At 38.8% G+C, this 60832-nt stretch overlaps 1 protein-coding gene across 1 annotated transcript; it reads right to left on the bottom strand.

Moving 5' to 3' along the window:
• Nucleotides 1–6474: 6474 nt before the first annotated feature.
• Nucleotides 6475–45609, bottom strand: LOC104463170 (NADPH oxidase 3-like). The gene is given in 14 exon segments (XM_010075427.1): nucleotides 6475–6601; nucleotides 8772–8896; nucleotides 11972–12118; nucleotides 19353–19431; nucleotides 19433–19510; nucleotides 23150–23403; nucleotides 24539–24631; nucleotides 27757–27886; nucleotides 30649–30830; nucleotides 33896–34041; nucleotides 42553–42637; nucleotides 44489–44599; nucleotides 44805–44900; nucleotides 45565–45609. Coding segments are annotated over 14 exon segments (1698 nt in total).
• Nucleotides 45610–60832: the final 15223 nt, after the last annotated feature.

Raw genomic sequence — 60832 nt, 5'->3', positions numbered from 1 at the left:
CTGCTGAACTGGAGCCTCATGTAGTAATATTAGTGATATATATTATATATGTGGATATAATTGCACCCATCCCCAAAAAGGTGTCTCCCCACTTACAGGCTTCATGGCTATCTCCATGTATAGCAATAAGACAATCAGCATGTAGTAAGGCACTGGATATTTCATTATAAACAAGTCAGACAATTTGAAGTGAATTAATTTTTTTCCTTTAAAGTTCAGTATTCAGTACTCACAATGTATCATTCTGCACTGACATTGACTAACTGAGCCAAATTCTACTGTCCTCATTTTGGCAAAACTCCAGTTAATTTAGTTGTCTGGACTCCAAAGGTCTGGTTCTGCAGAATGCTGGGCAGGTACAGTTTCTTTTGGTTTCACTAAAAGCTCCTTCAGCTCACCACCTCCCAGCAACAGACCATTTTTAAAGTATTTCAGGCTCCTTTATGAATGCACAATGTTACAGAAGGATGATGTACTTGCTGTAATAGACATGGGGTGGCCAGAGTTTGCGATTATGCTTGATGTCTGGTACTATAGATACATCTTTGTAATGACAACCACAGCTTCCATTAAATAATAAAATAGTTGATACACATTCCTGTCAGAGAAATTGTGCTTAGGCGTGTTTGTATTACACAAGGTCCAGTTCGATCAAATCTAGCTGTTCTCCACATGATTTATATTTGAAGTAGCTTCTGTGTTGACCAGTATCACAGCATACATTTGTTTTTTTCATCCTCAAACCTTTGATATTACATTCAAAGTTGTCCAACTGTGCCTCTTAACTATCTTCCTCTTGCCAGCATGGTAAGGAATCTAAAAAAGAGTGAAGTTAAATGGCTAACTCTGCATTGGTATGCATTCTGTGTAGCCCTCTGAATTTCCTTAGCAGCACACAAACTCAGAAAATTGCATGGATATTTTACTAATATTAATGAGCAAATGGTGGGCATTCTTCAATCTAAACATTTTTATCTAAATGTAATGTAATTGTATAGTAATGTATAATTAATGAGTGTGATGTGTTGCAGGTAGATTAGGTGCCTGTGACCTTTTGAATTTGAAGTTTGTCCTTCATTTTTTTTAACCTTGATCAATTCCTGGAAACATGAGAATTAATACATTGTGCTTGTTACAGTAGGAGGGATGTGGACATCAGCTTCTGTGCGATCTAAAGCAGATATTTCCTGTGTGCATCCACGCCACAACTACTGTGTGTTAATTTGGGCTTGTGCGTGCTTCCTTGTCAGTGCTCACAAAGTCCCACTTAGTACATTTTTTTCACAGTAATGATTTCTGTGAGGGTTTTTGCAGCCTTGGACAGCACCAGGAGGAAAGATGTTGTTTTGTGCAGAGAGCCCCTGTCTCAAGCAGGGGCACAGGTCATTGCGTGGGACGGGAGATGTCACGTTGAAGGCAGCAATGCTGGCGGATGGTCAGCAGTAGGCTGGAGATCAGGACTTTCTCTCACAGGACACGTTCGTATCTGCCCTCTCACCTGCTTATTTGCATATATCCACAGAAGAAAATGTTCAGATCTGCATATTCATCATTTAGCCAAAATAAAAAAGAAAAAAAGCTCTCCCCAAACCCACATTTTGTGCTTAATAGAAGCTGTAAGACCACTGAAAACCAGGCCTTCTATTAAAGTGCATAAGTGCAATCTTATCTGTGTACCTTAAGGCGAGCATGACTCTAAGTTGTCTTTCATATTCAGAATTACTGTACCAGAGAAACACTCTCTAGACAAGAATCAAGACAGTCCAGTAGTTTAATAGCTGAATAATACAGATCAGCCTTCAGGACCCAACCTTGAGCCTGACATCAGCCTTCTGTGCATGAGCTTCAAAGGAAACCATATTTAGTCCTCTAGGACAGTAAAAAGGTTGTTTGAAGTTAGTAAAGCACGTGTAAGTATTGGCAGGCTCAGGGCTTTTATCCTCGATGAATACAAATGTCTTACCATGTTAGAAGTCATTATTGTTTAGAAATAACAGTTGCAAATATTTGAAGCAGATAGCCTTTGAAATATGTCGGTTTGAGTGGTTCATTATACTATACAACTTTTTGTTTCTATGTATTCTGAAAAGATATCAATGTGTCTTTTAAAGAATTTAAGCCTTTTCATCCTTTCTTGCTTTTGAAAGGAGAAAAAGTGTGTTTCCATGTCAACTAACGCATTTGTTCACATATATTAAGACCATCGTATAATTGAGATTTTTTTCACTGTAGTATATGATTTGTTGAAGGTCAAGAAGACACCTGTTAAATAGACTTAACTGGTTAGGGTTTAAAAATGCAGATTATCACTCCACTCTCATTCAAACATGTTCAGTAGCGTGTAAGTAGACATTCCTGGAAAAGGATTCTTTTTGTGGCTGCAGCGTTAATGAAACAGACACCTGATTTTCTCCTACAGAAATGCAGAATTTCTCAGACAATTAAGTAATCACACATGGGGAGCTGGAGTTGCTGCTGCAGAACGGATAACCTGACTGAGGTGAGGAAGCCTTGGCTCAGGCAGTTTCCAGCAGTAGGCAGGTTTAGGCCAGGCAGTCCTGTGCAGAGTGCACTCCACCTTGTAAGTGGCAGCCACGGTGACTTCACGCCTGGTATTTGATTGCCCGAGAAGTGTCAGGAGAAGAGATGAAGGCTTAGGGACAATTTGCCTCTGCTGCACACAGTACTGCACCTTCCAGTCCATCACCTGCTGTGCTGCTTTGACCGTCTTGGGTTTGCATTCCTCATTACTTGACTGACTGTGTGACTATGTAACTATGTATGTGTCATTTAAGCTTTTGCTATTTATAGGGCAAGCTGGGTGAAAGCACTGTCACATTTTTATTTTCCTTTTCTCTGTTCCTGAAGAAATTCAGGTGATTTCCACCCCCCCAAAAAAAGTCACTGAAATTGTTGACCAGTTGAGATGATAAATCTACCGTGTAATTTAGTTTATTACTTTTCCAGAGTGGCTGAGCTGCCTTTAAGGCAGTTCTTATAAAATCTTCTGCTAATGAGGAGTACTCAAGCCTTTGAAAACTTTGTCACTTTTTTTGCAGTTAGCAGTATTTCCTCTTAATCATTTAATTATATCTAAAAGCAGGAAAGAAGCAGGAGAGTCCTTATAATGGTGATGATATGGTATAGGCTGATGATTGACCTTGACCATATGGTTGACATTCTGTTAAGAGTGGCAGTTCCTGTTTAATCTTTCAGTGCAGACTAAGGAGCAAACTTACGTAAATAGTTTCTACTACGTGAATAATTTGTGAGGAGGAGAAGAGAGGGGAAGCCCAGAATGTATAAGCCCGTGTATTTCAATGTACGCTTACTAGCGAATAAACTTAGAATATTGTAACACAACTGTAATCGTTACAATACCACTCTTTTTATTGTAAGAGCCAAAGTAATTAATATGCATTTTTATCATACTTGCCTATGATTATTTTTCTGTCACAGGATGTGGTGAGTCTGTGCTGTTATGACTGTATTTTATTTACTAATATTTTCGTACGCAGTGCTGAACACTTCCTTTTTTTTAAAAAATCCATGAAGATATCTTTCATTTTCCCTGACAGTGAATGATGTTTCCATATATAAACATAATAATAGAGTCATTACATATGCACTCACGTTATCATAGCTGCTGTGTGTTCAGTGTTATTCAAAACAAGGCAGGAAGCCAAATCTTCCTAGTTCCCATTTTGATTTAAATAAAGGGATTTTCATTCAACCTAAATGCAGTTTGATCCTAGTCTAACAAACATCCCCACTTCCTTTTTTTTTAATTATTATTATTATTTTTACTTTATTCTAGGTCACTCAGTCCTGCTACAAGTGAAATTCTCTTCTGGTGGTGATAACAGCAGTGGTACTCAATGAACTATAACAAGGGCTCTAAATGCATCTCCTGTAGTATACCACAGTGATTTGCAAAAGTGTGAATAAATCAAAGCAGTGAAGAGATGCTATGTTGAGCCAGAAGCTAAATGTTACATCTTGTTGCAAGAGGCTAGGGGGAGAACAGATCCTGTTTTTCTGGCAGCACAATATCTTTGTGCTTGTTACCTCCGATCCAACTGCATTAAAACAGTCATTCAGAATCTGCAGGAAATTGTCACCTCTTTCTTTCATACAATGGCAGCTGGTATTGGTGCCTACACACATTTCTCATTTCCTTCAAGAATTTCAACACACATAAAAAAAAGAACCTTAATTTATATTAAAAAAATGTGTCAGCTTACCCTGAGGCTCAACATGGGCACCAGGGAAAAAAAGAAAAGATAAATGCCTCTAGGTGAACTGGCAGAGGCTCTAATTCTCCACTCGCTCTACTGCTACACAGTATGCACCGCATTAATCATTTCACATAGGAAGGCGTTTAAAAAAACTTCAACAATTTTAAAACAAAGATGCATTGCCCTAAACTTAATAGTAATACAACTGTATCTTGCAGACTAATCTCAGTTCACACATACTGTATCCCCTAATAGAAGAGATATAAAGTAATATTGGAGTCTCCTGTGACATAATTTTTATTATTCTGTTTCTTTTGTCTATACAGTTATGTCCCCTCCAGTCGGCATTTGTGTGTGTGCATTTAAGTATACGTATATAATGTTATCATTTGTCTTGAGTGCTGACATACACAGGATGCTTTCTACCTCCCATTTTTATTCAGTGGCCAGGTAAATGTGTTATGTGATTCTCGTGAACTCTGTTAGCCTCAGTCCAACTCATATATAGTGTTTCTTTAACTTTCTGTGCTGGAGAATAGAGAAATATTTTTCTCAATTTCTAGCTTATATGAATGTTACAAAATTCACATATTTTTAGTTTTGTTTCTCCCTCATTCTAGAATTATCAAGTGTTCCACATGCTTGACAGTGCTAAAGTCCCAAAGCTAAGTACAAATAATACTTGAGGGTGGAAGACAACATCAGGTCTAGGAAGGTAGCAATGATGTACTCAGACATCAAAGATGAGCAGTACAGAACTGTGAGGGAAGGACTGCTTTAGGGGGTGGGGTCTATAGACATGGCAGCTCTAGTGGCATTGAGAGCTCCAAGAAGGTGAGTAAAGATTCAGGTTGCGTGAAGGCCATTGTTTCATTGCTTTGATATACAAGGTGCTGCGAGGCTGGTTGGCCTAACCAGATGGAGAGAGTCCTCTCTTGGAGAAAGCAAGATGTACAGGGGGTTGTACAGATGGCATGCGTAGCTTTATGGCAGTCCCAGCACGTCAGAAGATGGATCTACAGGGAACACTCTATGGGCCTTGGATGGGTTGTTTGAAACACAGTTGTTGGACAACGGCTTTTCCAGCAGCTCTGCAGGTGGCCTCAGTTATATTATATTTCAGGACTCCCAGCAGCTGCCTAAGAAGGTATGCAGAGGTGAAAAGATGACTTACTGTTTTGCATCTACCTCTCAGTGCTATGGGAGTAAAGCAGAGAACAGAGTAACAGTCTGAGTAACATAGCCTGTGACCTGTGAGGAAAGCCTGGATCAGTTCAGTTACAAGGCAGATTTAAAAATGAGAAATGCAGGTATGAATCAGACTTCGTTAAAAACACTAAGCAGAAATATATGTATGGGCCCATTTTACACCTGTACGCCACTGGGGGTATGGGGGGTTTGGAGTAGGTGATCTCCAGGGGTGCCTTCCCACCCCAGTCACGCTGTCATATATCTGTGTTTCTGTTATCTTTTAAAGCCCATTCTTCAGTGCCCATGAAGCTGTATGACATTTAAAGGGCACCTGAAACTTTTTTCCACAGTTTCAGTTGCCTGTCTCAGGAGATCCATTTGCTGAGTGCAAAATTTTCTGGAATCTCCTTAACATATTAACCCTCAGAACGTATTAGCTTATAGTATGTGCAGCCACCATCGCTGTGGAATTGGCAGGTTTAAATAGCGCATAATTTGGTAGGGCAAAAGGAATTTGTTGGACAGTGTGGATATAAACAGTATTGCTATGGCACAAAAGGTGATGTGGATGGATGTGGACGTGGATGTGTGTGCAGGGGTAGGCTATAAGAAGTGCAATATCAGAACACCAGGAAGGAAAATGTTTTGAATGTTTGGGCTTTTTGGAATCAAGTACTGCCTGCAGTAGCAGTTTGATCATAGACAACAGTGAGGTGCAGTTCTAAGGGCCCATTTTGCTCATGCCTGTTTCTTCAAAGGGTAGTGGTTTGTGCTTGTTTGCACACAGATGTAGATGGATTCACAGCATCGTTAAGTAAGCAATGGCGAATTGCCCCTTCAGTTCTTTGAAGGAAAGGCTAAGAATGGGGTCCAGACCTTTAGTTGTCATAGGACAGCATTTTTCTACTGAAGTCAATGCATCTACTTCAATTTACAGCTCCTAGTGTCTGGCCTGAATGCTGCAAAATGAGTAGAGGACAGGAGGAAGTGAGGAAAAAATACACACTTTGGTATTATTACCCATTATATAGTTAAGAAGTAGAGCCTAGAAACTTTCTTTGTTATAGTGAAACTGAACTCCTCTTGGATCAACTGATGAATATGAGTTGCAGGTCTTTTGAAGGATCTTAGAGAGAGTCTTGGGTCCACAGAAGAATACTCCGATGCTGTTGCTGTAATCACAAGAACAACAAAAACATGAGAGTAGCAGAGTAAGTGGATAAACTGTACCTTTTGGCTGCCTTCAGCTTTGCATCTTTTGAAATGGCTTTTTGAGAAATACATTTTCAAAATTTGTGTTACTGTCGCAAAGTATTACAGTATAATTATTCTAATACTTTAGCATTTGTTATGTCTTATGCATTATTTATTTGGATTGCTATATTAGAGGTCACAAACTATTTTAAATACTAGTTCCTTGGTTTTGATCTTCATAGCTTTCTTTAATCAGAGAAGCAACACGCTGCTTGGGCTGAAAATTTTCAATGCTTTTTTTTCCATCCGAGTCAATTTTTTTTCCTAAAAAATAGGCAAAATTCTGAGTTACTTTTGAGCTTTCTTCTCCCCCCCGCCCCCCAACACTTTTCTGCCTATGGACAATTTTTAAGTGACTGATTTAATAGTAAAATTTGTAAATAGGTAGTTCTTATGAAATAAGAACATGACCAATGTAACAAATTGTGTTCATAAGCACACTCATCCTTTACAAGGAGCTGGAAAAATGGTTACTTGCTGCAAAATGCCTTGAAGGGTTTGCTTCTAAGTACACAGCATTTATTGCTTTAAAACGTGTATGTACACACAGATAGACACACATGCTGTGCTACTGGGGAAAGCTCAATCTACATAAACGCAGTGCAAGTGACAAGAGACAGCATGAGTTTCAGAAAGTTTTCTCCTGTAAAGGAGGGGTTGTAGATATGATTTGGGTGCCCAAGCCATGGACGCAAGAAGTAGTGCCCATATTGCTCTGTTGCTCATTGCAGTAGGTTTAACCTGGAGTGGTATATTCCTGCTAATCCACTAAAAGACACTGTTGGAGCCAAGGGAAAGTCTGTGGACTTAAGTGCAGGGACCCAAAATTTAGTCAGCTCAAAAAACCTGATTGTTCCATCACATAATAGAAACTCGTGAGTCTCTTTGCCTCTTGAACCTTCTGTAACTCAGAGCAAGAAAAGGTACAGTAATTTTTTCTCATAAGGAATTCTTATTTCATGCAAGGTTTTCTTTAAAAGGTTCAACATTGACCATAAACATGGTCATCTAGGTTCAGAAGCAAATACAGATTTTTTTGTCACTTTAACACTGGCTTTATAAGGAAGTACCACAAGGTCCAGTATAGAAAGTTAATGCCCATCTCCTTCCCTGAGCATCGGAAAACCAGATTTTTCTCAGTTGTACTTAACAAAAGTAATAAAAGGTAATGTTCCAACTATAACTTTAAAAGCTCTATTTATGCAATAGAATCCCTGTAAAAGGTCTTTCAAAAATCATACTTGCTACTCTTGGCCTTTTTCTATTTTTAATCTCTTGTATTTCATTATTGTATTTATTTTGACCTCCATCAAGTGGTTTCTCTATTACTGTTATTTTTGCAATTTTATGGTGTTCTTGTAGCTTACTGTATTCTCTTTGATCTCCTCCCTTTCAGCTTTTTCTTGGGTCTTTTTCATCTTTAAAAAAAATTCTTCTTTTTGTATCTCTGTCTCCCAAGTGCAAGCCTTTATTTTGCATTAGCAGGTAAATGTTTGGAAATCATAGAGTTACAAAGATTCTGGAATTTTCTACTGCTGAACACAAAATATTTCAAATTCTTCCTTCAAAGGCTTTCAGGAACAAAGCAGCTTTTCTCAGACCACTAGCGAATCCACCAAGTTCAAATGAACTGTCTTTGCCAGCAGAGATGAACTAATAACAGAACAGCATATTCTTGCAAGAGCAGCCAAATATGTTAGGAGAACAAACATATCCTTGACATCATAAGAAAAAAAATCACAGTTTATCTCTTTAATAACCATCTTCAAGGGAAATTAATGCTACTTTGTCCTTTGTGCAGAACAGTAATTGGATTGTGTGTTTCAATTATATCTGGACAAAGGCCAGGATATTGAAATGCTTCTAAATATTAGATTTTCTTGTCCAAAAATTAGATTTTATTGGCATTCTCTTTCCGAGATTTCTTCATTAAAAGCTTCATTAAGCATAAATCTTCTTTCCACACAGCAAAAAAAACCCCCTAAATTATTTTAAAATGGTCATTTAGAAAGGTTTGCACTTCTCTTCTCCCACTGTTTATGCTGAGAGAAGAGTTACCTAACAACCTTAGAAGCCAACCTGCCTTACCTAGGATGGTTGTCAGCTAGTTGCTTGAACTCATTGTCCCAGTTTGGCCTTCCGTAGCAGGTCTTCTGTCTCAAACCAGTAATTACATCCTTCTTGTCATCATAATGTAGGGCTATGTGAGTAGCCTAAAGGCAAATTTTCAAGTTAGTAATTTTAGAGTCAACAATGTATACTCCAAGTAAGAGGAGAAAGCAATAAGACAGCTTTGTGGTCAAAGACAAAAGTATTAATGAGGGAAAGGAAACTGTAATTACCAAATGGAAAGGGAGAGGAGAGGGAGAGGAGAGGGAGAGGAGAGGAGAGGAGAGGAGAGAGGAGTACTCATAAATTCCCAAAATTACTATAAGTGTAAAAAGCACTTCCAAAAGTTCCTGAGACCTCACAGGAGTTCATGTTCCTGAGATGAAATGGTTGAAATGAGTTGGGGTTAAATACCTGTCTTTACTGGGTAGGCCCTAAGTGCCTCAGACACTTTTACAGGCAGGTCTTAGATTCCTGAACCTCTTCTCAGCCTTTGAATATCTCACCCTACACTTCTTTCATTGCAGATCCTGAAGTGACAGTCACCATTTTAAATGCCAAGTTGGAGTTTAGGAAAGGAAACAAAGTGTACTGTAACAGAGTTTGGCAATAAATATTGGCATTTGTATGCACCTTAATTAAGTCCAGAGCATTCTGCTGCTGATAGGAGAGACAGCAGATGTACCAGCTTGGCAGGGGTAAAACCCTGAGTGGTTTGACTCTTCTGCTCAGGCGAAGGCAGGTGCAGAAAGAGGATCAGCTCAGGTGAAGCACTGAACAAAGTGAGCTGCACAGCTCCCAGTATCAGGAAAACAAATCCTGATTTTCTTGGGCATTTACTGTCTCTGCTCCTATGCTATGCCCATCACTGTGCTATCTTAGTACTTCCCAGGTGCATTTAGAAACAAAACCACCATCTCTCCTAATTGTGTTGCTATTGTGTAGGAGTTATATGCTTGTTTTCACTACAGACTATCATCGTTACTATCACTGTCAAGAAATTACCAGAGGAAAGCTAAGTTAAAAAATGGGCTTTGCATTTAATTCAAACCCTAGCATGAACTAAGCATCATTATAATCTCTTGCAGAAGTGGTTGCTGAAATGTAGATCCATTTCCTGGGAATATTGTATATTTCTCATACTAATGAGTCTTCCATGTTGCTTAACAACTCAATTATTCTGGTCAAGCACAGTTCTCACAAGAAGTCATGTTTCTAAAAGGTTCTTCTTGTTAGTTTGAGCCAATGTCGTGGAGGACTTGGAATAGTCTAAGAAAGAACTTGAAGTGTTTGGTGTGAGTAGGAGGCAGGGAACTGCAGGATTTTTTAATTGTTTACAGCAAAATTGTGCCACTGAGCAGATGGTCCATTTCTGTTTACATTAAGTGGAACTTTTCCAGGATTTTTGGTGCTAGCCCTTGCTGTAGCTCACTGCATTAATGTTGCCTAGGAATCTCAGGGGCATTGCAATGATCAATAGGCTGAAACATGATTAGTTGTCCAAGCAGAGGCATACATGTCCTATATTTGTTTGGCCATCTGATGCCTACATGGAATCTACAGAGAGCTTGAAGCATTGAACAAACATTATATCTGAGGAGTAAACACCTGCCAGTAAGTGGAAGGTGCACTAGAAGTTGTAAATTGCCCATCCTGCTTGGGTTCAGCTTCGTCTGACTATTGGTCATCTATATGGTGAGACAGGGAGAAGTAAAGTAAAGCGTCATCCAAATATTACTGGTGCTGAAGCTCAAACTTTGAGACGTGATGAAATGGAATTTACTAAAGATAAGTAAGACCTGTAAGATGAGGGAGTTTTGTGGAAGGTGGAGCTGTTACCCAGCACAGTTCCCTGGTCTTGGTCAGAGTAGGAGAAGCAACCACTGAAAAGCATGCCACTTCCCCCACAACCCTTAAAGGTGGGGTGCTTGGGGGCTCCAGGTGCAAGAGCAGTGCAGAACAGCTTCAGGGATGCTCCTGTGTCACCTAACTGGCAGCACAGGATAACAAGGCAGTGCTGACAGAAGACTGGGTAACGGGGTTTGAAGAGAAGAAGAAGGCACTTTGGAAAAGTGCAGGGCACATGAGTGAAGAGGGTCAGACATCCCAGCAAGAATAGTTGTTTCCCTGCCTGACTTCTGGCCGGATGTTTGCCCAAGAGGGAAGTGGGATGGTGACTGTTGAGAGCTAAGGGCAACTTTGTGTTTTGTTAAGTTCCTCAATAGTTTGTTTCAAAAAGGATTTTAGGTAATACCCTGTGATATTCCTAATGCATAGTGGTTGGTTTCTATGACTGCCATATAGTTCACAGTGAAAGCAGATTTTCCTGAATACAGCTTTATGCACATACCTCATTACTTGACACAAGCCCTAAGAAAGAGCAGAAAGAAACAACATTTTTTTCTGTGGCAGCAGAGGCAAGAAGGGAAAAATTCTATGAAATCTATTTTTTTAATCTCTAATAGACAGTCCTTCATTCCACAGAGACAGCAGGAAATAAAACAGTAGAGCAAAGACTTTCCTGTGAGAGTTTTTCTGGCAGGTGCCTAACATCACAGTGTCATCTGAGTGATCCCTTAAAAATAAGGAGGAGAGAAAATCAAGTCCTCTGGGTCTAGGAAAGACTAAAGAAGTTGAATAAAATTGACTCAGTGTAAGGATTAAGTTCCTCAAGTTGGGAAGATCCAATGAAATGGTAAGATGGCAAATTTGAAGTCAACTGGAGAAAATATATTTCCAAACAACATGACTTAGTCCATAGAGTTTGTTGACAAAATGTTCTAAGCAAAAGTGTACTGGACATGTATGTGAACAACAAAAATTATACTAAATAATAAGAGTAAACACAACTGACACTTTCTATACAATAGTCCGTTTTGAAGTTGTGAACAAAATGTCCCTTCACAAGCTCCTGAAAGGCTCTCTGTATTTTTCTGCAAAGCACCTGGTAATTAGCACTGACCAAGCCATGACAGAGGACTGGAAGGATCACTGGCTTGATTTCTCCATTCCTGTTTTCCTAAATATGAGACGGAAACAGACAGCTTGGGTGTCTTCATATTTACAATTCTTTGTCTCTCTGCTTCATCCATCATTTATTCAGCTGTTCCTGTTCCATATGTTACCATACTGGAAAAGCAAGGTACATTAACTCAGGCTCGTAAGAGTTTCATTATTACCTGACTTTCATCCCAGGCAGTAAGAAATATATGGTAGCTTAGAAAATCGTTTTTCCCTTTTTCAGACATTTTTGTTTCCAAATGGAACAGAAGATCAGCAAACCACTCAAATGCTGATGGGTCTCGGCAAATCCAGTAAAAATAAACCTGTCAGGAAAAAAGTAAAGAGATTTAACAAGAAGTAAACTTTCAATAGAACTTCTTAATTATTGGCTCAATTCATTAACTGCATAGTGTGTGACTCTTCTCCACTGTAAATTTAAACATAATTACACATCATTTTCATGATGTAGTTTCTATATTTTAGAAATATAATTTTCTTCTTAAACACTGAGTATTAATGTGCTAGTGAAGATGATAGGCAGTGTACAAGTTTCCCATCTCAACTTAGATGTATAATATGTAACTCTGCATTTGTTGCAAATAACTTGATTATTCTTTGAAATTTTGGATTTATTTTCAGTAGTGTTTAAAATGGAAGTTCGGTTTCATTCAGCACAGAAGCAAGGAATTCCTGTTTCTCAAGACCTTATGCCATTTGATCAAAAGATACAGTTATGTTCTTCAAGTCAGATATTCTGTAGAAAAAACAGGCTACAGAATGGCCCTACTTCTTTTTTTAGTGTATTTTGTATTTGAATTGGAGCACGTAATTTCTAGAGAAACGTGAAACTGTAATCTTAAAGTTGCCAAAGGGGTAAAATGAAGCACTATCCCATCATTGGTTTTCTATTGGTTGAAAAACTCTACTTTATGAAAAATTTGCACAGTTTTTCTTATCCAGATTTCTCTAGCTTCATCCCATATGTTGGATCTTGTTTTAGTTGTCTTTTGGATTGAAGAGCCTGTTATTAATTTTTTGTTCACGAGATAGAAGTTAGAGGCTGGGATCAAGTCATCCTGTAATCCTATGATAAACCAAACATTCCTGCGATCTGTCACTGAGCGCCTAATTTTCCATCCTTTAATCATTCCTATGGCTTATTTCTGTCTATTCGTCCTCTACTGCAGTCAGTCACAAACAGAGCAGAGAGTTTGTTTAAAAAAAAAAAAAAAGCTAATTTATTAGGATTTCAGCATAAGGTAATGCTGGCATAGGGAATAAAATCTTTCAAACAAGATCATTAGTCACTGTCCATATGATGATGATGATCAGAGTTTCTATTTCAAGTGTCCTTGCTGTGGCATCTTCAGCTGGAACAGGTGAGGCTCCCCAAGCACCTTTTTCTGCTCATTTCTTACAGCCCAGGGACCATTGAGACCACTCCAGCATGTGCATATATATTGTGATCTATTGTCTTAACTACATACAAAGCATCTTCTAGCTAATTAACTATGTATAAAAGACTGTCCTGTGTGACCCCTTCTGCAGGAACAGTTTCTTCTGACCATTTGTAAATGTCTTATCCATGTACAATTTAGTGAATTTTGCAGCAAGGACTGCCTGGGGAGTCTCAGGACTGGTGAGATCCTCCTCCCAGGATCTTAATCAACACACTGAGACATACAGTTGGCCTAGGCAGAGCAGGAGCTGCCTTAGAGTCTTCAGGACAGTTGGAAATTCCCACCTGGAAACCTCCTCCACCAATGCTGTGCTGTGAAGGGAGTTGGGAGCACAGCCCATCCCCTGGTTTCAGGTCAGGTCCTTGTCTTGAGCTGGTCCAGCTGCGTAGATGACTGGACAGGATGTTCCCGCACCACCCAGGGGATGAATGTCTGAAGTTCCCTGGGTGTCTGCCCAGGCACTACCCTGACGCCCGGCTGAACCACAATTACAAGACAAGTCTGATTGCAGTTCTTATAACGTGAGTTCTGTAGCTCTTGCTACACAATCCATTGTTACTTTTGAACAGAGAGCACCAGACCTTGAATGGGCCTCTGTGGGCAATGTAATTTTGAGTGTAATTATTTTTATAGTGGCTCCAAAGAAATAATTCACAAACATGGAGGAAGTTTAAAAATACACAACTTCAGGTGAAAAAGGAACAGCATGGAAAGCAATGTATAAGCTTATGACAAAGGGATGGTTGGAACTTGTTTTATTGTGACTGATTTTTATTTTCTTGCAAAATCCCTTCATTTCCTCCAACCCATCTCTGTGCTCACCAGCCCCTGTGTCTTTTATTATACCTCAGTATCAAAGGTAATCTAGGTCTGTCCCCAAGGCAATCATTGTGGGAGCTGTGATGATTTGGAAATTGTAGCCCTTTTCTATATCATCAATGAGATAAAGATGCATATTTAGACACTTCTGAAGTGAAAAATCAGAGAAGAAACCAGAAAGCTATAAAGAGTTTTCCTGAAGATTTAATGTACTAGGTTGTCAAACTTCTGGTAAGTTGATGGGAGAAAAATGTGGTAAAACCATGCTTCACTGGAGATTTGGTAAAAGAGACTAACAGTAATTTGAGATGTTTCATAGATCTTAGTGTACTGTAAGGGACTGTCTGCGGTTTCTGTAAGAAATATAAATGAAGAATGATCCCAGGAAGCAGAGATAAAGCATTCAGGGTTAAGTAGGGTATTTTTACAGCCTAGGAATAGGGCTGTCTGTGGAACTTTAGTACCAACCACCTTGGCTGTTTGCTTTCCCCCTTCTGTTTCAATGTTTTGCCTTAAATATAACCTTATTGCTTTACAGAGGGGTTGCTGCTGATTTACACTGACATAGGTTATCAGGAAAAAGCAAGGCCACCAACTTTATAACATTTTATTTTTGTGACCAACAGCAATGTTATTTTAATATTTATTATTTTAATATTAATTTACCAAAACTGGACAAGATTTATAGCCTTAACCTTTATGTAGATTTTTGTGTCTGAATCCTGAAGTCCACACTTGTTCCATCTCCTCAGTGCCTTGAAAATCAGGCCACTGAGTGCTGTCAGTCTGTATCACACTGTGGCTGTTGATTTGTAGTCAGAAATTTCTTCCCCCAGCCTCTACTTGATCATCTTATTTCTCAAGTCTTTTCAGCAGTTCATTTTATGGAAATATATCTTTAGTACACTTGTGTGGAGAAGAGGCATGTGCTTCCAAATGAATAATGAATTCTGCATGGGGTAGCAACTGGGAGCATGTGGGCAGAACCAGGAGCCAAGCACATTGAGGGAAGAAGGAAGAAAAGCCAGCCGATGAGTTGAGATGATGTGGTCTTGGAAAAAGGGGAACTGGTTTCCAGAATACTAGGCTATGGAGTTCGAAAGAGTGCTTTCAGTTGGTTGCAGATCTGGCTAACCGAACTGGGTCAAGCCACCTCTGGCACAGTCCTCTTAAGACAGGGTGTAGCTTTCTGAAGCGGCATAAATGCCTTAAGCTCATCCCTGGTGCAGTTCTGCTAAAGCAGTATCCGTTGCATTGCTTCTAATTATCATGTTAGATGTGGAGAGCATTTGGTAATGAAGAAAGACTGTCATTATATGAAGTATTTTTGGCCATGATTATAATCTTAGAAAGAAAAGAGGTAGTGAAGAAGGATAGCCTATGGGTAAAAGGTCTTCTTTTCCCTCAGATCAAAGAGGACTTCTAGTATAATATGTTAAAATAAACAGTGTTTACAAAGAAATCTTCCTTTCTTTACACTGACTAACCATAGCATAGCACAACATATTACATGTATAATTAAAATACAATAAATGCACAATAAAATTAATCCATATTAAAACTGTAGAATAAAGCCAGCATCAGTGCATTTCTATAATTAAATAATTATTCTGAATCCTGTATTTTTTTCTTGTAAGCCTCATACTATTAACTGACTGCAATTATTTAGGACCCTTAAAATCTGATTTAGATTTATGTTTCATTAGTCTCCACCTACCCTGCCCCCATCAACTACATTTGTCAGCTTGATGGCATGCCCAAGTAAACTGTCTGAAATTTTCCAAGTGCTCTTTTTGCAAATTGAGTTAGATGCAGTATTGCTATTAATCAGATCTGTAATGCCGGGTTTTGAGTAGTCGCTTATTTCTGTAGTACTCTGCTCCCTTGCAATGCATGCATATTTATCATTCAGTTTCCCACATCCTGAATTTTGTACAACAGACAAGAGCAAGTGCTCCAATACCTCTTTCCTGTAAGGTGAAAGAACATACTTTGTTAATCAGTTTCCATCATGTGGAAAGTCATTAATAATTATCTGTTGATGACCACCCATCTGTTTCTCCCTGGTCCCTGAAGAGGGAGGTGGAGCTGCAGCTCTGGGCAAAGCCAGCTTTTCACCAAGGGGGTGTAAAAGATTATAAAGCAGGGGGTGCCCAGGCAGGCACCTTCATCCCTGACTCTTGCTGCTCCCTCTTAGATGTGACCAGTCCCTGCAAAACCCTCTTACATCTGCATCTGGGCACCTCCCTGCGCAACCCTAGTCCTTCCTGCTCCTGGGTATACCTCACCACCTGTGGGCTGTAGCATACCAAAAAAGATTAGAGATCTTCCTCAGCCTAATTAATTGATCCAGAGAGCCACCCCAGGTGCAGCACAGCAGTGCCTGCAGCCCGGGGCATGCAGGGGACGGGGGTTTGGCAGCCTCCACAAGGCACTGATTTAGAGCTAGGGTGGCAGCAAGCAGCCATTCCTATAATGCAGGACAAGGCTCGAAGTCACACCCCCAAGTTTGAAGCAAGAGGCCTAAACTGCTCTCAAACACAGCTCAACAAGAGGGTTACGTTTGGCACCAAAAAGAGCCCAGGTTTTTAGGTTTTTGGGAGAAGATGTATTGCAGAGAAGGCTGTGGGCTGGGGTAGAGCTTGAACCAGAAGGTTACATCAGGCAGGGATGGTCAGTCTCAAAGTAAATGGAAAAGGGTGTCTTTGTTTTCCTCACTTTATGTAGCTGAACTTACTGTGGCTGTCAAAGGTCTACATGGGTTCAAAAAGCAATTTGACAAATTCGTGGAAGAAAAATATACTAAGGGATATTAAACACAGAGGTGCAGCTCTTGTATCAAGACATTACTGCAAGTTGCTCAAGGCAAGACGGTGTCCACTAAAGACATATTGCCGTATGATTTTCTGGTCTGTGTGCTTTTCCCTAGGTATTCATGAACAGCCACTGTTGGAGAAAAGGTATTGGGCTAGATGGATCTTTGGTGAGACCCAATAGGACCTTTCTTATGTTCTTATGTAGGGTAAAAGAGAAAGTGCATGGTTGCTAATATTGTCATCTGATGGATCACTACAATTTTATCAATTTCAGCAGCAATTGATCTGAAAAGTGAGACCACTACTGTGAAAAAAAATCATTTATGCATAACTAAGGCCAGTAAAAACTTCCCAGCCATGACTGGTAGTAACGCCCTTCCTCATCACAAAAAATGATAGGGAAATGAAGGCTCTAAGGCTATTTAATTTTGAAGAATCAATTAGATAATGTTTTATCCTTTTGATTTGCTGGGTTTTTTAAATTATACAGCTGCAGACATTATGGAAGCTGTGAGTATTTATATCTCAGCCGTATGTGGGCAACACGAAGAAATATTAGTTCAATAAGTGTAATGATAGCTGTACTCAAATCAAAATGAAGTTGTTAAAAAAAGAAAAACCTCTTATTTATTTCCTTAATAGACATTTCTATGGTACTTACCATGGCAGAAAGAGAGTGCTGAATACTTTGAGGAAGATTAAATTATTTGTAATTATACCACAAGTGGAAGCTTTTAACCAGTGGAAAAAAATGTGGAGCTACCCTGAGATTAATAGTTCTAACAAAAATGACTGCTACATTTTTTAAATAAGACTGTGAACTTCCTCAGCACCTTTCATCCAGGCTTGCAAAATATTTTACAAACACCAGTGAAGTTTAGCCTCATAACACCTGTGAAAAATAAGCATCACTATTCCCACTTCACCAATAAGGAAGCCAATTTATAGAGAAGAGAGATATAGAAATCATGGTACTTTTGTATTTCACAGAAATTCAGAAAAGCTGAACTCTATCACAGAAAACCATGGCAGAAGGCATACCATGCACTTACCTTTGTAGGCAGTTACCCAAGATTATCCCTAAGCTATGGATGAATACCCTGAGGTATACTATACTCTCAATGCATAGTTAAAGTATGTTCTTCTCCCCTGAAGATAACAGCAACAATGACAATAATAACAATTTTACTTCTCTACATATAGAATATACATAATATACATACATAACTTGTATATACATATATGTAACTCTCCCTCCAGTGGAAAAGATCATTCTGGTACAGTGGTAGTGTTTGCAAATACACTTCTTTTCACATCTAGCACATATTTTCATTTTTATTTCCCTCCTTTCTCAGTGCTTTTCCTGCCTCAAAGTTCCCTGCTGGCAATTTGAACCTGTCCTCAACTCCTCAGTTACTAAAATCCCAGATGCTTTTTCAGTGGCAGCTTGTCATTAAGATGCCAGTTTTAACACTCTTCCATTTAAAGAGATCAGCCCCTTGGTCCTGAAATCAGCTGTATATGTACTGACCATCTCAGAGTTCTGTTTGCTCCAATGCAATTTCAACATCTGTCCTTAAATGTGAAATGTTGAACAGTTCCTGATTCAGCTTTTACATTGGAAAATGAGTTAAAAGAAGCTGTAAGATCCACAAGCTACCACTCACCAGGATGGATAGAGAAGAGAATGTTTAATGCTGATTTTTTTCTGTTAACTTCTTATCCCTCACCCTACTTCACCCATTATCTGTTCTTTGTCTGTCCTCCCCCAGTGCTGCCTCACCTATCCTTAGCAGAAGTTGTATAACAGGTTAGCAGATCGAGCTCATGCCATCCATGCTTTACAGACCCCAATATATTTTTTCAGAAAAATAATTAAAGTGGTTTGAGGCAGTAATATGCCTTGATACATGCAACTCACCCAGAGCTTAAATGCTTTTTTTTTTTTTCTCCTATGCTGGCTAATAGCCTGATTTTGCAAGGTGACGAAACCAGCTAGAGGTTGCTGAATGTAGCACCCTGGATCAGGACACTCAGCCAGAGAGCCCTCAGGAAACCTGCAGCTGAACAAGGAGCAAGTGCTGCCCTTCATTTCTGTCTGAGACAACCTTGCAATATTTATTTTTTTAGGAAAGAGGACAAATTTCTCCTGTAGCTCTCTAACTATCTCTCTCATTATGAAAGAACGTGTACGTTTAAAGACATTCCATGTTTATCTCCAGCAGCTATTGAAAATCTGATTCTTCGGCTTTTACTAAAACCACTGCAGTTAAGGATACTGACAGTGAATTCAAGAGACTCTACCCCACAACAGCTCCTGAGGCAGCTGCAAAGCAGGTGACTGCTTCTGAGAAGGAGTTAAAGCACTTAAGTGAGTCTCTAGCTCTGAATTGTCTCTGTAACCTGGCAAAATAGGCTCATTTGTGGAACTTCATGATGGAGCGATAACCTTTCCCACCTACCTTCTGCAGCGCCAGTACTGTGTTTGGGTTGCAGCATTTGTACCAAATGGATTTTAAAATAGAGGCAAATGGTTTTTTTTCCTGCTGCAATGCACACACTCACTTGGTAGTGAAAGACATCTGTGGTTGCAGATCCGTATGGTCCATCCACGGCCAGTCTACAGCAACAAGACATTTAGTCAAGGGTCAGCAGCATATAAAATTACAGAAAAGTTAAAATTTGTTGGGCTACATATTTGTGAAGTGGAACTTCTGTTAAAATAAAAGAGAAAGGACATGTCTAAGCTGGCACACAAATTACCCATACAAACACATTTAATTTGCAGTGGGTGCAATTTAACAGCAAAGCAATTGTTTTTTTCTGAAATGAGAGAACAAGAGCACCCATGTGAGTTTGGGGCCTGGCCATCTACTTAAGCATGCAATTGCAATTTTCTGGCTTTCTGAAATGTGATTAGTCATATAATTGCATGTCCAAATTTAGCTCTGGAATTTGCATATTTAATTATGAATTACTGAAAAGCATCCTGGTTTAGAGCTTTGTTTTCTGTATTGCATGTATCAAAGTAAAGAGGAACAGATTATATTAATCATTTTGAAAAGTTCTCTATATGTGTTAAAGTAATAAAAGAGAAAGCAAGAAAGAGGTCATCATATGCAAGAAAACTACTATTTTCTCAGCTCCTTTTGAAAACCCAACGTTTCAGAAATACATTTTTGGCAATAATACTGTGCTTAGTATCTGACATAAAGGCAGAATTTGTAAGCAGAAATGCTTCTTTATGTTACTACCTCCTATAATCAATGTTGCTGATGATGAGGCATTAATTTTAGTCAAAATTAGAGATTAAAAGAATATTAAATGATCAGATTCATTCTTCTAGCAACACAGAACATAAATACACACAGTACTTTGCGATGCTCTGTCCAGTCTGTCTTTAAATAATATAAGTGCTCTGGAAGATGGTTTCATTATCTAACATGAGTCTTTAGGAAAAATTACTTTTTTTTTTCCAGTTTCACATTTTCTGTTGTATTATGCCCTTTATTGCACGAATCATCTTTAAAATTCAGCTTAAATACTACAAACAAATATACAGACATAGGAAGAATGAAATGTTTTAGCAGGAAAAGAAAGGAGGATCACCATGCAATGGAACACACAAATATAGAGACACAATGTATCTGAAATCCTGTTGCTTTCTTAAAGCCTGAAGTCCTAGCAAACATTTTTCCCTTCATTTGTACTTGTCACATGGTTCATTTTTATTTTAATATTCCAAGTACTCTGCAAGTGCAGTAGCAAATGAAACAGCTACTCAGGGATACATTTTGAAAATCTGACCTCAGATATAAAAAAATAAGCTTTTTAAAAATATATATTGTTATTCCAATTATTACCCAGCTCTGTACTTTTTGAGCACTCAAAACCTCATGTAAAATATGGTTAATTCAGGGAATGTATGTAAAGTACCTAAGCAGTGCTTTCAGGTAAGCTTTCTGCTTAGTTCGATGTGGGATTGGGAGCAATTCTCATTATTGTTAGCAGATTGATAAAAAATCGATATGGAAGGAGTTTCAAGAGATTCTTTAATCTGTCTCTGTGCTACGAGACAGGATCAATTATTTCTGAATCATTTCTTACGTGATTTGTCTTGTCAGACTGCTCCTAAATCTTCAGGTGACAGAGATCCCATCATTGGTTTGAATGCCTTCTCAGACATAGCAAGAGAGCTTCGCTGAATAAAAAGACTCAGAGAAGTAGGGAGGAGAAAGTGAAGAAACAGAAACTGAGCTACACAATCCATTCATTTGATCTAGGGAGAGTGGAGGAAGCTGGGAACTTAGTAAACAAGGTGATAAAAAATATTACATTTGCATTTGCCAAGGGAGGAGTAGAAAATAGGTCTATGGACTGTTTCTAGCTATGGCTTGGATTGCCCAGACTCTTTGTGTCCTACTACATAATTTCATTAGAAGGAAGCATTATACTTTTGGGGAAGGGAGGGGAAGTATTTAGTTTTGGAAAGGTAACATTAGCAGGTTCTTATATTATTTTTAGAATTTAAACATTTGCTGATCAGCATGATTATGTCGTACTCCTGACTGTAAGAGAAGTTAGATTTTGGGATAACGTACTGAAACAGCAATTAAGTGAGCCAAAACCCCAAAGAGGTATACTATGGAGCTTGATTATTTTCACAGGAATAGTCTATTCCATGGTCTTATCTCTCAAATTGACCACCAATCACAACTGTCTTTTCTACCTGTATAAGGGTTCATATATTTTATTTTAGTCTTCCTTTATTGATTACAATATACATATTTTATTTTTAGAACCTTACCTTATCATGCAGTTTCTACATGGTTTCTGTCTTCTGCTCAGTTTCTGCTATATGTTATTTTTTAATATAGTCACCAATTTGGTGTTTATCTTTAGGTTCTGAAACCTGTGAAAAAGACTTGTTTTTCTGCTTTATTGATGGCTTAACTATTGAAATAGTTTTTTAATATATTGCAAGAAAGCAACTGAATGATGACATTAGGCACACTAACAAGATTAAAAAGAAGAGTCTTTATGACAGTGGTGTTGATTTCAGGCCTGCATTGTGGCCAGCAACGTTTGATAACGTTTTTTCTCTTTCTCATTCTTTACACTGACTGTCAATCACTTTGGACAATTTTTGCTCCAGTTCTGCTGAAACGACATACTTCTCATTCCACTTGCCTTTGACAAAGGCACAGCTTTCATTTCTAATTCTTATTAACTGATATAATGCAAATACTAGACCAGACTTTCTTTTCTGCCCCCGCCTTCTAGTATGCCTCTGTAGCTCTGTGGTGTCTATAAGCTTTTTAGGGGAATGTTTTTTTGGCATCAAAGTTCCATTGAAGTATATAAAAGTAGATAAACAAGTGCCTTTGCTCTTCAGTTTTACCAGGACTTCCTCATCAAAAGCAATTTTCCAGGGGGAAAATTGTCGCTTCAGTCCCAGGCCCAACACACTCCACCAGAATCGAAATGATCCTGTGCAGGGCTCTTCTATTTGCTGAAAATCTCCACTATACCTACAAGGAGCTATGTGGTTTAAGTGCATTACATGTAGAGAAAGATGCTTAGCTGGTGAAAGTTAGAGTGGCCCCATTAACTTCAGCGGAGCTCTGCTGACTTGCAACAATGCAGGATCAACCTTTTGCTTGGATGAAGATGCTGCACATATAGAATTTGAATGCCCATAATCTTTATAAAGTGGAGCAGGGTTTGGTCACCAGAGGCAGAGTTGAAGGAGACTGCTGGAAAGAAGTAAGGTTCAGGCAGAAGTTACTGGGGCCACAAAATATCTAAGTAACTGAAAGGGAAAAGCTGGAAGTTTGGATGGCAGGTGATGGGTGCCATCAGAGCATGAGCATACAGGCACAAAGCTAGCAGATAGCTTCCAGTGTTGTTTTAATTCAATCCGTAAGCACCTGTCTGTCAAAATGGATATCTTTAGGTGTAGACGTAGATGTTAGAGATTTAGATGATAGTGACAGAGCTATAGATATTGATTTGGACTTTAAATCTTGGATTAGTCATCACATCATCTTGGTAGCTGTTGGCCTGAGTTCATGACTGTGTTTATTTGTGTGTTTTTTGGCGTAATGGCATATTTATGGATCCAGAACTACAATCTAATGCAGAACTATAATCTAGTGCATCATAAAGAACACACACAAAATTAACTAAAGTTAAAGCGTTAACATTTATTTTAAAATGTGGAATTAACATTTCAAAATGTTTTGTTTGTTATTCAAACCTTGGTAATGTCCACAATTCCTTGAAAGCTTTTTCCTCTGCTCCGAAGGCCTTGAAGAGGGCTGCAGTCCAATCCCCGACGACCCGTATGTGAACACTGAAGAAGTCCTCCTCGGGAGCTGAGGTGAGGGTGAAAGGGTGCCACTCCAGCTGTGAGACAGATGGGCACTGTAAAAAGATGTATTGACCAGGTCCCATTTTAAAGCCACATTTCTTCATGTGAAGCTCAAGCACTCCAGAGGAATGTGTCACCACCTAAACAATAAAAAAAGGGCCTGTTTTGTTTTCCTTCAGAAGAGTGACTGTTTCCATTAAGTTACCAGGGACTTTGCGATCTTTTCTACTTTAACAAGTTAATGTAAATTGGAATGCACAGTGATTTTTAAATGTCTTGTAGATTCTGACCTTAACTGTACGTTGCAGTGCTATTGCTGCCCAGTAGCTTGAGAGCACGTACAGTGAGTGGCAGCTTCTTTTGTGAGTTTAAGAGGCAGAGGAAAGGCCTTGACAATTCAACACTTTGTCAACTTTCTATCTTAGTAGAGCCTATGTAAAATAGGCTGGAATTATTTTCCAGTTTTACTATCATGTAACACAATTAACTTGTATGGCATTATTGTTGATTTAGCAAGAAGAATCAAACCCAGTGAGCTCGATTCTAATGTACTTTTATTAAGAGGTAATCTCAGTTAAGCAGCGAGTTTTTTATGTCACACATAGTATACTGAGATTCTCAGATCACAGCCAGTCTGTGAAATCAGCAGCAAGACTTATCCGACATGCTTTTCCCCTCACACAAGATGAGCATGTTTCTGATCGCTGGCTTGTTACGCATAGGCTCGGCTGCTTCAGTCATGGCGTTCCCCATCCACTCGGCTGTGACTTAAATAGACCCTTAGCACACAGAGATATTTACAACTGGGAGAAATTGTTATAGTGATATTAATGAAGGTTCGACTATTTATGCTAACTGATAATATAACCATTAATCTCCATGGAAGCCTCCAGATTTGAGAGTAAAAACCATGTCCTACTGAAGTAGAGGTCCTGCAAAGACACATCACTGCCCTTTACTGCAGGGGAATGTGGTTTTCAGTTCAGTAAAAAGAGAGACCCTCTGCACAGAGGTTTGTGTTATGATGGTGTAGCCTTGTAAGTCTGGTACTTCATCAATCAAGTTTAGTCCCATACAGAATATTCTTATGGACTTATACTGGAATAAATGCAAAACCTAAAATCAATGCTTGGCTGAGACCGTGGTAATGATGGAAGAGCTGCTGAAGCTAGGAGTGAAAAATGAGATAATAATATAAAGGAGTTATCTATAAAAGATAAAAAAAGTCATTGACATAACATTTTTTTATGCAGACATACAAGCTATGTTACATACCTTGGTTATGACCACCTCCTGTCGAAATCTCCAAAATCTAACGATTCTTTCACAGATATACAGCACCATAGGACTTATAACCCACTTCCAAGCCTGTAGAAAGTTCCATATTAAAAAACATTTATTTTAATTTCTTGAAAAATATTTTTCATTTCTGGTTTAAATCAGCAGGTAGACTAAAACGAAATTATTTGTTTTCTTTTCTGTGATTTTGGTTTGCCTTTCTCAAGAGAGTATTTCTGTTGGTACTCTAGCAGTTCTGGCTTTCCTGTGGAACAGACATATGGGACTCCTTTACAGACGCACTCCAAAAGCAGTGCTATTATCTATCTGTATTCTGGCCAAGAAGAGTCCTTTAAAATCTTTTCCTACTAAAAGGCAAAAGGATTAATCTATTTAGGTGTTACATATAGACGTCATTGGACCTGAAGGCTTATAGATACATACATTTATATGATTTTACCCATAGCCTTACTATTTTTTTACTATTCCAAATCTAAAATATTTCAGAAGGGTTAGATAGGAGTAGCTCTTACAGTTAGCTGTGAGTTTTCTGGTGCTGCATGAGAAAACATTAAGTCCCAAATATTAAATTAGAGGAGTGGGATATATTTCCATTGAATCCATTAGTTGGCTCGGTATCAATAAAAGTGTTTTTGTGATCTAGGATACTAAGCTGGTCATACTTTAAGTATCGCCGATGATTGCTGTGCTTGTACTTGCTAACCGTATGTACTGATCACTACAAAAATCAAAGATACTTGGCTATTCAAGTAGACTAGCTGATGATTTCACTGAGTTGCACTGATAGCTGAGAAAATTAGATGTAATTGAATCTTCATGATGAGAAAAAAAGTCTTTGTTTTTCCATAGGACATACAGTTTTATTTCCAGTTTTGTTAATTACACAGCTCATTCTAGCAAACTGAGGACTCCGTATTCATGTGGCTTTTAAAATCTCCAAAGAGTAACTTGCTGAAACATTGATTTTGCTCCACAAGCTGGGTAACAGGGGTTATAAAGTATCTTTTATGAGAAGCAAGCCATAAAATTATGTGGCTTCCTTAGAAAGTGCTAAGAGGATGGAGTGGCAATTTCCCAAGGTTAACTCTTGAAAATTAAATTTTAAAAACGCATGATTTAATAATGGGAAAAAACCAGCAGAAGCCAGAAGATTCTCAGTTAAAGCAAAAACTCAACACATCCATTGTCCCCAAATGCTACAGGTGTCTCTGCACAGTGGGTAATCTCACGTCTTGAATATATTTGCATATATCAAGCTGCAATAATGATGAGACCTGGGTTTTTCCTCCCTTCCATTTGTGCTACCTGTAAATAAAAGCACGTGACAGGAATGTTAAGGCTGCAGGCTACCCTCTGCAAGAGCTCAGCTGAGATTTTGAGCATGCCATCACTCCTCTGCAATGGAGCATTCAATCCAAAATATCTTTTGACTGGGTTGAGACAACAGGGCATCCACCAGGAGGGATGGGCTGCTAGGCAACACGGCTCCTGGCCAGCTAATCAGGGCATCAGTATTCTTGCCCAAGTGGTGTTTCCCCCTGTAATGAGAATGAACTGAGATGGGGCAGTGATGGCTCAGGAGAGGCTGTGAGGATAAAAGTCCGAATGTACCAGGTGCAACAGAAGTGCTTCATCATCCTCCATGGGAGCCAGATCAGGCTCCTTCGTTCTGAAATATGGAGCAGAGGAGCAGGTGTGGCATGACTGAGAGAGGGGCTCCGCCACTGTAGCCTCCCCCAGGAGCCATGGCTAGCAGGGCATGTGCTCCAGTGTCACCTCATGCAATCCCAGCAGCGCAGAAGGCTGTCCCCTCCCTGCTCAGTCACATCCGCATCTACCCCTGCCAGTGCCATGCAAGCCTTGCCACAGCTGTTTAGCCTCTGAATGAATTTGCACTAACTGCAGTGTCTAGCAGGTATCACACCACAGCACATTACCCATCCAGCAAAGCACTGTTCTTATAGATGATCTATATGCCATATGGTATTATCACAATTCATTTAAAGTAGTGTGACTTTGCAAGTGTGGCCTTGGGTATGCAGGAAAGTGTGACAAAATAGGTTTAACATGGAGAAGTGGAAGTTCTCTTCAATTAGCTTTATGATAATGAATGTCAAGACATGCTGTTCGAAGCAAGGTTGTGTCTGTATTCATGGTGCGTAGCCATGTATTGATTTTTATGGCAACATTGTAGCTGAAATTTTTAGAGAGGCATTCATTTTCTCATTAATATGCAGGCTGGATAGTGGCTAACAATAGTTTAGTTTAAGAAAAATCTATGTCAGCCATTAGAAGAGCTACAAGACACTGAATGCTAATTTTTCTCCTTTACTTCAAGATTTCCTTTGGTATGTTTTATTTTTTTGGAAGAAACAACAAAAACTTGCATATGAGCAAGATAAATCTTGAGCTGTAAATGTTAAATGATTTTGTTTGGATGGTAGACATCTGACATACTGTACAAGTCTGCTACTTAATTACCCCCTGTGGATTTGCAATCTTGTTGCAGCAAAACCACCCTTCCGTGGGACATTTTTCCTGCCTTTTGCCTTTCCCTTTCATAATTCATTGTTTCAAATTCTCTCCTTTTTACCAATCTTAAGACATCAAGGCTGGACAATATGAAGTATGTGCCTCAAAGCAAGGACATAATTTTATCTCCAACTTACTCTCCCTTGGCATTTAGACTGTCTCTATTCAAGTAGTTCGTTAAAATGATAATATTAATTTGCATCCCTAGCTTTACTGTTCCATTGTATTTTCTGTATCTCTGCCTTCATAAGGTTTTCACTTGGAGACTATGTTTGTGCAATGAACACATCAAGGATACTGGTGATACTGAATAATTAAAAATATGTGTACACAACAGATTTAAATAGAGTTCTGAAACCCATGCCCTTCAAAGGCAGTGCTGCCTAACTAAAGGATCTTCCAGAAATAAAAATTCTTATTAATGACACCAAAATTTTGTACATCACTCTTCATCTGTATGTGTCTATACTGATTATATAGGAGGTCAGGATCACTATATTAATGCACAGGGAGAGGTCATGGAACAGAAATGTGAAACTACTCTCTAAACATGACACTAAGTGCCAGTCACTAGCATACACTCCGTCCTCCTGCTTCCCAAGACATTTGGCCTCCCAGGGAAAGAAGTTGAGTTAAAAACAGAAGACAAACATCACTCTTACCACAGGTTTGTTGCCGGAAAACCGAGGCAAAGGGCACTGAGTGGCGTTCTCCCATTCCAGGTAGTGATCTTTACAGTAAGTGACATTGTGAAGCAGCAGACTCTGAGGTGTCTGACCTCGGACAAACTGACTTAAAACAAAAATGTTTATCAGTGATATGCTTCTTTGCAAGGTTTCTGTGCGTCTGTAGGTTTTGCACTAGTAGTTGAATGCAGATTCAGAGATAACTGAAAGTTCAAGAACTGGCCATTTCAACCCTCTTCAGCTCTCTTGTTCAAATTATCTTTCCTTTAGCTTTGCCATGACTTTTTGACCAAATGCAAGAAGTGTGTTGTTTTATTGGTATATGTCAATGCAGTGAAAAAGTGGAGTCCTTGCACAGAAAATGTACATTTTGCTGTTTGTGGCAAAATTAGAATGATTTCCAAGTTCTTTGGAGCAGACACTTCAAAGGTCAACCTCCTCTGTATGTAAGCATCTGGTATTGTTTAGAAAAATAATAAAATGTAATAGTGACAGACCTTCTCTTTCCTTTGCTGCTTTCTAAATGCTTTTTTTAAAGCTGCAAATAAAGTTGGAGGACCATAATTAGATGTGTACTCTCTAAACATATTAAATTCTAGCTTCTACTTCAGAGAATGTTAATGATGTGAATTTTCCCAAACATATCAATCCTGACTGTTCAGTTTAAATAGGTTTCAGCTGGTGTTGATTATGGGTGGAGAAGGAAGACTTTTATGGGGAAACCTTGTTTGTTTCATATTGTTTCTCTGAATTTTCCCTTCCATACTTTGGCTCTACAGTGTTAGCCTGTCCTGTCCACTAGTCTAACAAGAGACAAGAAGATAAGAAGTGCTGCCTTCTTCTACGTGGCAGTGTCATCAACTGCCACCAGTTCAGACAGAAATGGAGGTAGGCTTCAGTGAGTTTTGTGCAGTCACCTGGGAAGGAGAAAGAGGTGAAAGGTGAATGAAACTTTGTGTTTTGTCTCCTTTTCATCAATGGGGTAGTGGTGTGGATGTGCAGGGGCAGCAGGGAGTTCCCAGCCTGGAGCAAGCAGCGTGCTCGCAGAACTCTGTAGACAGGGCGGTTAAGTAAGGGTCCCCTTTTTGGGGAAGTCTCTTGCTGAGGCGTGTTGATCAGCTGGAGAGGCAGAGGGAGCTTACAAAGTTGAAGGTTTAAAGGGTTCATTACAATTGTTTGAAATTGGATTCTAAATATTTGCCAGAGAGAGAGGGGAAGGGGGCCATGTTAATCAGGCCAGGAAACAGTTTGCAGCATTTGTTTGCAGCTGTGCCTCTGAAACTTGGGACTAATTAATTGGGCCAATTTCAGGCACACTCAAAGCCAGAATGAATGTGGCAGCTCTCAAATCACAAGGAAAGAGGTGAGAAAAATGACACACCACAAAACATGGTACTGGCCTGTTCCCTGCCCCACGGTGACACCGTGTACCTCCGGAGAACAGGCACACGCACACACCGCTGCGGGCTGGCAAGCGCCTCTGTGTCGAAGAGTAGCAGTCTGTACGTACGGTAGTGGTGGGCAATATCATCCAAATGTTTTACGAAACAGACATGAAAAGTGTGCTATGATAGCACCAGGTGACTCTGTCCTTAGATCTGAAAAGCTTTACTACAGCTTGAGGCCATGTGTTGGCTAGATAGTCAGCAGGAAGAGATCTACTCAGCAAAGCAGTCTTTGTTGGAGGCCTTGCACTGAACACGTTTGCGGGCCGTCTAGGGCTTCGGACTAGGCCTGGTTTGGGGCTGTGAATGGATCACTTGTTAGTGCTCGGCACACAGAGTTGCATTCCTGTCTGTGCAGTTTCATCCCAAAACTGTGTGTTATGCAGTCCAGGGATGGTGCCGTGGTATGAGCTAAACCCAGGAGGGGAGGAGAACCATGAGATTTACCTCAAAACTGCACTCCCTGTCTGAATTAAAATATGAATGTTGATGCACCACTGTAGATTCACATTGACACTATTGCAAAGAAATGAGAAAAGGAAGTGGGGGAAAGCACATGAGGGAGAAGAAGCAGAAGATGTCAATGGAGCTGGGAACGGAAGAGGGAAATGTTTTCATCACTAGGCACCTTCTATGCTCTCATTCTGCATCGATAGGGGATTTATCAGCCCCTGAGCTTCTCAGAGAGGCTCCCCCAACTCTACTGTCCCCCAGTGTGAGAACCGGAGCTCTGTACCAAGAGGATGGACCTTCCTCTTGTGCCGAGGAACAGGGAGACAATCAGCAACCTGGCAGCCATCCCCCTCCGTAAAAGCCACCTGACCAGGCTAGTCATAAACTTGAGTTGTTTGTTACTGTAGTCACTTAAACCTGGTTTGTAATATAGTGCTTACTGCTACTGCACAGGATTTCTCTATGATGAGGAAATTTGTGGTTCTTTTCCCCACAGAGAAAGAAGGTCAAAACCACTTTACATTTGTGGATGCAGAGGAGAATAGGCACAGGGCCATCCACCATAGGGTAGCTGACATGCTGAAAGCTTGTCAAGCTTCTACAAGCTCTCTTGCAATATGCCTTATAAGAGCTATAAGCATAAGGTCTATCCTTTATTAATTTGAACCCACAAAGGTTTGATTCCTGACCTGAAATGCCCCCAGTTCCCAGGGATGAAAATTTATTTGGACTGATGGATTGATAAAATGCAGGTTGTAAGATGGTAGAGGAGTGGTTAAAAGAACTAAAACACACTTTTTAGTCCTCAGAAAAGTGGTGTGTTTTAGTTTCAAAATACTCTCATTTTGCAATCTATCTCCAAGCAAAGATCCCAGCATTTGTTAATAGAATAATACAGGATTATAGATTTGAATCATGTTTAATCTTAAACTGTGTACATATACCCTATGTAGTTTATGCAGACACTTACCCCATACCATGGATTATTAAACCAATGAAGAAAACCACAAAGAGGTGGTGGGTATACCAGAACACCTCGTAGCACGACCTTCTGATGAGCTCAGTGGATGAAGTCATGATCAGAATTAGAGCCACAGTTACGACAACTCCAGTTATTCCAGCTGTGGTGGTTAGTACCTCTCCTGTTGTGTTCTAGAATAAGAATACATTATTAGTATTAGTAGTTATTGTTGTTATAATTGTTATTTTTATTACTGCTTCTGTTACTGTTACAATTGTTACTGTTGCTGCTATTGCATATGAAGCCAAAATCTAAGATATATTTTCAGCATAGGAACAAAACCAGAACAAGACATGGAGGTAAGGCAAACCTCCATTTTAGCACAGAAGAGCGTGGAAAAACATCCCTCTGCTCTAGTTCTACTCAGGCTTATCCCAGACAGATGTGTAAATGTTTGCTGCCACTCACTTGTTTCAGGAATTGAAAGGAGGAAATTAGACAGTCTCATTAGTACTTTTATCTATTTTGCTTATGTAAAAGTGTCTCAGAAAAAAGGGAAAGTGTTTAGAGAAGTGAGAAGATTAAACCTAGAGATGTAATAAGCAAAACAGCACTAGAAGCCGGCTTATTCATGAGAGGGTGATAAAGTGAGCTGCTAAGACACCTGCAGCCGTAAAGGTGTGGTGCTCTCTTGTGCTTATTTTATTTCAGAGTTTGTGGGGTTTTAGTAGCCCTGAAATGGTATACAGAAATGGCATGCTCTCATTTACCTAAACAGCATATCACATTTAGCTGTTCCTTACATTTACCTGAAGATACAATGGATAATACTTGGATTTATTTTTTTAAAAGACATAATTACACTTACATTTTTATGCTTGTCAGTGATCAAACACTAATATGCTGGGCTAGAAGATGTTCCTTCTCGTTCATAACTCACAGACATCAGCACAGGTCTGTTACATCTGTCTAAACCCACCAAAATAAACTGAAGTGGGAATTAAGATGTATTTTGAACACAACAGTTAGATGCTGATCTCAGTTATAAAGTGCAAATTGTGAAGAACAGCAGTAAAAATCTCACACACAAGACGAGACTCAAGCTAAATATGCCAGCAGAGTGTAAATGAAATCCTCATTTGGCCTGCAAAGCATATATATCTGTTTTCCTGGTGCTGATGCACAGGAATGAAGGAGCTCAGCATGCCTTCTGGATCCTGAGTTGGTTCTGCAGGAGAAAAAAAATGCTAGGAGAAAAATACCCCATTTATTGTACTTGTAAAGTCCACTCATTTGATATGGAAATCCTAGAGGTTATAAAATTCCTCCATGCCATCTTTACAGTCAGTTTTTACAGTGAAATCATTCTTTCAAATGTTCACACTTGACAGCACACAGTACATTTTCAAATTGGTGCCTGTGAAGAGTGTGTTCAGATCCTATTACATATTAACAGGATTGACCTAGGTGATATTTGGAACGTTTCCTCTACAGTGGCTAGTTTGAATGTTGAGATGAAACAAGGAAAAATGTCAAAGACACTTAGTGCATTGTTACTACAGGGGTAGGATGAAACTGAAAAGAAAGCCTGAACTGTTGCTCTGAGAACTTTCTTCTCTGAAGTTAGAAGCAATCTTTTATTTGCTTTCCTTCATAATTTATTAATTCTGAGTGTAACTACTGAGACACAAATGGGTAATAAAAGAAATATAAATATTAGAGGCTAGAATAAAATCTAGGCTAGTAATTGTGGGGCATACTACTGTGAGAAATCTGGGAAAGGATCTCAGAAAATGCTAGCCTTCCTCCTCAAGGGTATTTAGGTATTTAGGATCTTAATGTTAATTAGAGGCCTATCTCACAATTGTATCACCATGGGAAGGCTTAGTGGAGAAAAAAAATACATGCTGAAAGGTGCTAGGTTCACATTCAGAACTGTGAGCTCTGTTCTGTTCTTGAGGAACATCTCATGTGCGTGCGGTGAGAGTGGACGCCAGGTGTACAGAAATATTGGGCAGCTTAGTCCATGCGCTTGCTCTCCTTGTTCTGATAAACCTAACCACTCTGTGACCGCTAACATTCTGTTCACACCATTGAGACCATTCATTTGTTTCATGTTATTCAAACTTGAGAATTGTTTGCTTCTTTGTTTTGAAAGAAGAAATCACATTATCTAAACTGGGAAAGAACTGAGAAAAAAACAGGACAAAATGCCTTTTAACTTTTGTACTGTCAAATCCTGATGATAGTTGTCCAGCCATTTTCTCACTTTGTTTCTTGTTTCAGTGGAGCACATCACTGACTGAAAGAGCCCCACACCATGTACATGCAGCCTTTATTGCATGCTGGCTGAGTGGGAACTTTCTAAAGGGCAGAAACTCTATGTGTGGGAGTCTTACCAGGGCCATTTCAATCCTGGAGTATAAAAGACTATACAACAGTATACATAAGCAAACAAATAACAACCATGTGATGTATAGTGTGATGGAATAAGGGAAAAAGTGGATTAATTTTTGCATGTTTTATGTGCACACATTGCAGAAAGGATCTGTTTTTCTTTATGAGTATTATAAAGAATAACTTCTCTACCCATGCTGTTTTGAGATAGCCAAGGAAGTGGACAGAAGATACAATCACTTTTCTTCCCCCAAGCAAACAGAACCATTTATTTGCAGGGCTGAGGTGGGCATAGTCCTGCTTGTCTGTGAAGAGCACACAGCAGCACTAGCTTCCCGGTACACTGCCTCATGTACGCAGCAATCCTCCGGGTGGTTTTGCCCTTGCTCTTCCCTGGGCAGCCACACTCGACATGGAATGGGGCAGAATCAACCCCCAGATTGGGAAGATCCTGTGCAACCATGGGGAGAGGCAAATAGCAACTGTGAAATAAAAGTTGGTATGTGATACTGGTTTTTTATTCTTTATAGAATGACGTTGTGTTTGTTCCATATATTGATAGTTTAGTTTAGTTTTTAAAAATTCTTTGCAGGTTCATTTCATTGTCTACTATTCACAATACTCCTTATCCCCATCTAAGCTGTCTCCTGACAAACCAATTAAAATACTGTAGACATTTCTTTGAGCTTAGTAACCTGAAAATTGCAGCTCTGAGTAAGTGTTTTCAGCCGAAATTGAGGTTAACCTTTAGCAGCACCTTCTCGCTCTGGTTAAAAGGCTTTGAAATACAGTTTTACCGACAATGGAATACACACAGGAAAACTTTTTACGTGAGGAAAACCAAAAAGTGACATCTTACCGTTTCATAGGTTCTGATTGGGTTCAAGTAGCTTTCATTTGGGCTCTTGCCAAGGCCAGAAAGTTTATTCCGTAACTCCCCAGCTTCCTTCGACTGGCTGGCATGATACCGCTCAATGTTGATCAAGTGGGCAACAATATGGATGGCTGCAGGAGAGGAAGAGTGGTGTGAAATTACAGACACACTTGTATGTGTCCACAGTGCCAGAGGGAACTTCATTAAGCACACTACAAACTGTTTGAAAAGCTTGGGCATAAAATGAGAGCTTTGCATGGGTCAAGCTGACAATAAAAGGAAAATTTTATCAAGTATGTGTCTAATATGAAGCAACTGTTTCACACTGGAGAGGAGAGGAACAGCTCCAGGGACACTTCCCATGTTTACAGTCAAGTACCCTGTGCTCTTCAGTGCCATCAGAGGAGGACCTCTTGAGAGATGATATAAAGGTGTTCACCTCTAATTGTAGCTTGTTTGAAATGATGAGGTAGACTGATTAAAATCCCTGTTTTTTTTATTAATATACTAGGATGTGCCATGGTCTAAGATTGCTATGCAGGACCCTAAGTTGTCTGTTTAAGGTATAGACCAGTTTGCAGCTTGCACCTGGGATATTTAAGAGATGCATTCAAAATCTGTCACCTATTAACAAATAGCTATAGCATTACTTTATGCAAGTGGAACCTGGGGAAGCCACAGGAGCTATGACTTTAAGGGAGAAGTCTGAATCACAGTGTTAGATTTGGTTTGCCCTGAGCATCATATATCACATCTGCTTCTGGCCTGCTCCCAAGAGGTATATGAAATGGTCAGTTTAGAAAAATGCCTTAGACTGAAGTAAGAACTCCCCTGTAATTGTTTTCCTGAGTGGAAAGATGATGATTTCAAAAGAAGAAAAAAGGAAGTATTTTGTTATTGGCTAAAATGAAGTTGTAATTGTGCTAGATGCAGAGTTTCAGTTTCAATATGAGAGATTCTAAAATCCATTACAATAAAGTAGTAATTAATGCAAAATATTAAATACCAAAGAATGAAAAAATTACAATGAGAAACAATTATATGTTTACCGTAGAGCTATTAGGATATCTATTTCTAGTTTTTATAATTAGCTTCCCATTATCATCTCTCCTTCAGTGTTTATTTGTTACTGTACCTGATCATTTAAAAAACCTTTCTAAAAGGCAATATTTGTAGCAAACCAAATATGATCTACTTCCCTGAACAATATTCTCTCAAAAGATTTTTTCCTTCATCTTTTTTCTTGGTTTTTTTTCTTTTTATTTTGTCTTTTCTCTTTTCTTCCTTTTTTCTTTCTTATTCCTTCTTTCTTCTTTCTTCTTATTTCTTTTTTATTTTTTGCCTTTTAAAAATTGTAACTATTTGCACAAAAGTAATGTCTGTGCTAGTCACTGTGTAATTGCACATGAAAACACAGGATTAAATGCATAAGGACTTGGCTATTGCCAGGTCTTTTAGGTGCCTATCCACTTAGTGAGCACCCTCACTCCACATGTTGGACTCCAGCTGCTCCTCTGCAGTGCCTGGGGAGAGCTGCGGGCATGGGAATATGAGTTAAGGCAGGATGCTGGTCATGGAAGTGCTTAAAGCATCTAATGCAAAAAAGGTAGAAGATGGCACTCTTCCCCCCCAGCAGTAGGTTAGCCCATGTCTCTGGGCTGGATAGAGGTTATTTTCATTCTGTTCGTCTGAGGTGATCCTTCTAGAGCAGTAGATGTGGTTGGTTGACTGTCAACTTGCACTTCAGTCAAAACATAATGTTAGCTTAGGGACTTCCCCCCTTGCCACTCCCTAACACCTGCTTCACCTCATTGCCACATGTGTAGGTGGTCACTGGGAGATGAAAGACCTGTTTTAAAATCCTGGTTACATTAAATTTAAAGTAGAGCTTTAAACTAAATCACATGTCCTAGTCACTGGGCTGACTGGTTATTCTCCTGTGAGCTGTCTCCTGACAAAGCCCTTAATAAAAATAATCAAATATTCATTGACACAGGCATCCCAAGTGAACATCCTGAGCACCCAAACTGCAAAATCAAGCTCCCTTTTTTTGTGAGTCTTTGGCCCAGTGAATAATAAATTATTTATACAAGCTGGAATAGCTTCAGCAGAAGAGACTGAATCCAAATGGATATGAACTGCACAGAGATAAAATGAGCCTGGAAATTAGAAGACAGATTCAAGCCATCAGAGGAATGAGACTCTAAAATAACCTTTCAATAAACGGGATAATGGGATCAAGCAATCTAAGCAGCTTTCAGATGAAGGTTGGTCATTTTATGAAATAGTGTATATGATGTGACTGTGAGCGTTAGAGGGTATTGGACTCAGTGACCTGGCATGTCCTGCATACGTTGTTATGGATTAGGTGCTGCCTGTGAAACAACCTGGCCAGTGTCAGGCGAGAGACACTCCCCGGAGCTTGCACGTGAGAGGGTGCTCCCAGCACCTCGGCAGCACTGGGATGCTGAAAGGAGGGTTGTACAAGAGCACAAGCAGTGAGTGAGACGTGTGGATTCAGACTGTCAAAACCCGAAAGCCCAAGAGGCTCTGAGCTGCAGGGTTTAGGTGGCAGCTGTGTGGTGGCTGTGGCAATCTGTTCCCTGGCATACAACTGATGCATAAGCAGTATATAAACACTGTGTATGTATTTAAGTGTAACAGCACTTTTAAGGGCTCAGGGTAAAGAGGGGGAACTGTTCCTACAAGGGCTCCTTTCAGAACAGATGTTTGGCCTGTTAAGAATGTTATCAGATCCAGCTGGAAAGGGACCAAGTCATTGCTTGATGAGGACCTGGTTTCTCTGACATCTGAAAGACCTCACTTGGAGGATAGGAGTGTGGGGTAAAGGGCTGCTGGCTGAGGTAGGTGGTGTAGTTACATGCTGCATGTAGTGTGTTACCAGACTAAGGGAAAAAGGAGAGAAAACTTTCAAAGGATGGGAAGCCCTGACAATGAATCTCTGAGTGTACTTCTACTAAGCAGTTGTATGTTGCCATCTGCTAGTGATTACTAGTGCAACCAGTAATGCTACTTGGGCCTCTTGTGCTCTATACCTGCAGGGTGCTCTTTATAACTCCAATATGATGTAATAGTCACCATAGCCTTGGGACCACATGAGTTTCACACAGTTGTGATCCATAGCATTGTTTTACCAAGGGTTCCCTGAAGCATATAAACTGCAGGTTTTGGACTATCCTTGCTCACTTAAAATAGCAACATTGACTAGAGGAGGAGGTTCGAACCTGTGTTCAAAGCATAGCACAATTCCTCTCTTTCAACTTCAAAACACATAGATTTTAAAAAAGGTGATACTGCAGATTGCGAAATCTTCATGTGAAATGATGACATTTCTGTTGTTTAGGAGGCTATGGAATCTTGCACTTTCCTCAAAGTGTAGGATTCTACATGATTTGTACAAATTCTCATCATGTCAGCAGTGACAGGAAACCTAGAGCTGTCTGGTATATGCAGAGTGTTGAGAATGAAATGGGGTGGTAGTTTCTTCCAGACAGAGGTTCACATTTCCTAACAGTATTTACAGTCTTAAAGAGAAGAAAACTGTGGGTTGAGTGGACATAGCTTTCCAAGCTGGTCTTGAGCCTAAGGTTTAATGAAGGGTAATCATGTTGCAACTTTTCTCTGGAAGAAGAGATCCACTTTCTGCAACTTAATTTAGTAAGATTTTTCTGGAGGACACCATTTTGTCCATTGGCATATTGTTCTGCTTTACTGTGTTACTGTCCATGGGAACACTGTCATACCCTTTTCTTTGGGATTTACTCCATATTCCCTTCTGGGTGACATTCCCTCCAGCATTCATCTAACAGGTAGCGGATATTACAAGTATAGAAGATTTCCAGAATGAACAGAAGAGGTCTTTTCTGCAAGCTATTATGCGGTAGCTGTTAACATACAGAGTACAATGATACACTGCAAAATATTAACATTCAAACTAATGATGTACTGAGTATGTTATTTACCTGAGTCTCCCATGATCTTTAATATTGCCTAGAGTGTTATTAGATTAATACTTCTGATGATTTTTTGTGTGCTGCTAGGAAAAAATGATGCAATCTGAAAGTGAATTATAGCTGGATGGTAAGACTAATGCAAAGATCTAATTCCATTTTCAGTGTGGTTCATTTAATGTACAATAGTTGTAGCAGACTAAAAAGTCTGGCACTGGATATGTTGCCATTAGCTAAAGTATTTTACATCCTTAAAGTGCATTTCCTGAAGATCCTTTGCATCTGCAGTGTATGACATTTACTTAGCAATTCCAAAATTAATATGCAGATTTCTGAAATCTGAGTTTATGGCAGTTGGGTTTTTTTTCACTGCACCACTTAGGTAAGTTAACCACGAGGGAAAAGTTTAAGGTACTACATCTCAGAATTTTCAGTTCAATTTTTTCCTCATTCTGCATGACCAAATATAAAGTGTAGAATAAATCATGAAATCTTTTAAACAGAGTTCTTTTTTATGACTGTGCATGAAGACTGAAGGATTTTGACTGTTTTTTTTTTAACAACATCTGGAATCTCTGAAGCACTTAACATACATTAATTTGTATTTGACCCAAAGATGTTCTATCTAGTCCACCTCTGAGATCAAATTAAAGATTTTATTGGGAGGGAGGAAAAGGGTTGCTATTAGAGCATGGTGTTTACTGTACATATTCTTAAATACAAAGAGATGTAATTAAATTATCTTGAAAGTCTGGTCAATTTAGCTAGTCTTATTCAGGCAATTGTGCCTTCACTGAAGCATGCACAACTCTCATTGAACTAAACAGAAATTGCATGTGTTTATTGAGGACAAGATTTCACTCTCTCTTTTTCTGTATGCCTGTACAGGATAATAATCAGATTGTAGCTTGTTGCTAGCAGTTAAATGTTTTGGTTAACCAACCCATCATGATAAAATCAAAGGGTCAAATCCTGGCCTTTCTGCCCACAGTGAAGAATGGCTTTGCAAGCAGCTGACCGAAGCGCTGGGGCTTCTGCCTCTGATCAAGCCTGGGTTCCTTTGCCACCCACTGCCTTGTGCCATTTCTTGTGGCAGCTTCAATGCTGCCTTTGTAGACTAAGATAGTGAGTTTATGTAAAAATTACAATAGTGACCACACACAAAATTGCATTGTGGGGTTTTTTTTGTTTTGTTTTAGAATGGCTATAAACATCAAAGAAGAACATGACTTGGACCGGTTTTTATCCTAGCTGGGAGCTTATAATCTTTCATTTAATGTAGTTTCCTTCCTAGCACTTGCAATAACTCTGGATTTAAACAATCTGACTGAAAAAGAATGTAGTTTAATGGAAATTTGATTTTCTGTAATTTCTGGAAGTACAACACTGAGATATCAGCTAAGCCTCTTTTGAAGATAAGCATCTGCTTCCCTGAAAACTTCCTTATTTACACAAAAATGTTACTCAAATCCCAAAGCCCTTCACATAGCTACCACTACCAAAACGTGTTGAAAATTGAAAGGTTTTATAGTATTTTTAGATATAGATTTTTCAGTGCTTGTCAGAAGCCAAACACACCTAGCATCACTATACTTCTGTCTGCATTTTGCATGTTTTTAAAGAAAATTGCACAAAAGGAATTTTTAAGGAGCAGGAACCTACATTTCAATCAGCCTAACTACAAAGAATCTCACTGTCCCTCTCCTACTTCCCCTTAATTGCTTCAGCTTTAGTCATGTCATAATTCAAAGACTGTTGGACCAATATATCTATATAACCTTTCTACAAACAGCAAAACAACACAAGAAGCAATTTGTTCTTCAAAATCTGCACCATATGCCAAAGTAAAAAAAATATATATATATTCCCCCAACACCCCCCACTTCAGAAAATGAATGAATGTATCTTGTTAAGGGGGTAAGAACAGTACAGTAAGAAGGAGAAGTTGTACAAAATGTTATTTACTATCTATTGTAGATATCTTTAGGTTTCAGACAACTGCCTCTCAAGTGAAAAGTCTCTTTTGCATTAGAAAGTGTAGAATGATTTGCACTGATCAAACTGAGAGTGCATGAAACTATGATTTTATTCTAGCAGAGTTACGGGTCTATAAGGAAGATTTATTAGTGGATGAATAACTCCCAGACAGCTCTTATCGCAGACAGGCATGCAGAATGCAGGAAGCCAAACTAAGCAGAATTCCCTTTACTGAATTTTCAATGATGCCCTTGATTATAGATAGCATTGTTTACTCTCTCTCTTTCCTCCAGCTTCCCTCTTCCACTAGTGTCTAATTATATCCCTTTATGACCTGACCAATTAAAGCCTGCTCTTGAATTTGTATTAGAGCTGATGAAAAATTAAAGGTACAGATATACTTTTTCCAAGGCCATGCGCACCTCAGCTGAGCTGGCTGCCTGTTAGAAGCCAGACAATACTAATGTTGCACTGACTATTTTTAGCACGCTATTAAATAAATATGCTGGAATAACACCACCTGGCAAGCTGATATGAATACATGTTTCTTTAATAATAAAGGAGACTAGCATTTTATATTGTGAGGCTAAGCTTACTGATCTGATCTGGAAATGGGTTTAACTTCTTGCTGCCACATTGAGGCTATTGATCATACGGGAGAACATTCATTTAACTAAGAATTACTAAATTGCAATAGACTAATAGGGGTTGACTATGCTTTTGTGTAACAAAAGACAATATAGGTAGTACTTGGACAGATAATGTGTCAGTTGAGAAAAAAATGGCATCTATTTACACATAATTTTAACACTGTTAGTTTTTATAAAAAGGGACTCAATATGCTTGTGGGTACCTCTTTACTCTGAAATGTTGCATTTCTGTTACTGTATGTGCTGTAGATTGTGTTTTTTTTAATTAATTTGAATTTTAATTTCAGGCAACAGAGTTTCTGTCCATTCTTTACCAGAGTGTGACCATAGTGATTTAGTGTTTTCCCAAGTGAGATAGTTGTTTCTCACTTGTATGTTAGGGAAGCATGAGTTGGGTTGGGTTGTTGGGTTTTGTTCATTAGACTTCCCTGCATTTTGTTTTCTTCCTCAAATATCTCATCAACTATTTGTCCGTTTCAGATTCTGGAAAAAAAACCAACCCAAATAACAACCAAACAATGAACTCTCATTTTCTCCCTAGAGAGTGACAGAATTAAATAATGGTGCTTACTGTCATTTCACATCAGCTCCTGTGTCTTTTTCCTCGGAATTACTGAAGCCATAAAGTAATCGCTTTTCTGATAGACTTGCATTTCCCAAACTGTCCACCTTAACGCACTAGCAAATATTTTTATATGAATGTAAAAACCAAAAACATAAAAGGTTTGACTGTGCAGTTTTGTTTTCTTTTTTGGAGCATGACAAATTATACACCAAGTAGAAGTTGGTTAATTTACATTCCTAGGTTGATTTGTTAATTAAAGAAGCAATGTTGCATTCTGTAGGAATCTGCTCTATGCTGAAACTGAAGTCTGATAGATGAATGGACATGACAGCTAAGTAAATCATCATAACACACTATAAGATGCATGTTCTCATCCCTCAGCCTTCCCCTCTGAGTTCTTTATTAATACATACAAAGGACAAATTTTAGCTATTGATTCCTGATGTCAATCCTGGCTTCATGTTCTTGTCTCACTGCACGGTGACATTAACAGTCTACACACGCAAAAGCAGCTGCCTCATGTAGACTAAAGAAAATATTGGGACCAGGATCCACCCTGCCAGCCTGGGGGTAGAACTGTTACCCTGCAATGTCTTATGCTTGCAAATAACCGTGATTAACTCCTGTGTCTCCTTTGCGTTTTCTAAGAGAACTATCTGCCCCAGATACCTCTCCATCTCTATGTGCTTAAGTCCTTCCTCATATTGCCTTTTGTTCTTCCTTCTCTGCACATCCCTCTTCCCCATGTTATCTCCTCTTCCCCTCATGTCCTCCAAATTCCTACAAGCTTAGTCTTCTCCAGGTCCTTTAACTACTTGGGGAACAGGAAGGTGCCATGTCTTCTTCCTAACCAGGTGAACAAACACCTGTAGCTCAGAAAGTCACTAGGACCAGCAGAACAAATAACTTTTGATCTCAAAATGCAGTATTTCCCTCAAGGGGGCCATTACCCATCACCTGTCAGAAAAAAACCCAAAACCCAAACAATTAGGAATTTAATGTTTTTGAGACAGCTGCTTATCTCAAATTCAGATTAGATTTATTACCTGGTTGAAAAATTATTGAAGAAGATGTAGCAGTGGACAGATGAGCGGTGTGACTTGTAAACACCATCTCCTTAGGAACTCAAATCATTATTCTATGTCATCTCCCCAAACATCTACTCTCAGGGATTTAATGAAAGGTATTTACACTAAATGTTAAGAGCACACAAGTTGGTCACATTAACTAAATGGCAACTAGTAGTTACTATCCAGATTGAAAGTTTATGGACTTAACAGTCAAACATTTCTCAAGCAAAAAAGGTTACAAATGGTTAATCACATGGGACTCCTACATGTGTTTTAATGCTGCAGTCACCAAATGATTGCACTAAAATAGCACGTCTCAGAGCTGATGGGGATTACAGTATTAAGCAGAATCACTGTGAAATTCAAAACAGTTCAAAGGCAAAGAAGAAAAATAGAAAATAAAACTTACTTGCATTTACAGCTATTCCATAGGCAATCATCTTGTGAAATGCAATGTTTTTTTCAAGCTGTCTCCTCAGTGCTCCTCCACAGCACTTGGTGAAAAAGCAGAACTTGTTTTATACCATTCCTATTACTATTTACAACTCACATTTTGGAGATGAGAAGAGAGGAGTTCAGTACATTTAAAAAATAATATGTTGAAGGAATTAAGTGGAAGTTTTGAGTTAGCCTTAACGTTGGGGCTCAAGTAACTGTTTTCAGCATAGTAAAACTCCAGGATTTCTTAAGCTATTCAGCTTATGTAGGGGCTCAAAAACAGATTTGATAAAACTCTGCTACATTTAGCTGTGATTTGTGAGTGGTTTATCTGGGCTGGTGATTAACCCATTTGCTGATATAAGGACACCAGGCTGGGCCACCACAGCTTTGCAAGCTCAGGTTTAGCTGCACGAACACAGCTGAACTGCTGGCAAAGCCAGCTCGCAATGAAAACATTTTCGCTGTTTTCACGAAATGCAAACCCCAGGAGGGTGAGACTGTCTAGACCTCAGGTGGCTGCACGCTTACATGTTACTGAGCTGTCTTCCCATTATTGGAAGTGCTGGATGCTGGTGTGATGACAGCCAGCCGGGTGCCTCTATGCAGAGCCAGCCTGGGGCTGGGATGGGCGGCGATCTGCCAAAACTAACACGCTCTGCTGGAACCCAGACAGCCCTCACAGACTTCATTCAGGCTCTGAATGGTGTTGTGGGTGTCTGGATTGCTCACTTGACCTGGCACAGTGCCATGCCAAAGACCCTGGCATCTATCCATGTTGTTTTCCAGCTAATAAATCTTCCAAAAATCTGGGGCACCGTGAGGTGCAATGCCAAGACACAGCACCTCCTTGGAGAGTCACTGGATCCAGCCCTGTGCTGACCAGGCTGGAGCCAGTCAAGTTGCTCTGTACCATGCTCCTCAAGAGCAGATTATTGTCCAGAAGAGTGACATATTGATTATCTGCCAGAAGAGTTCCAATTCTTTAAGTTCTTACTCAGCATCTAAATGGGCATGCAAATACTTTATCTTAATTCACAAACTGGTTCAGAAGCCCAATGAGATCTTTTTTTTTCTTAAATTCTCAGCCCCTGGACTCAAACAATTATAAAACAGTGTTGATTCCCAGCCTAAAGACTGCTGTAAATGTAACAGTATTCTGACTGAAGGAGAAGAAAAAAAAAAAAAGCAGAACTGAAATAAGAACCAGTTTACAATAAAATAAATTAATGTTACAATTTCTAGATCCTTGTTGTTCTTGGAGTCATGAAGTGATCTGTGATTTTGTAACCAAATGTGCTATTGGAGTTGCTGTGATTGTAAATCATTCACTGCATGTTGAAGCTATAGCTAGTAGAGCTAAAGCCTTAAGTACTTCCTATGCATGATGCCAAGGTTAATGCAAATGCCTCTGAGCAGATGACCACTCCATTACAAAAACATCTGTTTGAAAGAAGGGAAGACCGGAATGGTGGCCACTCAGACAGAAGAGTTTAAACATGTTCCTTATTTTCCTTATGACACTTTTATCTATCCGTACATTTTCTCTCTCCAATTTTCACTTTGCAGCTACACAGGATACATGTGATGGGTACGCATTTTCTCCATTTGGCTGAGTTGCATTATTACGTCCCCTTTTTGTAGCTCTTCACTTTTCACTTCATGACACCATGCTATGCAGTGGCTGCCAAAATCAGTGTTGCATTTAGAGCACTGTGTTAAACAAGCCATTTGTTTCTCTTCAGTCATGAATACTGACAATTTAAATGGTAATAACTAGTCAGTAGTGTACAGGCTTCTCTATCAAAAATTAAAATTCCTTGGAAAATGTTTGATGTGGATAATACTGCTGAACTACGGAAATAAAAAAGGGAGGATAATATGGCTATTTGAGAAATGATACTTACAATGCTTGCTCCTCTCAAGAATGAAATAAGGTTTCTACTGACTGGTAACAGGATTAGCATGCAGTTAAAATTAAGGCACGTTGCAGAAGCTCTTGCCCAAGCCAGGGTTGACTGTACATATAACAGTATAAAGAAATTAAATTACAAGCTTGATATAGGAAGAGCAAAAGAAAGAAAATACTATATCAACATAATACTGTTATATGGGAAAATTATTGTTGAAGCATGAAAAATATTATTATGAAGGATGTAAATAAAATCAGACTATGCATACATTCTTCTTGTGGAGCCCTTTAACAATCAAACTTGTACTTACTCCCAGCATAATCCGTGTATAAATGTAAGCATCTTCGTCTTCATACCAGTGGAACGTATCAATAAACAAATAGAAATTCAGTCCCAGCCACACCAACTACAAAGCAGACAGGCTACAGTTTAGACACGTACAGTATTTTTAATACATATACAACTGGTTACGGTTATAGTTTTAAAAGTATCTGAGAGATACTACAAAATCAGGGTGCAATGAAGCTCTTGATCACAGATGATAGAAGTCACAAATGCCTGCTAGAATGAGGCTGTCTTTTAGCAAATGCAGGATTACAGTCCTATCCCCACATCCCTCATAGAGGATATAGATGACATTTACTGTGTGATGGTAAACTTGATCTTAAACACAGGGCTTAGCCTGGTTTCTAAAAAGGCAATAAAAGCTGAAATTAAAGAATTCCAGAAATGGAGGGAGTTAGGAGCTGAGGAAATTCCTTTCTCTGCCCCCATAGGCAGTTCACCAAAGCCTCTGAAAATAATTCAGAATAAAATTTCAATTACAATTGGAAATGCCTGTTCCCTTTATCTGAGGACTAAAGTACATGGACTTAAAAATAATTAAAAATAAAACAGCAAGACTTTAAATTGTTTTTAAGACTAGTTATAAAAAGGCTGCTGAATATTTTATAGCAAGTTTTACGTTAAGCTTGGGAGTATTACTGTAAGCAAACCATAAAATGTCTTTTAAACAAGCTTAAAATATTTATATATATCCAATTAGATTTTTTAATGCTAAAAATACTCACTAATAACAGCACTGAGAGTTTTTCATTCAAAATCCAGCATCCCATCCTGAGTGCCTCTCCCTATGCTAGCAGCAGCTGACTCTTCCCTTCCAGTGTAACCTGAGTTCTCTGTCCATTCCTCAGGCTTTTCTACTAACTCCTTTTGTCTAGATTTTAATAAGCACCTAGTGGGAGCAGGAGTTCTCTCTAGGAATTTTCTAATTAAGTACTGCCTGACAAGAACAGATCACCCAAGTGACATGTCTCATGATCTGTGTAAATAAAATGCTGGTTGTTGTCCAGTCCTTTCTCTCTCCAGAGTTATTTCTCAGCAAATGAGAGATGCTGTCATTAAATTGTCCTCTTCTACTAGCATATATTTGTGTGGGGTTTTTTTTGCTTTGTCTTTGTAGTTTGAACAGAGTGCAACATTTCTTCATGATTTGTCTTTTAATTTAGGAGCAAATGGAAGCATCCCTTATGTGTGTATAAGACAGGAGCATTAGCAAGGTCTTGCGAGTGGCAAAGTCACTCAGTCAGAAGTTGGGAACTGTCAGAATAAAGAGTGCGCCTCTAACATTCATCTAGTTTTCTTGCAAATATAGATTATGACAATGTTAAAATGCATTGTAGTTTTTCATTGATTTGGCTGCAGCATAAGGACATGAAGCCTACTTTCTTCCCTCCCTGCTAGGAGGAGAGAAGTAACAATTAATTTCCTCCTGTGCTTCTCTGTCAAGCCTCACAAACACCAGCTGCCTTCACCCATGACCTGTGAGGTGAGGAGAGGATGCCTATTTCAGAGGTCTGAGCACAGAGGGGTTAAGAAAAAACATGTCCCATGTGGCTGGAGAAGCCCAGAGAGTGCTGTGTCTCTCCATGTGCTCTGGACCCTGCTCCTGTGTTTTGTCTGCAAAGTAATGTTGCTTTCGCAGGACTTAAGGTGCTTGGGGAAAAATAAGCCTCTTCCAAATACAATCCACAAGCACTGTTCAGGGCTAGAGCTTACCCACTTTTTTTTCAAGATTTATTTTTATTTATGAAACCAGATGTTCCTGTTCCTCCAGGTCTGTCCTGGGGACTGTCCAGCCTACCTCCTTCTCCTGGGAGGTGTACCCCTGAAAGGCTCTCATGAGCCACCTGTAAAAATGAGTCAGCAGGATTCAGTACCTCTCAGCAAGATCAAAACCTTTTGACAGGCCGATGTAACAGAGAAGGTTGTTAGTCTGTTCAAGACTTTTCTTTAGTAGGTGGTTATTTGAGCAAACAGCACCATGATTATATTCGACATTCAAAACACATTTTCTGATTTGACTTTACTAAGAGAGAAGAATAATTTATTGACTTTTATGCACTTCTCCAGAGGGAAATCCCTTCCCCTTGGTCTCCGTTACATCATGGAACTGGCAACAGTTGGAGTAAGGAAGAGATTGCATTAAAACATGATAAACTCCACTACAGGAAGGTTCTCCTGGATGACCAGGTCTTAGCTCCTCTTTTGTCCTGTCCTGGGGAGTGCTCTGCATTTACTCTTGGCTCCCCTTGCCAGAAGCTGGACAAACTCTGCCTGAGTAATCTCATTCCTTCCCCAGTAAAACCGTTTTCTTAATGCCCTCCTGACTTGACTGTGAACCTTTCTGTCACAAAATAGCTTAAAATTTCTTAAAGTTGAAATGCTGTTAAGCTCAGCTACTTTTTAAACCAATGCCAATGACCATTAATGTGAGTTAGCAGAACCACGGAAATATGGTTATGAACACTCTGAATACAAGCATTTACAAGGGATTTATTTTGAGATTTATTTTTCTTGGATGTTAAAATTACGCATTATTTATTAACAAACTTTATGACAATCCATGTTCAGTAATTGGCCACTGTCCATGACTTGATATAGGCTATTCCACAGCCACCCTCTTTATAGTGGTTTTGGTAATGCAGGAGCTAACGAGATAGTGCCTATTGCTGTATTTTTCAGAGAGGTCAAAAGAAGAGGAGTAAGGGAGAAGGGAAGAAGAATGTACAGAGGGTGAGGAGAAATACTGGTAAGGTCAGATGCCTATTTTAACTAGTTAAAAAAAGGGGGGCGGGGAGAAAACCCACTATCTGGATTAGCTGCACTTCAAAGGGAAATGGTGCACTGCGATGTTCTGCTTTGAAGTTCAGCCGATCCAGACAGCAATTTTCTAAAATGAGTCAAAACTGGCATCTGAAATAGATTTTTATTCAGAGTACAGCAGATTCATATGCTGGTTTAGGCTCCAAAATTTGTCTGGATCAGCAGCTGTACTTCAAAGCAGCACATCTCAGTGCAGCGTTTGACTTTGAAGTGCATGTGGTCCAGATGCCAGTCCTCTTAAAGGAGCCGATGAATCAACTGCACTTTATTTTTTGTCTGTTGAAACAGCTATGTTTTTTTCTCCTATATAATGGTAATGTGTGTGGTCTCCAGTATGGTCTATCAATAAAAACATAAAGCTAACACTCTTTATTGCTTCATTTTCTACAAAGGAACTGGTCATCATCATTTTATTATACTGATTTGCAATGATTTCAGCCTCTTTCTAGCACAAGCTATTCAGACGAGACTCAGGAAAGAACATTTTATTGATTAAAGAACTAACTTTATTCCATTTAGCTATTGTTTCATCATTATCATGAGCTGCAACTGTCCTAAAAAAGGATATAGAATAAGGATGAAAAGGGATTTGTTCTGGCAGTTGGGGAAAAAGCAGTGATGGGTATGCTGAGTTCCCATGCGAGAGACAGAGAACTCTGTCATTAGTTTAAAAGGTCAGTTTTTGCATGGAAAGAGGTTTATGAGAGGCTTAATTCTTCCAAGTAAGTATCTCAGCATTAATGTCAATGTTTGTATCAATTACTGCTACAGATCTCAATTGCAGTTAGTTCTATTCTGTTTGACAGCAACTTCTGTCTGAGGTTGTTAGTAATTTTTTTAAAGTACTTTCAACAGTGCTTACCCTTTACAAGACAAATTAATTATTAGCATGAGACTGTATACATATACCTACAAATATTTCATCTTGCTAGGCTATCCTAATTTTGCTGTGAGGTATGCATGCCTTGCTTCTCAAAGGCAAAATAATTCTGTTAACTCTGAACTCTGTCCTGGCTCTTTCGTAGTTTTTCTGTGTGCTTGCCTTTATTTCTGTTAGTAACCTGGATGAACTTGATAAGCTTCACTATGTAACATATAGAGATGGGTGTAGGTAGACAAGTGAGCCAGAGGATCAGGGTGCTTCAATTTTGCAGACCATGTGACAGCCATTTAATTGCTGACTGTATCACGGTGTACACTTTGTATTAGACTGTACAAAATGACACCATTGCTGTGTTCTCTAATTTTTACATTCTTTCTACATGTTTCCCTATATTATTTAAAAAGTGAAAGGCAGATTTGTCTCTGTTGAATGGATAAAGAAGCTGCATAATGTATTTGATAAACCATGCAACTTCTGTGTAGAGAGAAGCTGCTGAAGCTGATCAGAGTGCAAACCTTTTCCTTTTTTTTCCTCTTTTCTTTAAAAGACAATTCTGAAGGAACAGAGGCCACGGTTCAGCTTTGGTTGTTCTTCAGTGTTCTGATTCTGGCTTTGTAAAACACACTTATTGAATTTTTGTAAACAGTGGCTGAGTGACTACTAGCAGAAAACTAGCTATATAATTTTTAGATTTTCTTATAGTGTTGTGTTTTTCTTTTTTTTTTTTTTTAATTTAACTATTTCATTAATGTTAATGGATTTTTTTTTCCTTGTGAACTGTACTCACATTACAGATGGGGGAACTGTTTTGCAGTTTGAGAAAATGCAAAAAATCCCTAAAGCTCTAAAAGACAGATGTAATATCAGACTTGTCAATGTCAAAGATTCAAAAATCATCAGATTGTTCTAAAATTTATGAAATTAAAAAAAAGTGATTGTGCAGTTTGGGAGAGAGTGCTGACTGAGTACTGAGACTTCAAGGGCATCTGGCCTCTCGTTTACAGGTTTTTTTCAGAAATTATGTGTTTATTTTTTAATAAAATTTTACAAATCTTGGCCCCAGAAGTAGGCTTGAACAACAACAAAAAATAATACAGTTATCGAAACACTTGTGCTGGAGCTGGCAGAATTAGCTATGGTGTAGCAAGCATTGACTTGTTCTTCTCTGTTTATTGTCTGTCGCCTGTAGCAGGACTCCAAGACCTTCTTAATTTCTGAAACTTAGTTTTTTGGACAACAAATTAAAGATATTCCCATTTTTATACAAGTACTGTGTCCACAAACCCAGTCGTTGGTCACAAGGCAAAAAATGGAGAGAAAGATTTCCATCTCTCTCCAGAAAAGCAAAATAAAGAACTTCTTTAAAGAGAATAAAAGTCTTTTGATTGTAGGTGCAGCTCCTCTTGAACTCCACAAGCCAGTGCAATAGACCAGGCGCAGTCCAATAAAACAGTTCATTTCCCTGTGTTAGCAGACCTGGCACAGGTGTTAGGGACACCTCAGCTGGTGGGCAGTGCCAGGATCTGGAATCACAGCATGCGCCAGTGATGCCTACAGGAGGCAAGAAAAGGAATTGGAAGAACAGTGAGATGCAAAGGGTCTGGGGTCAAAATCAAGTCACATTGGAGGCTAAAAGGGAGATATTGTCACTGACCAGTGTGGGAACAACTACTGTTTCTGCCTGAAGCAGGGCTCAGCACCCTGCTTGCAGAGGGCAGTCCCAACTCTGACTCCTTCCACAAGTCAGCAGAAAAGTTTTTCAATGAGAAACCTAACAGCTCTGTCTTGGGAGATAATCAGTTCCCAGCCGAATGACATTAATATTTGAATCTTTCTCAAGAGACTCCTTTACTACCATGCTCACACTGTAATCAAAATATATTCAGGAACAATTTCAGATGTTCAAAAGCTATTTGTTTCAGTAAGTGCCAAAATCTCCCAGCTCTTGACTGTGCATCTCCAGAAATAGAGTATCATACTTTTCCTGATTGTATGTGCAAAATGTGTTTCCCACACAAGCTGCTTTCCAGCTTAATGAAACAAAACAACCCTCAAAGCAGCTGAAATCTTGTACAAATAGATGTGTCCACAGGCTACTGAGATTAGTTTTCCTTTTAGCTGTTTTGTAAGTAGGCAAGCCATGAAAAACGGGTTAAAGATGAGCTGAGAAATGGGAAGAACAAGGAGCAGGAGGAAAAGGGGATGACGGTAGTGTAAGGAAACACTTTCTTACTGTGAGGGTGACTAAGCACTGGCATGGGTTGCCCAAAGAGGGTATGGAGTCTCCCTCCTTGGAGATATTCAGAACCCATCTGGACACAGCCCCAAGAAGCCTGGTGTAGGTGACACAGCTCTGAGCAGGGAGGTGGAACTGGGCAATCTCCAGAGGTCCTTTCCAGCCTCAACCATTTTGTGTTATCTGTGATTTCCACGTAGTTTACTAGAGAAAAGTGAATTGACCATTCTGAAGTTTCTTACTCTAGACTATAGGCATATTTAATTGAACTAAATTAATTTGTCTTTTCTTAAAATTTTCATGAAGAAGTTATTAGATTAGTCTGATTTTATTTCTGGCTCTCATTCAGAAATTGGTGATCTCATTAGCAGTCCGTTTTTATGAGTCTGAAATGCTTTTGAGTGCTACATTGAATATTTTCAGTGCAATATTTTATAGCAATTTTGGTTGGTGCAGTCTTAAATTCTTTCACAGGATACACCAAAGACAATGATAAGAAGGAAACATAGGTATTTAAGTGACTTCATATACCCTTAAAATGAGTAGCAATGACATGAATAAAGATTTTCATTAAATTAATATAAGGACTTGTATATAGGCATGTTTTTAAGAATGTGTGCTGCAAATAATTTTTCCAAAAAACACATCACCATGCAAATTCCTCATTTGCATAGTAGTAAAATTACCAGAGTTGATAAAACTGTATGTTATCTGAATAGTTTTCAGTGAATGATTTCTCCTCATTTAGACTTTATATTCCTTCCCAAATTCATTTTGAGATCACTATTAAATCCTATTCCATATTAAATTAAAACTGAAATACAGTTTGCCCAGCATAGGCGCATTAAAGGGTCACTTCTATGTACTCCTTGGTGCCAGTAATCATATGCGTATGCAGGAAGAGTAGCAGCATGTACAACCTTTCCAGATGGCTATTCACAACTGCGCACAAGAACAGAGGTCAAGAGCTAAGAGTTCACCTAGTAGAAAGCAGTTCCTAGCATGTTCAAAGTGGAAATTGTGTTTCAAAGTAATTACAGGCCATCATTTTTAACACTGCAGTGTAGCAATATATAAAACCATAAGCTGTAAGTGTTCTGGACTCATTTCTCTGCCACTAAAATGTTATTTGCTTCCATTACCTTAAATTCAAATAAGCCAGTGGCACTGTCTATAAAGTATCTCTCTGTTGTGAGAACAAGCCATGAAGAGGCATAGGGAAGGGGGGGGGGAAAGATCAAATACACCAAGAAGTGGTGAAGAAACAATGAACAAAGAGTAAGTGGGAGAATGACAGACCTTTAAACATTATTTTCATAGTCTAAGTAGTACCCTTGTGAGCAAGGGTTTCCAAGTGGTGCCTGATTCTGTTTCTCCTTTCAACATTTTCTCCCCACATCTTTATCACCTTCCCTAAATATTTTCTAGAAGCCCTCTAAGTTTTAGCAACTGAAAGAAATGAGTCCTATGTCAGACTTCTCCAACATCTCATGGCAATAGCGTGCATAGGTAAAAAGTCTTTTACTCCAATTTGTGACACATTTGATCCAACATGCCGTGGACAAAGCAATGAAGTTTTAGGATGTTGGATCCATCCCAAAGAGCCAAGTGGTTGCACATGTTTAACACATCTCATGATTTGGTCCTCAAAACTGAAATGAAATTTTAAGCAATTCCTTTTTAATAAGATCCCAAGTTCATTCCTTCTCACCTGTAGTGGACTAATTCCCAGTCAACGGGGGTCTGAGGCTGAGCATGGAGAAGAAAGCAGCAGATGAACTCATGCTCTTTTCTCCCCTCTCCTCTCCTTTGAGCAAGGCACGGGGACTTTTTCCTCCCCTCCCCACCACATGCATGCTGGTCTCCTGCCACAGTGCTTTCTTGAGAAAGCAGCACAAGCAGCACAATCAGCTCCCATCTCCTCCAGCCAGGCAGTGACCAGCAAAGTCCCCGCTGACCTGTCACTGCCAAAAGCACCACCCTGGTCCCATGGCCTTACCCCAGCCATGTCTGTTCTTCATGGGCATCACCACTCACCAGGGCTCGGGGAAGTTAGCTCTTCTTGCATCACTTTGCTCTAAATTTAGATTAACATTGCAATTGTTTCAAGGCTTTGAGATGCCTACAGTTTTTGTGGAGCTGTAAATTTACCATATTTTAAGTATGAACATAAAGGTAACTGCAAGGACGTGGTGATTATAGTATTTAATGTATGCCTGTTTATATTGTCGTTACAACGTAAGCTAATTAATTCAATTTTGTTAAAGGTTTTCTCAGAGTAGTGCTTTAAAGCGGAAGAGATTAAAGTTAGTTTATATTCAAATATTGCTCATTTCAGATCTCATAAAAGTTCTAACAACTGCCTATAGTTTGAGAAAAAAGAAATTAAAAAGCACTTAAAGGACTATCACTAAAATGCTATTAATTTAAAAGTTGAGCAACATTTTGAAAATTACTTTTTAGAAATAAAGCCTTCAAGGAGGCCTGTTCAAAAATAATGTTATTTTTTAAATTGTTTTAACAGAAGTTTGGTTAAAATGTTCTGTTTCATTTACTTCAATACTCAATTGATAGTATTTGATTATATGTATTTTATTATGTAATTGTATAATTTTATAATAATAGAATTTTATTATACAGTAATGTATTTTTCATTCCAAAAATGCACTCTTTTTTGGGTAGCTCTTGCCATACTTAAAGTACTGTTCAGACATTTCTGTTTAGTCTTTACATCAAACTCTGTAAGATGAAGGTAGTTTATTATTAAAAGTTTCAGAAGGGAGATTAAGTGACTTGTCAAAAACTCAGCAGCTGTTAACAGGTTGTGTCTCATAAGCAGTCCACAAGAGTTTTACTATTTTTTTTTGTTGTTTTGAAAAAAGCTGAAAAATTATTCATATATGAGAACATTAAAACTGCACTGTTAATTGTTATAGTGGAGAAAATTATAGCGAATGAACACTAGATCCAAGCGTTTTTACTGTGATTAGGTAGATTACTTCCAAGAGTGGCAGTGAGAAACAAAAAGAAAGATGACAAGAGATTTATTGTTTAATTCATTATTTGTCCTCTAAAGGCCTCCCCCCCACACATTTACTAATACTTGCTAAATAGGAAACTGCTGCCATACTTTGTGAGACCTGCTCCAGCATCCCTGTCCTGTCATTATGCCTGATGCTGGCTTTGGTGACCGGGACCTGCCCCTGACAGAGGTCTGGTTTGTAGGGAGCAGCTCCATCCCCTGCCCAGCCTGGGGAGGATGCACCAGCCACACTTGCACACTGGTTCATTCTGCAGCCTTGGCCATTTCAAACAAAATGGTCTCTGAATACTGATCTATATATTTCAGAATAAAATTGTATGTATAGAATGAAGCTTTGTTTCCTGGCAAGCAGTGACTTTGGAAAGGTTCGTGGTTTTGAGCAGAAAACTGGCTCATTCTGAATTCCTATTACAGTGAGCTGGCTCAGCAAAACAATGGCTGTGGTAGTGGGAGTTCTGAGTAGGAGTATGACATGCTTTATAGCATTGGTAAAATCAACATAAGAAAATGCGTCCAGAGATGGTAGTCAAAAATTATGTAGAAAAATTGGTAATGATGGAGAAGATGGCCACAAAGATCAGGGTTGAAGATAATGCTGTCATTTGAAAAATGTTTGCACACAGTCAGTCCCAAATATTTTTCACCCTGTGTCCGGGAACAGTTCTCAAGAATCTCAGCTTTCAGTTGACAAATAAACAAACAACATCCTAAATCTTGTTGTTGTGGTGACAGCCTTGAAAATATAAATCAAGTGTAAACTGATCTAGTGATGCTTTCCAGACCTTAGAGACATCACAGGATGATTGCTGAGGAACATGAAGTGTCCTACACATATGAATGAACTATTAACTCAAACCTACAAATGACAACCTGTGGTACATTGAGAGCTGAAACGACACAGACAGTATGAAATAAATGTAATATCAGACACACCATATCAATCATGCTGTGCACAACAGTAGGCACTGTTGTATTTAATCAAATAAAATAATCCTTAAAAATAAATATTTGCTGCCATAAAATTTTCACTGCACTTCCACAAAACATATGGAGCGTGCCTCAGATCGCCAAGACAGATAAATCACGACTGTGGTAAGTGAGTGAATCTTCCATCAAAGCTGGCCTACCTTTACCAACATCATAAAGAGTGACAAGCTGTATACTGAGCCTGTCAGAGAATGGGTGTATTTGTTAAGACACGTCATTTATCCCCAAATTTAGGTGCTGCACTAGACTGGTGTAGATTGAATGAGATGGGGCAGAAGTGCCTAGAAGTGCAAGTAGTGATGAGGGTGGCTAATTAAAGTTCTAAGGGATTTTGACTTACACTATCCCATAATTTGCTTTTCCTTTAATGACTTCCCTCTGTCTCCTATACATGTAAATTACACTGTCTGAACATCCTCTGAATGCCAATTCGTGCAATTTTTTTCTACTTCCATTCTCTTTCATCCAATTTCTGATTTTCAAAGCCATTATTAAACTTGTTGATACTCAATTTTCCATCAGAGAATACTATTTGGTCCAATATGTACTGGTCAAAATTATTATATTTAATTGGGTAATATCTGTTTACACTGATATTTATACTCAAAACACATTAAACTAACATTTTATATTTTTTGAAAAATCAATTTTTATTTTTCTCTTTGAAGAGAGAAATTATCAGGAATTACAATAAATAGTCAAAACCAGCTGCTTATATTTTATATAATTAAAGTATTTTAACTGTCCTAAGCAGCTTTGGAGATGAGTATAGTTAAAACTGTTTCCTCAATCAATTTTGATTAGACAACATTTTGCAATCTGAATTTTTCATTGAATAGAAAATTATTTTTCTGAGTAGTAATGCTCTTTATGTCTGAAGAATGACTGATCATCTGATATGTTTGATAAATGTGACACATCTCAGTAAAAACTGTGTGGCATCTACAGTCATATGCCTGATAAAGATTCCCTAATCGTGATTATGTGTGTACTTATTACTTCTGGGTTTTGTCCAAGAAGTTTACAAATACATTGATTTTTTTTCTTTTTATATGAAGGGTGAATGCAAGAAGTCAAGATAGGAGGTTATTTGTGCCCAGTGTTGATTACTTTCCTATTGATATGGAACTGGTCCTAGAATTTCTGCCTGATTTTTTTTTCTTTTGAAATAATCTATAATTTTCCAAGTGTTTATTAGATTCAATGTGGGTATATTTTAGCTGAATACATATTGGAATTACTACAAAATGAAGGTGGTTTATTATTACTGGAGATGGACGGAGGGTGAGCTACTTTGTACCTTATCTACTCTTTGCCCAAAGGACAGTGAAGGATGTGAATCTGACCTCACCCTGACCTGGCCAATGATCAGCTTGGGACAGGAACCTGTCTATACAGTTTAGGAGTTAACATATTAACTTAAACATAAAGCCAGATTTTTTTTCCTGAGCAATTAAGTTTGGAAAGATACAGCTCACTCTGTATTTGTGGACAACAGCCCAAGGGCTCCTTCTCTGCATAGGTCCTCTATGATCCAAAATGTTGTGAGAGGAGGAACTCAAGATATATGAATTTTCTTTAGCCACCTACCTGCCCAGCGCCTACCTGCTGGAAAAGGATGGGGGATGGAGTCAGACTAGATAGGGAAGGGGGCTGTGCAGTGGCACAGGAAGGATGCATATGTAAAGGAGGGACACATGCATTTTTGGTTTTTAATGTAATTTTCTTGACTCTTGCTCTTTGGACAGAGAGCCTTAGATTCAAGATTGCTTTGTATTTGGGCAAAATCATATGCAGCTGATAGGCTTAAAGTTTTTCTGCAAATGCTCTGCAAATGAATACCCCTATCTGCATATCCACCATGAGCTGGAAGCACTCCATGAAACCTTAGGCAAAGCTGGGTTTGTCTCCTTGGCTTCCTGCAGTGGATGATGGTGCGTTTACATCTAGTCTAATGAAAGGTGCCTCAGAGGGGCTGGATTGAAAAACAGGACTAAATGCAGTAATTTGAAAAGTAGTCTCAAGGTGACAGAGGCATGTGGGTGGGGGAAGTAAGCTGGAGAAGTCTCTTCAAAGGTCTGCAGGTCTCTTCAAAGACAGGGCAGACAACCCATGAATTTCTTGCGCTTGTTCCTGAACCTGAATGGCTAAACTGAGGAGGCTAAAATAGCCTAAGTGGCACTGTTTTCTGGAAGTTTGTTTTTTAATGACTTGGTGGCTTTATCTTTCTGAGTAAAAAGTAATGATGCAAGCAAATGTAATCCATTATGGCAATCTATGGTGTGTCTGTATCTACCTCTAGCTTCATTTCCCTATTTGCTGTGTGTTTATGGTGTGCCTTCTAGAGGAAAGCTCACAGGTTCAACAGGAATAATGGGAAAGGACAAATTTATATTACAGTGGAAGAGTGATAAAAACAACTAAGGGATAGGAACAAGACAGGAAAGCAAAGTGTCTCTTGAGAGGAAACTTGAGGGAGGATCCTAACCAGCACAGCAGCATCCCCTGGGTGAGCAGGGGCAGTAAAACATAGATCCAATTTGGGCTCTGTGAAGCTCTTGAGGCTTAAAGTATTTGGGTGATGGAGTAGCTGATCTCCCTGACAGTAACTGGGTGACTAGATGACAGGGAGTGCCAAGCCAGATGCTCTCACAGAGGCATATTTCCAATGTAATAGCTAGAATTCTGCACATATTTAATTAATGGGAACTGTTTACAAGGTTGACAGTGCCTGCACTCTTTAATCTTCTATGCCTTTCAAAAATACATTGTGAAAAACTTGCCATAGATTTTTTTTTTTCAGATTGAGGATGGCATTTGCGACTTACTTTTTAAAACTACTGTCTTCTCATGGGAAATTCTGAAAACATTTTATATAGAAATAATCCTGTTTCTAGAGCCTATATTTTTTATCACTTTTCCCTATTGATTAGGAGAGATACTTGCATAAAAATATGCACATAGGAATTTATCAGCTGCTGCTGCTTTTTCCTGACTTGAAATCAAAATCCTTGTGGAACAAATGTACTCCTAAGCAACAGAAATTTTCATACGAGGATTTCTTTTTGAATAAAAACAAGCAGAGAAAAAAAACACTGAAAATTTTACTTACTACTTTTGGATAATAGTTTTTGCTAATGGCTTCCACAAAGCTCGTAATACAATAATCATGCTTTTAAAGCTCTCTTCTAATTTAGTTGCAACCAGTATAGTTTAATGCAGAAAAATTGATCGCCTGTTCCACATTAGTATTGTTGTGGTCTGTTCTGGAAATCTTGCTCTACTTGCCAAGATGCTCTTGAAATTAAATTTTTGTCCTACATTTGAAGCTGGTCAAAAGAGTCATTTTGCAAAACTGCTCATGCTGGGTGGAAAAGTGAAGCTATGTTTTAAGAATATTTTCCCATTGTATATCTTTAGTAGTCATTAAGTTCATGTACAATAATTTTCTTGTCTGAGTGGCCCCAGGTCTTTCTAGGTGTTTTACTTTTGTTTCTTTAATGGTGACTAGTACAGTAGGAGACTTGCAACTTTCCTTGTCCCCTGTTACAAGTGTTGGGGATCTTTTTCTTATCTTAAACAGCATGATTCTTATTCATGGTCCTAGACACACAAGGGAAAAAAAAAATCCAGACAACATTCCATCTTGGAAATAAGACTTTAAAAAGAGGGCTAGACAATGCATTACTTCTTGCTTCATGTAACCTTGATGACTTTGCACTGGCAAGGATTATTCTCACTGACACACTCAGTGATGACAGTTTAAAAAGCTGTTCCTTCTCTTCTCCACCCAAGCTCCTGTGTGATTTCTCTGTCAGCTCATCCTCAGGGCTGCTTCAGGGGCAGCCCGCAGGCACAATTAGAGGACAAAGTGTAAATGTTGCCTTCTGACAGTGTGCATGAGGGGGGAATTAACACTGCTGTGGCACAGCTTCTCCAGTGAACTTCCATTGATTAGAAATGAAAGCTGAATCAATATAACACTCCCTAACTACGGCAGACATGGTGAAGTTTTGATCTTAGCAGAAATTTAATGTGTCTTTGGGAAATTCTAAAGACTACAGCACACCACAAAACAAATAACACACCCTAAGAAGAAAGGTCTTTTTACAAAAAAAAAAAAAAAAAAAAAAAAAGAAGGAAAAGGAATGGTAATGAAAAGTGAACCCCCTTTGAATTTATTTCTAGGCTCCAGAAATCTGAAGTAAGACCCATTGGAAATCATTTAGCTGCATAATGTCAGGTGGTATCTTGAGTGGCTTATCAGAGTGATACACATAGGGAACGTCAGCATTTTTCTCTGTTTAACATTTTTACTTGAAATAAACCCTTTTGTGCTATTTACTGTTTTGTTGTCTATTATGTTAGGTTTAAAAGAGTAAGTTCTTCTCAATGTGTTTCTTTTAGAGTATGAAATTTATTTATTTGATTTGGATACTAACTATTCAAGAAATTTCTGTAAAGATGTGTGACACCATAAATTCAACAAGCTTAAGGTAGAGGTGTGTAGCTGGGGGCTTATCCTCTGATTATTTTTGAAAGTAGTCTCCAGCAAGAGAGGAATCCAGCCATGTTGTCCTAGTAAGGGACACAATGATTGTTGTGATGCTCATTTCCCCCTTAAATATCTCTGTCTCTGAGGGAGATGATAACCCATGGATACTTATTGGTGTGCACCCCAGCTGATAAGAGCAACTAGGGCTGAAATTATTTCCTTGCAAGGAAGCACCTGTACACTGGGAGATGGAAAGGTATCAAAGTTGTTCTCTAATTAGTATGCTGATGTAACTTTAAAAAGCTGGTTTAAGACTGTTAAATGAACTTTCCTATTTTAAAGGAGAAGATTATAGGGCTCACAACACTTGAGTTACAGTGAATACAGGAACTTATTTCCCATTAATTCTAATAGGAACATTGATTCTTTTAGTTCCACTTACTATCAAATTATCCAGAAGGTTTTTATATGATTATTAATTATACCTAAAACAAAGTGTAATTACATTTTGCAATTAGATATAGTGATAAGAAGATCTTAATTTGGTGAATTTCTCAAAAAGGACAATGTGTAATCTTTTTCTGTTCAAGTGAGTAATAATGTATATCTCTGTATCTCATTCTTTAGGCCAGCTGACAGTATCTATAGGTAAAATATGAGCTCATATATTATTCTTATCAGAACAGAATGTCAACATAGGTTTGGTGAATTAGTAAACAAAATAATTTCATGCTGTTTTCCAACAGTGTACAAAATTAAAGTAGAATATGTAGTCCTCTGTATGATACAAATATCTGGTACTCCTGAGGCAGTTTTTGTTCCTATGGCAGCTAAAACCAAATAAAACCTGGAATACTGGAATTCTTCAAGACATTTAATGGAATTTCTTGATACTCCATACAACACTCCACTACATCTGTGGAAGTAAGATGTCCACAAGAGGTGTCTTCCCACAGATTTTATTTTCACAGCTCTTGAGTCAGTCATACACTAGGCAAAGGACTCACTTTGCCTGAGTTTAATAATCTAAAGTGTTCTTTAATCTCTGTAAGTGCCTAATAAAAATTCAAAAGTTTAGAAATACAAAGATGTTTCTCCCTCTTCATGAAACTAATACATAATTGTTTGATGGCTAAAGTCAGATGGGAAAGAACACACCTATAGTTTTTGTTGCTATACATGTAACTGAGAGTTTTTTGCCTAGTGATATGATCTGATTTTGTAAACATTGAAGGATCTCTCAGTCTTTCTACATTGTGATAAAGAGCACAAAGTAAATTCTGTAGTGAATTAATGGTATACAAGGTGCAAAGTCATGCTACAAATGCACATTACAAACTTTGCTGGTTTCTGGTGCCATTTATACAGTTTAACACCCCACTTCCCAGTCACAGTACTGTATCTACTTTTGGTACTGAATTACTCAAAATTTATTTCATTATGATAACTTCAAACTTGGGGACTTTGGAAATAAAAGAACAGAATTGTACCTTTTAATTCACAATTTAATTTTAATATGAAGTGGTTAG

This window comes from Pterocles gutturalis, unplaced genomic scaffold, assembly GCF_000699245.1.
Source record: "Pterocles gutturalis isolate BGI_N339 unplaced genomic scaffold, ASM69924v1 scaffold3041, whole genome shotgun sequence".
In the NCBI taxonomy this organism is placed as follows: Eukaryota; Metazoa; Chordata; class Aves; order Pterocliformes; family Pteroclidae; genus Pterocles; species Pterocles gutturalis.
The sequence above is the reverse complement of the archived record's forward strand: the minus strand, read 5'-3'. Positions and strand labels throughout refer to the sequence as shown.